Here is a 72,089-nt window from a genome sequence, read left to right on the forward strand (position 1 = left end):
TAAAATGAAGATACCTGTCTTTTGCTCGTCATGTTAAATGCCTATAGGGAATCTTCCAAGAGGCAGTGCCTGCACCCCACACTAAGACGGGCCAGCTATCTACTGAGCCATATACAGTAGGGACTGGGAGAGGGCAGATGTGTAAATATGCCAGGTGGGGCACTACTCAACTACAACCCCTCCTCAAGCCTAGTCTTCTAGAGTTCAGCCAAATTTGATCATTAATTAGACAGGAAGGAGGTCATTGATTCATTTTTATTTCTAAAAAATGGATAACTCAGTTTCACTCCTTTGATGGAGATTTAATATCTTTTTTTTTTTTTTTTTAAGAAATCTTGTTGGATCAGGAGTATACCTGGAGTATACTTGTAAAAGTAGTAGTGCCATGTGATTTGAGATAGGGGCAAGCTACTGTGTGTTTTGTTTTTTAATATGCAGTATAGAGGGTGATTTTTTTCCTAATGTCTGTGTTTACTTTGCATGTACTGGATCATTTATTTCACATATTAAAACGCACTATTTCCCCAAAAGGGGTAGGAGTAAAGAGGCAAGTTGTAAAAAACAGCAAGGTTAAGGAAAGAAAGATAACATCATTTTCAAAAACATTCGTCAAAAGTACCTTTTCCGTGTTGAAATTATCTACAGGGTTCTTTTCTTCATAAGTAAGTGATGTAAGGATATAGGGAGACAGACGGAGAGACAAAGAGAGATCTTTTTTTAGTCTAAAGTAATTCCTAATTTACTCTTAAACAGATTGTCAAGCTGTATATAAGTTGAATTTCCTGAAAACTGCCATTTAAATGCCTCCAATTGTCTCAAGTCACATTTGACAAGTCTTCCTAAAATATACAATATATGTCTATATTTTATCTTTAAAAGGTAATAAACATTCATATTGTGTTGTGTAGCAGTACAATTCTTAGTTTGATTTTTATCTTCTTTCCTTCAGTTGATGCCAAGCTATCTTCAGTCACAGTACTTGCTCTCTCAAACAGTTCTTAGTCTGACTCAAACACTTCTGTCCTTACCCCTTTCTCTATGCCAAGCAATGGGTAATCAAACTCAAAAGACTGTAAAACAAAAGAAATCAACACCAAAACTGTATTTAAAAGAATCAACAGGGTCTTAGTGATGTCTGTGAAACAAAGTGCCTGGGTTTAGTAGTGGGGTACAGGGACAGACATTTAAAAAATAATACTATTCACTCATTTCCTGATTATTTGGTAATTATATTTCCTAGAGAGCTGAGAAAGAGGTAGATCTCCAAAGAAGTATGTGGTTAACCAAATTCAAAATTAAAATTTTAAATCCCTTTGTTTATTTAACTGACCAAAATTGATTCAGTTTCTTTATATTTAACTTTTTAAAATAAACTGGATTTTGATAAAACTTGTTTCATTTAACATTTTGAGTTTTACTTCCATCTGTTGTTATTCCTTAATCTGTCATTACTGCTTAATTTTAATCTATTTGCTGGATGTAAATTTATAACCACATTTTCATCCTTTTCCTATTTACAAAGCTTTCCATGTTTTAATGTGATTTCATCATTGCCTTTTACTAGACAGGTAATTATTACTCTTACCACAGCAAAGATATAATCTGTACACACTACAAGTTTCTCTTTTAAAAAGAGAGAGAAAGCAAGCTGTATAAAAACTAACAAATTAGTATCCCTTGCCATCAAACAAATCCAGTGTTTTTAGTAGCTCTTTTTATTAGGAAATTCCTCCATGAATATCTATATCCCCAATACTTCTTATTCTCCCTGAGGAATGATTAAAGATAAGCACCAATCTTTGACCAATGATAAACCAAAGTGTATAAAACAAATGACCTCAGCCTTAACACCTTCAAAAGACCCATTTTCAATTCACTATCAAGTTCCAATTTGATCACTTTCACTTTCTAATTTAGTGCCATCTTTAAGTTCTTCATATCCCTCAGGCTATGACACTCAAAACATATGTCCTACAAAAAGCTTAATCAGTGAAAGCCACAATATTAATTTGTGGCTATTTAGGCAGGAGCAACTCCATTCTAAATTATCAAAAATGGATGCATCTCTTCTTGACCCGAATTTTTGCTGGCTGAAGCAAGCACGACCTGGGTCTCAAGCAGGCCGCCTGGAGCCTGGGCATACTAGAAGGACGGTATGTCTGAGAATAAGACTAGGAAACCAACACCCGGTTCACCCAGTCAGCCTCCTTGTTCCTATGACATACCTCTAGAGGGTAGGCATAGTGGGAAGGGCTATCATCTTGTAACAAAAGCCAAAGGGAATTGCAGAAGGACTAGGATGTGGAGGCTAGGGAAGCTGGCCTACCACATCCTAACTAGCGTCCTGTTCCAGATAGCCAACTAAATGCAGTAAATTATATACTATCCTTTACTTATCTTAAAAGAACTAGCATTCTTTGCCTCCATCTGTTGTAGTGGTCTTTCCATCACTCACATCCTCATTCCACTGTGACAACTTTATAAACTATTGGTAATCTCATAAGCCAACATTGCTACAAAAAAAAAAAAAAAAATGGCAGGGAACATGAAAAATTTGCCCGTATTTCTTCCCACTCTGAAAAATTTAGAAGGTTCCTATTTTAAAATAATAATTATAATTATGAAATTAAAATGTTTGCTGATTTTTATTTTTGCTAGCCACTCCTTCATCTGCATAGAGTTGACATATAAACACAAAAGATATTTCTTTTTTGTCAAGGCAAGAAATGGACTAGCATGAATTCATCTCTCAGTTCTGCCATTTATAAGCTGTATCATCTTAACAAAAAACGTAATTCTTTAAGTATCCATTTCACCCAATCCACTCATTAAAATGGAGATTAAAATATGTATTTTGGGGCTCCTGGGTGGCTCAGTCAGTGGGCATTGACTTGGGCTCAGGTCATGATCTCACATTCTGTGGGATTAAGCCCCATGTCAGGCTTTGAGCAGACAGCATGGAACCTGCTTGGAATTCTCTCTCACTCTCTCCCTGCCCTTCCCCCACTTGCACTTTCTCTCTCTCAAAATAAATAAACTTAAAAAACATAATTATTTCACAGAGTGGTTAAAGTGAGAAAATTGTTTAATTAAAAACAGAAAACTTCAGGGATGCCTGGGTGGCTCTGTCAATTGAGCGTCTGACTCTTGATTTCAGTTCAGGTCGTGATCCCAGGGTCATGGTACCAAGCCCCAAGTCGGGCTCTACACTCAGCTTGAGATTTTTTCTCTCTCTCCCTCCCCCTGCCACTCCCCCACTCACAAGCACTCACATGCTCTCTCTCTAAAAAAAAGGAAACTTCACTATTTTACTCACTAATCTGAGTTTCATATACAGCCAATTCTCTTATACCTTAACTACAGCTTTACTGGCTCTCTAACCTCACTGAAAATAACACCGAGATTCTGAAATAATCGGTTTGGGTCAGGGCCCAGGTATCAGTATTTTTTCAAAGCTCTCCAGGTAACGGCTATGTAGGAAGTGTGAAAAACACTGTCTAGCTCCCTGATCCGTTCATTTCCTATACCCTCTCCTCTCTCTTCAGGTTATACCCCATTGTAACCACCAGAACAACTCTCTCAACAGCATCCTTCAATGCCCTGGAGCCCCATCGTTCCGAGACACTCATTCATTTCACCTCAAACCTGAGCTCAAGGCCATAATGTGCTGTGCTCCACTGCTGAGCACTGCTAGAGCAAGGCTAGAGCAAAGAACTGTATTGGTGACAATACAATTCTCACTTTCCAACTTTGGCTGTGTCCTCAACAATCCTTTTTTCTCTCTTGGACAGCTCTTTCTTTTTTCCTCCCACCCAACCTCCCACCAAACTAAACTTTGATGAGCAGTAAATACTATTAATTTTATCAAAATTCTACCCTTGAATACATACCTTTTTAATATTCTTTATGACAAAATGAGAAATGCACACAAAGCACTTGCCTCGCATACAGAAGAACGGTGATTATCTAGAGGAAAAGCACTTGTGTGACAGAACTGCAAGCCAAACAAGCTGCAACTTGTTACTAAGGAACAACTGACAGACAAGCGATGGCAATTCAGACTTGGACACAGGACTGACATTTTCTCAAAAATGAACCGTGTGAATCTGTCATTTCAAGGAAACTATCGTATTTGCCGCCAATGATAAAATGCAAGCTTTGGAAAACTTGTACCCACCACGTGACCTTAACAGCTTCTCAGTACTTGCAGTTCATACTCTCATTTGTACAAAGCAGTTCACAAACATGAGAAAAGTTAAATAATGATAACATAATTTAAGTAGCAACTTAAAACCATACTGTTTGGAAATGCACAAGGTGACACTTGATAAACTGTCCAAAGAACTTGCAGAGCCCAGAATTGCCTATATACAAATTATGAGGAAAACAAGAAATTTACTTAGGTGGTGGCTACCAAGGAAGGCTCTATATAGAAATAATATCTGAGCTGAGACTTGAATGAGTAGGATTTAGACTGGTAGGAAAAAAGTGAGATAGACCGATGATTGATAGACAGAATTTTAAAGAGAAATACTGTCTTCAAGTATATTTTTGCTATTTCACATGTGTTAATTCAAACTGCCAAATGATACTTTAAGATCCTAGAAGTCAGGAACCACATATTACAATTATTTATTATCAGACAGACTTCAGGGTCAAATTTAATATGTTAATCTTTGTGGTTAGAAAAATAAGATCTACACAAGGAGGAAACAGAACAGTAATAATCTAAGTCATAGGTTAAATCTCAGCTCTGGCACCTGGCTAGGTTGCCTTGGGTAATTCAGTTAACCTCATTAACTCAAATTCAAATACACCTAGTTTGAGGATCACCCTAAAAACATCATAACTAAAAGTACTAAAGATAACTAATAATCAGAAAAGAAATGAGAATCTGTGTTGCTGGTTTTATGCTGACCTTGTCATTTTTTATTATTTTGCAAACGAACAATTCATGTCATTTTTATTTTTCATCTTAAAAGAAATTAATATACACCAGGAAGATGATACATATTATATATAATTTTATTACTCGAAGAATTCTCTTTAAAGTGGGAGACAGACTTTTAAATATTTTCAGCACAGTACACTATTACTTATATTATTGAAATTCAATCCACAATACTGTATATCAGAAATTAATTCCAATTTATTCTTCTTCAGATGTTCCAAAATACTACATTCTCTTTCCTCCCATCTATTTACTTCACACATTTCTCCAGTCAGCCTGACGCCATGTTTTCTTCTCTATACACACACACTCACTCTCTCTCTCTCTCTCTCTCTCTCTCTCTCTCTTTCTCTCTCTCTCTTCATTCTATCTTTTCTTCTTGAGGTGATTCCAGCCACTAGAGGGCAATAAGTTCACAAACACAGATGTACTTATCAATAATGAATTGAGATTCACATATGAAAAAACCTAAGAACTGTATCATCACAAATCCTGAAGCACAGGCAATTAGACTTGAATATGTAAGGTACATACTTCAAACTCAAAAAAATCATCCTGGAAAAGGGAGTTCACAGAAGTGTATAATAATGTTCAAAAAAGGAATTCCAGTTTCTCACTAAGACAACTAAAGAAATAAGGTTAATATGCTTACAGGTACATAGCAATACTAGAAATCATGATTTTTAAATATTAATTTCAGATGAGAGAAGAAAAAAAGGAAAACCAAAAACACAGAAAGGTAGAATCCACAGGGTGGGTAGAAAAGTGAGAAATGATTTTTCCAAGGCCTCTACTGCTGCACTGAGAAAACAATGGATGGATTAAAGAATATAGTGGATTTACCAACCCTTTCTTCTACTGAAAAGCAAGGGAATATTTTACACATATAGTTTGGGGGGAGGAAAATGGTGACTGTAGAGGGACATATAGCCTTCACTTCTTTTCTCACAATTAAGGATGTGGGGGGAGAAAAGTTAATATTGCTAACCTTTAACAGATAATTTTACTGTTTTTTGCACAGAACCTAAATCCAAATCAACTTATTTAATTTGTATTTATTTATTTACACTCACATTACAAAAATGCAAAATTTATATAACATCAACATTTTTAGCAAACCATCATTTTCTTACCCTCATTGGATGTATATCAGCATAAGGTGGTTTTCCTTCAGCCATTTCTATAGAAGTAATGCCAAGGGACCAGATGTCAGCCACACAGTTATAGCCTATTTCTTGAATAACCTCAGGAGCCATCCAAAACGGAGTTCCTATCACAGTGTTGCGTTTTGCCATTGTATCCTGAAAAAACATTACACAGATATAAATACTACTACAAAAACACAAAGGAAATCTGCCAACATATTCTTTAAACTGTATAGTGAAACTCTCAATTACTACAGATTGTATCTGAAATTGACTATTTTCTTAGAATTTCAACTACAGCTCTGACAGGACATTCTTAAGAATTTTGAATTCTGTAATAACAAAGAATCCACAAGAAACTTATCTCCACCTTCATTAAAGATAGTCATAAAACAGTACTGTAACAGTAACAGCTATAGAAATGGATCAATATAGCTTTCCTTTTTAAACGTTTAAGCATTTCAATTACATTTTTTCATATTCATTCAACATCTCTTAAGTTGTAAATAAAAGTAATAAATAATACTTAAATTATGGATCCTTCTCCCCAAGAACAATGTAGTTACATATTTCTTCCCATTAACCCCTCTAAAAAGTTATCAACATTTAGTCGCAATCAAACCTGGACATATAAGCCGAAAGAGTGTCCAAAATTACTGCACTTACGGTTAACTGACCAGCCACTCCAAAATCAGCCAATTTTGCATGTCCTTCTGTATTGAGGAGAATATTTCCAGCTTTTATATCTCTGTGTATTTTTCTCATGAAGTGCAAATATTCTAGTCCTTTCAAAGTAGATTTAAGAATAGTTGCAATTTCATCTTCTGTTAACTGGAAACAAATATTTATAAAACTAGAATGAAAAACCATGCTAGATAAACTCTTACAAAAGAGCACTGGTAACTAATCCTTCTTTCTAATGACCACTAAACCTCTAGGAAAAGGCTAAAAGATAAAGAAATGGGGGCGATTCCTGGGTGGCTCAGTCAGTTGAGTATCCGACTCTTGGTTTCAGCTCAGGTCATGACCTCACGGTTCGTGTGTTTGAGCCCCACATTAGACTCTGCACTGACAGCATAGAGCTTCTTGGGATTCTGTCTCTCCCTTTCTCTTCCCCTCCCCTGTTCACGTTCTCTCTCTCTCTCTCTCTCTCTCTCTCTCTCTCTCTCAAAATAAATAAATTGAAAAAATTGAAAAAAAAACTGGGAACTTCTTTTTCCTCACAAATATTCTTTGTCACTCTTACTACATGTTTTATTGATGAAAAATTTTTTCAATATTAAATTTGCCCTTTCCTTAAAATTAGTGATGTCCATAATTTGGCTATTGTTGAGCCTAAATGTCCATCAACTGATGAATGGATAAAGAAATTGTGGTTTATATACACAATGGAATACTATGTGGCAATGAGAAAGAATGAAATATGGCCTTTTGTAGCAACGTGGATGGAACTGGAGAGTGTGATGCTAAGTGAAATAAGCCATACAGAGAAAGACAGATACCATATGTTTTCACTCTTATGTGGATCCTGAGAAACGTAACAGAAACCCATGGGGGAGGGGAAGGAAAAAAAAAAAAAAAAGAGGTTAGAGTGGGAGAGAGCCAAAGCATAAGAGACTGTTAAAAACTGAGAACAAACTGAGGGTTGATGGGGGGTGGGAGGGAGGGCAGGGTGGGTGATGGGTATTGAGGAGGGCACCTTTTGGGATGAGCACTGGGTGTTGTATGGAAACCAATTTGACAATAAATTTCATATATTGGAAAAAAAAATTAGTGATGTCATTCCTAAAGCACATAGCCTCTCCCAAAATCATTGTGACCCTAAGAAATCACTATTTCCCACATCTTCTGACACTGAGGTAGCAGTATCACAGCTACTTGTCCTGAAAGTAAATTCAGACATTCTTCTCTGTGATGTTGCTAATTCTTGATGAAAAAGAAAATCAACAGTTTTACACAAAGGAAAGGAAACAAAGGTGGCTTGCCAAGAGTCTCCTGCATGAAGTGATTATGCCCATACCACTCCTCCTCTTCTAACCGAGTCATGTCTAAACCCACCCAAATCCTGGATTTCTGGCCATAAGAATGAGAACTCAAAAATGAAAATACCAGAGAAAGACTAGGAAAATGGAAACACAAATAAGGTTATCAGGGAGAGGATAAGAGGGGAGAAGGGAGAAAACGTGGCCAAGGAAAGAAGTGGGAAAGGAAACATTCTCAGTAGCTATGGCAATAGAGCCAGATCTCTACCAGCCTTTATGCTAATCATTTTCCATGCATTATCTTATTTATCCTTACGACAACTCTCCAAGATATATACTATTTTTACCAGCAATTGACAAATGAGGAAATTATTGCATTGAGGTTCAGTAAATTCCTTCTCCTCACATACAAGATGGAACTAAGATTTGAGCCCTTGTCTGATCATAACCTATGCCTCTCTTGACAAGCCTTGCTCAAGTGCCACTTATGAAAGCCTCTATTTTAAATATACCCACATAATAATAAAAGTTCATGACAAAAAAATCTACTTCTCCCTAGAAGTACAACCAGCAAATATAACCTGAACATAAGCTGATGGAAGATGGGAGGAGGGGAGTTCCAATTTATACAAAGATAGAGGACACTATTCTATTTGAAAAAGAAGAAAAGAAGGAAAATTCAAATACCCAACAATGGGATAAAAGGAAGACACAGTACAAATTAAAATTATAAAAATATTATACTACAAAGCTGTAGTAATCAGAGCAGTATGGTACTGGCACAAAAAGACATATATATCAATGGAATAGAATAGAAATCCCAGCAATAAAGCTACATGTTTGTGGTCAATTAATCTACATCAAAGGACTCATGAATATACAATGGGAAAGAGACAGTCTTTTCAACAAATGTTACTAGGAAAACTGGACAGATAAATGCAAAAGAATGAAACTGGGCCACTTTCTTACACTATAAACAAAAATAAACTCAAAATGGATTAAAGACCTAAATGTGAGCCCTGAAACCATAAGATTCCTAGAAGAAAACAGTACATAATTTCTTTCACATCACCATAGAAACCTCTTCCTGGATATGTCTCCTCTGGCAAAGGAAACAAAAGCAAAATTCAACTATTGGGGCTACATCAAAAGAAAAAGCTTTTGCAGAGAAAAGGAACCATCAACAAAACAAAAAGGCAACCTACTGAATGAAAGAAGATATTTGCAAAAGATATATCCAATAAGATGTTAATATCCAAGATATATAAAGAACTTATATAACCCAACACACGTGCACATGCACACACATACACACAAACACACACACACACACACACACACACACACACACGCACACAAAACAAATAATCCAATTAAATATAGGCAGAGGAGCTGAACAGACAGCATTCCAAAGAAGAAATACAGATTGCCAGCAGACACATGAAAAGATACTCAACATCACTAATCATCAGGGAAATGCAAATTAAAACCACAATAAGACATCACTTTATACCCGTCAGAGTGACTAAAATAAAAAACACAAGAAATAACAATACTGGTGATGATGTAGAGTAAAAGGAACCCTCATACACTGTTAGTGGGAATGCAAATAGGTACAGCCACTGTAGAAAACAGTATGGAGTTCCTTTAAAAAAATTAAAAATAGAATTACTATATGATCCAGTAATACCACTAATGGGTACTTACCCAAGGAAAATGAAAACACTAATTAAAAAAAATATATGCAACCCTATGTTTATTGTAGCATTAAGTGTCCATTCATATCTCTTTCTCTCTCTCTTTCACACACACACACACACACACACACACACACATGAATATTACTCAGCCATAAAAAAGAATGAAATATTGCCAACTGCAACAATAATATACATGGACCTAAAGTATATAATGCTAAATGAAAATAAGTCAGAGAAAGACAAACACCATATGATTTTACTCATGTGTGGAATTTAAGAAACAAAACAAATGAACAAGCAAAGAAAAAAGAAACCAAAAAAGCCAGACTCTTAAATACAGAGAACAAACTGGTGGTTGTCATAGGGGAGGTGGCAGTGGGGAATCAGGAAATGTGTAGAATTGTTGAATCATTATATTGTACAACTGAAACTAATATAATACTGTATGTTAGTTATACTTGAATAATTATTCATATATATTTATACACACACACATATATAAAGACTATGTAGAATGTGAAAATAACTATTGGAAGAAGTTTCAACTGCCACCAATGGCACAGTGGCTCATGTCTCATTAAGAAACAACCTGGGGACAACTGGATATTCACAAGCAAAAAAATGAAGTTGGACCCCTACCTCACACCATATATAAGAGTTTACTCAAAATAGATCAACAACTTAACTATGAGTTAAAACCATAAAACATAGGGGTAAATCTTCATGGCTATTGGTTTGTCAATGGATCATTAGGTGTGATATCAAAAGTACAAGCAGCAAGAGGAAAAATGATAAATTAGACTTCATCAGAATCAAAAATTTTGTGCATTAAAGGCTATTAAGAAAGTGAAATGACAACCTACAAAATGGGAGAAAATATTTGCAAATCATACATCTGATAAGGGTCTAGTATCCAGAATATAAATAACTCTTTCAACTCAACAAATGACTCAATTTAAACATGACAAAGGACTTAGACATTTCCCCCACAAAAGATATACAAATGGCCATATATGAAAAGACAGATGTTCAACATCATCATCATTAGTCATTAAGAAATGCAAATCAAAGCCACAATGAGGTACCATTTCACACCCACTAGTGTGGCTATAATAAAAAAATAGAAAACAGTGTTGGCAGGGATATGAAGAAACTGGAGCTCTTGGACACTGGTGGTGAGAATGTAAAATGGTGCAGCTTCCATATAAAACAATGTACAGTTCCTCAAAAAGTTAAAAATAATTAAACACAGAATTACCATGTGACCCAGCAATTCCATTCCTAGGTATATGTTCAAAATAATTGAAAACTAGTACTCAAACAATGTATGTACAGGAATGTTCATAACAGTACTATTCACAATGGCTGAAAGGTTAAAACAATACAAATGTCTATCAACAGATGAATGGATAAACAAATTATGGTATATACATGCAATAGAATATTACTCAGCCATAAAAAAAGAATAAAGTCCTGATACATGCTACATTGTGGATGGACTTCAAAAACATTATGCTAAGTAAAAGGAGTCAGAACAAAAGGGCACATATATGACTCCATGTATATGAAATATTCACAACAGGTGAATCCTCAGAGAAAGAAAGCAGATTGGTGGTTGCCAGGGGCTGAGGCAGGATAGGAAAAACAAGGAACAATGACTTACTGAGTTTGAGGTGATGAAAATATTTTGAAACTAGACAGAGGTGGTGATTATACAACATTGCGAATACACTCATACCACTCATTAAAATGGCTAATTTTATGCTATGTCAGTTTCCATTACACAAAACCTCCATTACACAAAACCCTGACGTGAAAATTCCTAAACAAATTGGGAGACAGTTTACATATAACATTAATATATAACATCATAAATGTATTGTACATGTCTATTTATAGTACTTGAACAATGTGCTGGCTTTGGATAAATTAATTTTATCAAAACAAACAAACAAACAAACAACTTGGACCTCCTTCCCCTAACCTCTGAGGTCCCAACTTGCCCTAATCCTTTCCAAATTAAAACACTCTTAAGACTACCCTAAACCAACTCTCAGTCCTACACTCTTCAGTGGTAATGTAAGAATGTGACTTACTTGATAAATCCACTCTAGTACAAGATACCTGATCCAGAATGCCCTTTATTCATTCAATAAATACTTATCAAACACCAATAGCATACCAGGAATTACACTAGTTGCTGGGGATACAACAGTGAATAAACCAAGCAGCGTCCTTTCTCTCATGGAACTTATATTCTATGAGGAAGGGATAATTTGATGATAATATGATAGAAAATAGGATAGTGCAAGAAAATATCAGTGATGATTACTATCAGGACAATAAAATACAATGCTATTGACAGAGAATGACTGAGAAAGGCTCTTTAGCGTAGACATCAAAGAAAGCCTGAGAGACATTTCTGAAGTCTTAAATGACATAAGAGAGCTAAACATGTGATTGGCTATCTGGGAATATGACATTCCACACAAAGGAAACAAGAAACACCATGATTCAGGAAAAAAGTCTCCTACATTTGAGTTCAAGAAAAAAGGCCGAAGTTTAGTGAGTCAGAAGAACAGTAGTTCTAGATGAGATCTGGGAGACATGTAAAAGCACAAGGCTTCATAGGCCATGGATATGGAGTCTGGGTTATTTGAAAATTCTAGTACTACCAGGAACTTATTCTCTATGTTAGACCAGACAGTCTGACTTGGTGGTCAAGCACTATGCTCTAGAAAGCAAGCACTATGCTCTAAAGTTGCACTATCCAATACAGTAGCTCCCAACGTGTGAAACATAGCTACCCTAACTAAGATGTGCTATAAATGTACAATATACACCAAAGTTCAAAGTTTAGTACTAAAAGGACAAGGTAAAGAATCTTATTCATAATTTTTAAATTGATTAGGAGCACCTGGGTGGCTCAGTCAGTTAAGCATCTGACTCTTGATTTCAGCTCAGGTCATGATCTCATGGTTTGTGTGATCAAGCCCCATGTCGGGCTCTGCACTGTCAGTGCAGATTGGGATTCTTTCTCTCTCCTCCTCTTTCTTCCCCTCTCTGGCTTGCGCATGCACGCACACACACACTCTCTCTCTTTCAAAATAAATAAGCTTTAAAAGAAAAAATTTTTAGTTGATTACACTTATAAATGATACTTATATATTAATATCATAAACTTATTAATGTTTAGCATAAGTCATTAATATTAAGATACTGTTATGTTATATTATTTAATATTATAATATTGGTGCTATATATTAATATATTTGATATATTACTAAAGTTAACCTTACCTATTAATTTTTTTTAATGTGATTACTAGGAAATGTTAAATTACATTTGTGGCTCATTTTATGTTTCTATTGGACAACACCACACTGAGAAAGGGTCGTCAAGGACAGGGATCTTTGTTCTTTTCACTGATGATGTATCCACAATGCATAGAACCATGCCTATCATATAGTTAGCACTCCATAAATAATAAATGAATGGATACAGACTCGTAGTCACAAAAAGAAAGGAGATACAACACATCTGACATTTCCAATCTTTCTAAGTTAGCAGTTAACAGCCAAGGTGGGAGAGTGGGAAGTAGGAGTGTTCTTTAGGGCCACCACAGTGACCAAGGTGTACAAGGTGGTGGTGCTGTCCTATGTGCCTGGGTTTTCTCCCCTCTCACGACTCCTGGTATAAAAATGAAAGAGCTTGGGGGTACTACAAAACAGTCCATAAAACTGTGTCATGTTTAATCATTTCAATGTTGACATTTTCAGCTACATAGACTTTAATTTTTATCCTCTTAACATTCCATTATTTCCAACCATTCCATTATTTCACTAACCCTTCATTAACTCTGATTTGTTATCTCTGCTTCTGAACCCTATATTTCAGAGCTATACGAGAAAAAAGTTCAGGAGTAAGATCTGCTACATACTTCGAGGTCTCAAGAGCTGCCTGATTTCAGTGCTGTAAAGCATTTGCTACTAGACAAATCCACAGCAAGACTAAAGATTTGCCAAAGATATTATACTGATTCAAGAACTGTCTAACTTTACTAAATGATTTCAAAGGTTCATTCCAACTCCATGATTCTATAACATATTTACAAAATATCTTCATACTCTTAACAGATGAATAAATTCACACTAATTCGGACATCCATTTTTTAAATTCTTTTGACAAATATCTACTTCACTGGCTCTCTCATACAGACTCTGTTAAAGGTGCTAGGTGTTGAAGGTGAGAACATGGACAGTCTCAGTCCTTATAAAGCTTATACAATTACCTTAGAGCATAGCCTGTATTTGGCCCAGAATTGTCAAAGGTGGAGAGGGCAGACCTCAAGCAATGTATAAATGTTATAAAGTCCTTCTTCCATTATGCTTTTCTCTCTTTGTAATAAACTCCTCCCCCTTACCTCAGGGGGTCACTTCATATGCTGCCCTAATCAAAAAATGACACAGTATTCAATCATTCATACTAGTACACGGATACATCTTAATTTAAAGTCATTTGTAGTACAGTATTATTTAAACAATCCATTTGAATATTAAAGCTCAAATGAGGTAACTACACATTAAGCCTTTTAACTTCAATTATGAAAATGAAGGGTTTCTATCCCTCAATAAAATCATTTAAACAACAGTGGTGCCTGGGTGGCTCAGTAGGTTAGGCGTCCGACATTGGCTCGGGTCATGATCTCATGGTTGGTGAGTTGGAGCCCCATATCGGTCGGGCTCTGTGCTGACAGCTCAGAGCCTGGATCCTACTTCGGATTCTGTGTCTCCCTCTCTCTCTGCCCTTCCCTCATTCACGCTCTGTCTCTCTGTGTCTCTCAAAAATGAATAAACATTAAAAAAATTTTTTTAATCATTTAAACAATAAACAGTAACATTTTCTAGAACACAAAGATATAATGTCTTAATTTTTTACATTATAGTTATAAGGAGTATTTTATGAGTCTCATGACAACGCAATTAAGTAAAGAGAAACACATCATCCCCTTTTTAGATGAAACAAATTCAGAGAAATAAAGTGGTCAAGTATCATACAACTACAAAGAGGCAAAGCCCACATGTCTTCTGGCTCTATTGCCTATACTCTTTCTATCACACCACAGACAGATGTCACAAACATCATTATGTATGAAAGGGTTGCAATATAAGAAAACAGAGAGCTGCACTCAATGTGGAAAAACTGAGAGCTTACCCCCCGAGATCAGGAACACGACAGGGATGTCCACTCTCACCACTGCTGTTTAACATAGTGTTGGAAGTCCTACCATCAGCAATCAGACAACAAAATGAAATAAAAGGAATCCAAATTGGCAAAGAAGAAGTCAAACTTTCACTTTTCACAGATGACATGATACTCTACATGGAAAACCTGAAAGACTCCACCAAAAAGCTGCTAGAACTCGTACATGAATTCAGCAAAGTCGCTGGATATAAAATCAATGTACACAAACTGGCTGCATTTCTATACACCAATAATGAAGCAACAGAAAGAGATATCAAGGAATCAATCCCATTTACAATTGTACCAAGAACCATAAAATACCTAGGAATAAGCCTAACCAAAGAGGTAAAAGATAATATATGCTGAAAACTATAGAAAGCTTATGAAATAAATTGGAGAAGACACAAAGAAATGGAAAAACAGTCCATGTTCATGGACTAGAAGAACAAATATTGTTAAAATGTCAATACCCCAAGCAATCTACACATTCAATGCAATCCCAATCAAAATTGTTCTCAGAGGGAGAACAAACAATCTTAAAATTTGTATGGAACTACAAAGTCCCCGAACAGCCAAAGTAATGTTGAAAAAGAAAACCAAAGCGGGAGGCATCACAATCCCGGATTTTAGCCTATACTACAAAGTTGTAATTACCAAGACAGTATGGTATTGGCACACTGAAAAAAGACACATAGACTAATGGAATAGAATAGCAAAGTCAGAATCGGACCCACAAATATATGGCCAACTAATCTTCGACAAAACAGGATATAGACAGTCTCTTTAGCAAATGGTGCTGGGAGAACTGGACAACAATATACAGAAGAATGAAACTGGACCACTTTCTTATACCATACACAAGAATAAGTTCAAAATGGATGAAAGACCTAAATGTGAGACAGGAAACCATCAAAATCCTAGAAGAGAAAAGAGGCAACAACCTTTTTGACCTTCACCACACCAACTTACTTGACATGTCTGTGAAGGCAAGGGAAACAAAAGCAAAAATGAACTATTAGGACCTCATCAAGATAAAAAGCTTTGGCAAAGCAAAGGATACAATCAACAAAACTAAAAGGCAACTAATGGAATGGGAGAAGATATTTGCAAATGACACATCAGGTAAAAGGTTAGTATACAAAATCTATACACAACTTACCAAACTCAACACCCGAAAAACAAATGATCCAGTGTAGAAATGGGCAGAAGACATGAATAGACACTTTTCCAAAGAAGACATCCAGATGGCCAACAGACACACGAAAAGATGCTCAACATTACTCATCATCAGGGAAATACAAATCAAAACTACATTGAGATACCACCTCACACCGTTCGGAGTGGCTAAAATGAACAACTCAGGAAACAACAGATGTTGGCAAGGATGTGGAGAAAGGGGAACTCTCTTGCCCTGTTGGTGGGAATGCAAACTGGTACAGTCGCTCTGGAAAACAGTGTAGAGTTTCCTCAAAAAAGTAAAGATAGATTTACCCTATGACCCAGCAATAGCACTACTAGGAATTTATCCAAAGGATACAGGGGTGCCAATTCATAGGGGTACATGTACTCCAATGTTTATGGCAGCACTATCAACAATAGCTAAAATATGGAAAGAGCCCAAATGTCCATCAACTGATGAACAGATAAAGAAGATGTGGTATATAGATACAATGAAATACTACTCAGCAATGAAAAAGAATGAAATCTTGCCATTTGCAATAGTGTGGATGGAACTGGAGGATATTATGCTAAGTGAAATAAGTCGGTCAAAGACAGATACATGTTTTCACTCATATGTGGAATTTGAAAAACTTAACAGAAGACCATGGGGGAAGGGAAAGAAAGAAAAAAAAATAGTTACCAATAGAGAGGGCGACAAGCCATAAGAGACTTAAATACAGAGAACAAACTGAGGTTGGAAGGGGATGGGGGGTGCGGGGAAAATGGGTGATGGGCATTGCGGAGGGTACTTGCTGGGATAAGCACTGGGTTTATGTAAGCAATTAAATATTGGAATCTACTCTCAAAGCCAAGAGCACACTGTATACACTGTATGTTAGGTAACTTGACAATAAATTATATATATATATACCCCAAAAAAGAAAAAAACAGAATTGCAAAACTTGCTCCAAAGATGATATTGAAAATATTTTGACAATCAGCTAAAGCAATGTCTAATTAGAACGGTTGCCAGCCATAGTACAAGTGGTTAACAAACTAAGGACAGATACCAGCCATACACAAGCAGTAAAACCGAGTATCAGCCCAGAGTATCAAGACAAAATGCAGGCCTCATCCGAGCATTCTAATGTAAATTATTTTAAATGCTGTGCCTGCCAAACAAAACAAGTATACCTGTTAATAAATTCTGCGAGTAAGTGGATCCCCTGGCCTGAAAAGTAACCTTAACTGAGGACATTATAGGTGGCTTAATAAGTACTTTATGGAAAACAGATGCTTAATACCACTAAAACAAACATATAGATCAACGATTGAAACAATTTTAAGCTATTTAAATAAAAATAGAAGACATTCAAAGTATCAAATCAGTAGGCAGAAAGAATGCTTTCTAATCGAAAAAGCAAACAAAAATTATGAGAATTTATTAGCTTTGTTTACATAAATACTATAAGCTTAGAAAGCTTAGAAAAATATTCACAGAAAATATACTAAGATATTTAGTGTACAGAATTATTTAGAATATAAAGAGCTCACATAAATCTTTCAGAAAAATAATAAAACCCAACAAATAAGTAGGTAAATAAATGAATATACACAACTCACAAATATGCAAAAATTAAAAATAGAGCTGGTTAACATACACAGAAAATAACAAACTTCACTAATTATCAAAAAAAAAAAAGCAAATTAAAACAATGAAGTATCAGTTATAAAATCGATCACAATGTTGCCAAGGATAAGAGCACATGTATGGCAGACAGGAAGAATATAAAGCATGCATAAAAGTGATCTAAGAATGCAGAAGTATTTTCCAAAAACCCTAGATAACATTCATTCACTGAGAAAAAAAAAAAAAACAAAAACATTTATTGAGCATCTACTCTGCACTGAATTTAAAAAATCTTTAACCTTGGGGCACTTGGGTGGCTCAGTGGATTGTGGATTAAGTGTTGGACTTTGGCTCGGTCATGATCTTACTGTTTCTGAATTCAACAGCTAGGAGCCTGGAGCCTGCTTTGGATTCTGTCTCCCTCTCTCTCTGCCCCTCCCCAGCTCACTCTCTCTCAAAAATAAATAAACAGAGGCGCCTGGATGGCTCAGTCAGTTAAGTGTCCAACTTTGGCTCAGGTCATGATCTCGCGGTTCGTGAGTTCAAGCTCCGCATCAGGCTCTGTGCTGACAGCTCAGAGCCTGGAGCCTGCTTCAGATTCTGTGTCTCCTCTCTCGATCTGCCGCTCCCCAACTCATTCTCTGTCTCTCTTTCTCACTCTCTCTTAAGAATAAATAAACATGAAAAAAAAATTAATAAAATAAATAAACTTAAAAATTTTTAATATTTAAAAAAATAAATGAAATAAAAAATCTTTAACCTAACCTCATATGGTTCCAATCTAGCATGAAAGACAGACTTAGAAACTCAGAAACTATTAAAACACTTTCAAAGTGAAATGGGACCAGAGTGGAGAGCAATTAATTAGGGAAGAAAGAGAAGTGGCATTAAAATTAGGCTTTGAATAAAAAAGAAGTTCACCATCGAGAAAAAGGAAAATTTTCAATAGAATAATTCAAATAATTAACTGAAGAATAATATAATAGTTATGAAATGGCACTCAGAAATCAAGTAAGGCCCATTCTTCCCCCTTTCATTAAGATGGGAAAAATGGCAAAAAAGTGATGGGCCAAATTTCAGCCTTCTAAGTGCCAAAATGCAGGTAAATCTTAGCATATTTGAAAGAATAAACGTTTACCTGGTCTCTTTTAAATGTCAATGGTATTAAACGAACTGTGGATAAAAGCAGTATCTGTATCAACATTTTACAAGCATTTTCTGGCCCTAATAGAGAAGAATGAGATAGGAACTTGTGTTTATTTAATGGACACTATACAGTAGACTTTAAACAAGATGTTTATTTCGTATCCTTAGAAAAACTATTTTGTTATAAAGACAGGAAAGAAGGCAGGCAGGCAGATAGATGACAGTCATTTTCCGAAAAAGTTTTGTTTTTAAACAACATTTAAATATGTTAAGAAATTTCGTTTTATACAAACTTAACCAGTTACCAAAGTGACTAGAATTCTATTTGGCAACAGAGGTAACTACTTATTCCCATCATTAAATAAAATTTAAAGTGTTATCATTTTCATTTCTGTAATAAAGACTTTTTAACAGTTCAGACAGACCATACCCATCAATTTCAAAATGGCAGGTTTACACTAAAAACACTCAGAAACACACACACAGACACACACACACGCACACACACACACACACACACACACACACAGGAGAGAAGATCTTAACTTATACAAAATGAGCTAACTAATGTCAGATTTCAGTTCTAAGATAGAAAACTCTTAGATCCACTCTCAAACCACGGCTGACACTTCATTTAGTGGTATCTGTCAAAATCCTCTCCAATGAAAAATCTTATCAACAGAGTACTCCATTTATGGATTTAATTATGTTACCTTTAATACAATGCAGGTTTAATTTGATTTTCACCACTATATAAATGGGGCAATGTCATTTTAAAATCACTTGAATATTTTATAGGTCTATTTAAAAAAATAAATAAAAGTGGGAGAGATATAATAAACCATGAATGAAATAAATACTCAGTAATCAGGGATCAAAATAAGACTTTTATAGCTGAGCTAATACATTAAAAGACGGAAGTCCACATCTGGTTTCAATACTGGTATGAATTCACTGGCAAATTTAAAAAGAATCTCATTGTACAAAAACAAAAAGATGGTTTTGATAGGCTTTAGTCCTCTGGTTACTTTTGTTTCTAGAGTCATATGATTAGTATAATAATATGATACATTTAATATGTCACTGTGTATATGGTTTTGATAAAAATGCACCCAGCAAATTGTCTCAAGGGCACATGCCCAAGCTGTTTTAAAATATACATACTGCCTTAATGTTTTTGTGTCAGTAAAAACAAATTCAAGTGAGCTTTTGTAAGTTCATACAAAATTAAGAATTTTAATTTTCTAAAAATGACTCGACAATCCTACCTAAACCCCACCTTTTTGACATACTTACTTATATAAAATAATACATTAATTCCATATTTAGTACCTATTATCTATTAAGGAAATGAAAAAAAAGTGACATAGTTTCATCTTTCAAGTGCCATAGACAGCTAACTATATATTATTATAAAATTTTAAGTTTCAATTTTCACAGTGACTTTTCACAAAGTCTTGAAAACCATTTGATGAAAACCCACCTATGTAATCTTTACACAGTCTTTTAAGTCCTGGATCAAATCTCACCTCTTTCAAGAAATCACCCTATATTCCCCAAGTCAGGATTTACCTATCCACAGATGAGGGAGTAACATCAAAAACAGCTTACACTTAACTGAGATTTAACTATGCCAGCTACATTAAAGATACTTAAACACAACTGGAGGAGGTAGGCACTAACAAGAACTTACTAAGAGCCTGTTACATAGCCCTTGCTTTCATGGTGCTCATAATTGAGTGGAAACGGAAGGGCACAGGAACAAAGAATTACAATATTAAGGAATACCTGGAAAAACAGGATTAGCTATAGGAGCACTCCAGGACAGCAGTTCCCAAAGCTGATGATGCATCACAAACAGTACTCTTAAAATCCAAACCATATAATTTAACCCTCAAGGCCTTGAATGATATAGTTCCCACCAGCCTTGATAATCTCACCACACCATTCTCCCTACTCCAGTAAGGCTTCACAGAGGAGGTGACTTCTGAGCTGCCTCTTGAAGAAAGAACAAAGTTTGTCTGGTGACCAAAGAGGGAAAGAAATACTAGGTAGGTGTAAAGGCAATGGGCATAAAAATATATGAAGTTCAATACTAGTGAATGGCTCTTTGTGTTTGAGTAATGTGTATGGGAAAACAGTGCAAAATGCAAGGGTAGATTAGGGCCAAACTCTGCTTTACATATCTACAAATTTTTAAGTGAAACAATGATACAAACATCTGAACTTTCAGGAAAAACAACTCTGATAGTAAACTCTCCGCCTACTGGTGTGGAAAGCTAATGTGGGGATAATAATGAAATCATTTATGGTAGTAGCAGCAGCAGCAGCTATAGTAGCTAACAGGTATGCAACTCGCTTAAAATCCCAATGGAGATTTCTGTGGTAGAATTAATAATGAATACCTTATGCAAAATTAGACAAAAGTAGGGAAGATGAAGAAGTATCACAGCATGCAGTGAACCAGGAAGGCACCGAAAGCAAAACCCATACTTCTTCATAATTCAAACTGAAATTGCCTCAGTGCTAAGAAGTTATATATGGCTTAGGCAGCAGTCTCTCAACCAAAAGAAAAAAAAATTTGTTATTAAAAATGAACTTAGGGGGTGGGGCGCCTGGGTGGCTCAGGCAGTTAAGCATCCCACTTCAGCTCAGGTCATGATCTCATAGTTTATGGGTTCAGGCCCCACATCAGGCTCCACACGGACAGCATGGAGCCTGCTTGGGATTCTCTCTCGCTCTCTCTCTGCCCCTCCGTCACTTGCACTCTCACTCTCAAAATCATAAATAAATAAACTTAAAAAAAATGAACTTGTGGCACCTGGGTGGCTCAGTTGGTTAAGTGTCCAACTTCAGCTCAGGTCATGATCTCACAGTTCATGGGTTCGAGCCCTCTGTCGGGCTCCATGCTGACAGCTCAGAGCCTGAAGCCTGCTTCGGATTCTATGTCTCCCTCTCTCTCTGCCGCTCCCCTGCTCATGCTCTCTTTCTCTCTCAAAACTAAATTAAAAAAAAAAATTAAAAAACAAAAAATGAACTTGCCCTCTAACCCAGTAATGCCATGTTTCAGGATGTATCCAATGGACATAACAACATAAGTATGCCAATACACAAATACAAGAGTTCTTGCCACTCTGACTATAACAAAAACTGAAAAGTTGGAACTCATCTTCTCCAAAATAGTGAAAAAAATATTTTTTTAAGTTTATTTATTTTGAGAGAAAGAACATGCAGATGCATGAGTGGGGGAGGGGCAGAGAGAGAAGAGACAAAGAATCCCAAGCAGGCTCTGAGCTCTCAGCCCAGAGCCCGATGCAGGGGCTCAATCCCACAAACCATGAGATCATGACCTGAGCCGAAACCAATAGTCAGACACGTAACCGACAGCCACTCAAGTTGCCTCCCAAAATACATTTCGTTACATACACACAGACCTTTGCTACATACACACATGTACCAGTATGGGAAGATCTCTAAGATATATCAGAAGTTAAAGAAAAAAAAAAGACAAGGTATAGAACACCACATCTATAGTATGAATCCCTCAAGTAAAATAAGGTATGCATACATATGTGCTAGCAAGACCCACAAGAAACTATTAGCTGACATTACCTCAAGGAAGTAAAACTGAGGGATGAGTAAGGAGACACTGAGTTCCTCTTCCATACTATTTAAAATGTTTACAATCTACTCATATTACTTGCATTTTTTCCTTAATTTATATCATTAAAGGGGGGAGGAGCTCACACATTCTCGTTAAAAGTACAGACAACAGTGCTATAAAATTTTAAAGGCTCTTCATCTAAAATCGTTAAAATTAGTGATTTTCTACCTAAGGAGCTAAATTCCAATTTTCTATTAGATTAACTTATGTACATCTCTTGATTTACTAAAATTAACCAAAACTTTACTGGATAAGACACAATAATTTTTTAGTATATTTTTCTAATGTTAGAGAATATTCACTATTTCAACAAATATCATAAAATTCTTAAATCATTAATTAAAAAATATATGCCATTTTTAAAGTTTTTGCCTTGATAACAGTAAATTAAGTTTGTATAGAATTTTCCAGGTTACAAAATGCTCTGACACTCATCATCTTTGTTCCTCACAAAACACTGAGGTAGGTAAGGAATGTAATATGATATTAGGTCCATTTTAGGCTTAGGCATCTTGGGTTTAGAGTAGTTACACAATGTGCCCAGGGTCACAGAGCTACCAAGTAACAACGCAGGAATGAACCCTTGGTCTTCCGGTTCCACCTCCAGGAATGCTTCCACCAAACCACACCACTTCAAATGACCATTGTCATGGTGTGCTAAGGGTCAGGTTTAAGACAGGGAGGGAGGGCTAACCACAGATCTGGCAGTGACAGGCAGTCCACTCAGGCAAGGAATAAGGAATATACAATATAAAAATAAAGTGTATGAAGGTGGGCCTGACTGATGAAAAGAAAACAGAACTGGGAGAAATGCCAAGAAGAACAGCAACTAAGGTGACATTTGGGCAGTTTACCAATAAGGGCAGCCAAGGAAATACCTTTGTAAGGTTAATTTACTTAGTTAAGGTAGGAGAGAAAGTCTATTGGAGGAACTATATAGTAATGTGGAAAAATCATAAAGGAAAGTGTTTATAATCCAATCAAAAGATTTAGAAAAAATGTAATGGAGTGTAATGTGTATGATGTGTTTAATCAGAGATTAAGGCCTGGCACATGATTGCTATGAAAAATTCTAAAAGTCTAATCCTACAGTGCATGGTCATCTTAATGCTGTGGCTTGGAACTTTAAGAGGCATGTGTGAAATATACTTAGAACTCACTTTCACTCTATGGTATATACCAAAAAAGGAGCAAGAATCACTTTCCATACAAAAGAACTAATTCTCCTAAAATTCTTGTGCAGCTGTAGACAGTTATTACCTGCTCAGGGTGAGAAAATCCTTGTAAGAAAAGGGGCCGTGGACACCAGAACTACTAACAGGGTCAGTCCACCCTGGCCTAATAAGGAACTATGAGTCTTTAATCCTGATAAGTAGAGTTTCCGGGAGAAGTCTTACAGCAAACATTCACTCCTGACAGAGCAGAAACAGGCTCCTGGAAAATATCAATCTTTCCATCCTTTACTGTGACAGAAGGAGAAAGGGATGAAGACCCAACAGTTTGACCCAAATGTCACCAAAAACGTCTTCTAACCTTTAATCTACATTTTGGGAGTTATTTAGAGGTGGGTTGTTTTTGTTTCAATTTTTTTATTGTGTGTGGGGTTGTTTTTTTCTTTTTTCTTTAAAGTACCTTCACACCCAGCACGAAGCCCAATGTGGGGCCTGAACTCACTACCTGAGATCAAGACCTGAGCCGAGATCAAGAATTAGATGCTTAACTGACTAAGCCAACCAGGTGCCCCTTTTTTCTTGTGTTTTATTCCTGACATAGTTTGTTTTGTTTTGATTTTAGTTTTAGTAAATATATAAAAATATCTATTACATATTGCCATTCTAATACACATTCACCCTTCTCCTGCTAACAAATTTCAGGGGAAATCACTACTTCCCCATCCTCAGAATATGTATTTCTAATAGTCAGCTCCAATCTAGCTCCAGGTTACACACAAACCTAGGTCTAAGCCAATTACCACATCACAATGATGTGTGCAGAGAAAGACACATGACCTATTCAGAAGCAGTGAAGCACAAGACTGCTTGCTGGATTTCAGCTAGAAAGTATAACCCAGTAGCTGCTGGCAGCCCTCTTGCGACAATAAGGTAAAAATTTGTGTGAGACTAGACTCCATACAGAGGTATCAGAATAAAAAGGTGAATTCAAGTAATTCCTTTAACCCAGAATCTGCCATGCATAAAACTAGCTCTGCAAAGATTTTTGGTAATATGAGCAAATAAATTCCCCTTGTGACGTAAGCCAATTTAGGCTGGGCTTTCTATATAACTTATAACCAAGAGTTGAAAATGATACAATAAACTTGAAGTTGATACCAAAAAGTGGGGAAGTTCCTGGAAAAAAAGGTTTGTATAAAGCACAAACCACTGATCAACTTTAAAAATGCTAAAGGTTATTCCAGATATTTAACAACATGAGATCTCTGAGGCTGGTTTCTATATTCTGCCCCCAAACAAAGGGAATTCGGTAATTGTGGGGGCAGGGAAAGTAGAATCAGCATGTTTTCTAAACGGAGCATAAAGGCTTTTCTTAAGTCTCCTTTTTTGCCTTCATTTCGTAGTACTGCTTCCCTCAGCTAATAAATATTTACTCCAAACTGTATTAACATTACATTCAGACTTCTCATTTTACAGGACTCCTTGAATGTTTCAGTGTCCATTAGTTTTTATAGCATACATGATATAATCACATACAATGGTGACCAAACACCTTGCTAAAAATCAGTGGTTTAGAGAAAGTTGAGGAATTAAGTAGCAATCTCTGAAATACCTAAATCTCAAAGGTAATACTCAAGCTTACATGTAAGACTTTATCCAAACATCCATCAAGCCTCAGATTCCAACTTCTTTACAATCAAAATTTCTCCCCCTCTTACTCCTTCTCTCTTGGGAAAAGAATACATACATTTAATGGGGCTCTTAGGTATCCAACATGAAAAAAACACTGGGGAAAAACAGCAGAACAACTCAGTAACTCCCTCCCACCCCTCACCATGCTATCTCATCCCACCCAAAAAAAGAAGGGTTGAGGGTATAAAATAGCCAAAGTCTTAAACAATAAAAAATTTATGGGATTCTTCCAGAAAAACACAAATCTGCTCAACACAAAGTACATACATTAGAAAACATAACTAGAATATTTTAGCCATTATTACAGGGCAGAGAGAGGCTGTCTTTCATGAAATCTGGATTGCAGATGTTTGGCAAAAAAAAAAAAAAAAAGATTAATAATCTATCACAAAGTCCCACAACTAGTGATTCAAAATGAAAGCTTTCACTACTTACACCATATGTAAATATACATATATACACGCTGCTTATAATCCCTTGATCTGAAGAGAAAGAGAACTGATACTCTACTGTGAAAATGGTCAGTGGGCAGACATTTTAAAATCCTTTCCCACATGAAAAGATTCCTGAAAAAGAGATCAGAAGACAACAGAAAAGCACTCAATATATATGGAGTTGTAAATCCTGTATGAACTAGTATCTATTACACAAAGGGGGAACATGCAACAAAGTGATTAGGGAAGTCAAACATGAATTAGTCCAATAACAAAGAGCCAAATACACATGCCCAAAAAGCACTTTATGGAACAGAAATCCAAACAAATAAAAAAGATGTCTGTTATTAACAATAAAATAATAATTAAACTTTGAAATTCCAAAGAAATCAATAAGAAACTGGTATGCATTCACCAAGAAAAAACAAAGCTGTCTGAAGTGACACAAAATACACATCAAGGCAGAACATATATTTTTAAAACACATTAAATCAAGCATTTACTAAAAAGACCATTATGTACGAGGCATTAATTCAAAGGGCACTAAGATAACATGTCCTAGTATGTTGTGAATAGCCACTGTCTGATTCTATTAAAGAAACTTTCACTGCACCTAAAAATGTACCTCTCTTATTAAGTGTATACCTCCTTCATTAAAAAAGATAATTCAAAGTACAAACAGTGAATGTTCAGACTCTGTTCTTGGTTCCATAGTCCTCTGCATATTGTGTTCAAACACATCTGATTGCAAAGACATTCCCACCTATACAAGTGAGAATGACAGGATGATGACCGTACCAACAGCAAATAGATACAGGGTTTTTATGTGCTAAGTGCTATTCCTTGCACTTTATATATTTAATCTTCGGAACAACTCAATGAAGTAGGGTGGTCTTCTTATCCCATTTAGCAGATGAAGAAAATGAGTAACAGAGAAGTTAAGAAACAGCCGAGTTCACACAGCTAGTATGTAGGACTCAAACCCAGATACTCTGCCTCCAGAGTCTGTGCTCTTAACTATAGCAGTTAGCTGTCATTTCAACCCTTTCTTTCCCTCTAAACTGCTTTACCACTCTGTAATTCAGTTTCCCATCTACAAAATGGCTCAGTAATAGTTCTTATGTCATACAGTTGTTTAATTCTTATATGAGGATTAAATGCAAAAACATATGCAATGTGTTTAGAATAATGCCTGACACATACCAATACTAAATAAATAGCTGCTCGTAAAATATCTATCGGGGCACCTGGTTGGCTCAGTCAGAAAAGCATGTGACTCTTGGTCTCAGGGTTGTGGGTTTGAGGCCCACACTGGGTGTAGAGATTACTAAAAAATAAATAAACTTAAAAGAGCATATGTTATAAATAAAATAAAAGTAATTAATTAAATATCTATCAAAAGTCTGACACCAGAGTTGAGAATCACTATTATAAAACTAACAATCAGTGAGAATTTACCAAGCAGAATGGTCTTAATGTGTCCTTCACACTTCTAAAGAAGTGATGTCTAAATAAAACTTGGCTTTCCCAATTATTTCCATTATAAAATAATAAGCCCACCACCAGCTCGGAGGAAAACGCATATACATAACTTAGAAGCAGCCTTCTTCAGTCTGGAACTTCCTCTCCGTTATTTTTTGTTCCCTCAATGCCCAGTTCTCCCCAATATCACAGAAATATATCTCATCCCGGTAAAGGTAAATACTAAAAATTTCTCTTGTATTCCAAGATAAATGTTTATATACATTTTAAGACACAAAATCTATTTGGCATTTTAATGTCATTCTCATCTGTACAGCTGGCTACTGGGTATTCTGAATGGTTTCAGCCAGAATTCTATCCTCAGTTTGCCTTTCCTAAAGAGCTATGGAGTTATGGAGATGGAAAGAACAGTAGCAATCCTCTAGTCCAGGGTCTAGAGCTGATCCAGATTTAAATTTGCTTCTAATTTTCTGTTGTGACAACATTCTTATCTATGTGTCACTGTACAACTTGTGCTAGGGTTCTTCTAGGTGCAGATGAAAGAGGAGAATTAATTGCTGGATGGATCTCAGATTGTATATGTATTCAACCTTGAAAGAAATTATCAAACTACTCCTCAAAGTAGTTGTACTACACACCTAAGAATATGAAAGTTTTAAAATATATATACATAAGATGAGGGGGGAATATCACTGATTCAGATTCAAAAGCCAACCTAAATTTGTAATTAATTTGTTTAGTTATTTGCATCTCCTCCTCCTGAAACCTCATTAAGCTGAGAGAGACTTTTTAAAATAAATAATCAATAACAAAAGAATTATCACAGGAGAGTATTAATAAATTTGGAAGCATTCTATGGAAAGAGCCACAGCCAAGAGCAGGCAAAGAAGGGGTCTGCAACAAAAGGAGTGATTGCCACGTCAACTCCAGGGGGCTCCAAATTAGCCACACTGGGCAGGGAAGGCAGGAATAAGAAGGGGGACAGAAACAGTGGCTAGCTTCTCCATGGAAGCTGAAAAGAAGAAAATGGAATAAGAAAACAAAATGGAATCCCTACTCTACCCCTACCCCCATCCCTGTATAAGCAGATTACATGCATTCTGGCACTTACCCCCAGATTGGGGGGCAGGGGTGGGAGGAATGACTCCTCTCTCAAGAAACTGAACAAATTGCCTCTGTAGGCCCTTCCCCTAAAAGCCAGCTCCTAGCCCATTCACCCTAATAACACCTGCCAGTCAAAAAGCACTGCCCAATGCTTCCAGTGAGAGCTAGTCAGCCTTTCTGTTGGCCAGGCTTACCATAGGCTATACCAGAACAAAGAAAGCAAGTAAAACAACAATCGCAGAGAAGTAGAGATGATTCAGGAAACAGAAAATAAGTGATTAGAAAAACTTCTGCATCCATGTCTCAGCATCAAGATGTTACAAAAAAGAAATAATCAAAAATGAAAGAGTTCTTGTAAATTGAAACCTAACTCCTGAAATAAAAAGTTCAGTTAAAAGAATTGGAAAATAAAGTAGAAGAAACCACCTCCTACCCACTCCCCAGAAAAGACAAAAAAATCTAGGAGGGAAAAAAAAAAGAATAAAATTCAGGAGATTCACCATCCAATAAAGAAAACAGAAGAAGATTATCAGAGAAATGTTCCAAAGCTGAAGGCACAAGGGTTTATTTGAAAAGCACAGAGTGCTGAGCATAACTAATAAAAAGGACTCATACCTAGACACATCCTTCTGAAACATCTTGTTCCTTGTACAGTATCAGAACTATCAGAATAAAAAGAAAAGTCTAGGGCACCTGGGTGGCTCAGTCGGTTAAGCGTCCAACCAGCTCAGGTCATGATCTCGCGGTTCCCTGCATTGGGCTCTATCAGAGCCTGGAGCCTGCTCGGGATTCTGTGTCTCCCTCTCTCTCTGCCCCTCCCCTGCCTGAGTTCTCTCTCTCCCTCTCTCTCTCTCAAAAATAAGTTAAACATTTAAAATAGGAAAAATTAAAAAAAAAAAAAAGAAGTCGAAAAAGCTCCAGATTTGGGAGGGAGTGGTAAAAAACCTACAAATAAATAAGACTCTGAGAGGCATTAGCTATAACATTAGCAACCCTGGATGCTAGAAGGTAATACACAAAAGCTCTCAAAGTTCTGAGAAAAACTTATTTTCAACATAAATTTCTACATAAGCCAACAATCAACTGTGAAAGCAAAATAAAAACATTTTCAGACATGCAAGAACTCAAATAGTCGATCGCTTATTCTTGTATCATGAAGAAGATAGTTTAAGGAAGAAAACAAAACAAGAGTGAAAACTAACGAAAGAGGAAGTATACAAGAAAATGATGGCACTAACCCAAAAGTCCAGTGAAAAGAAATTCCAAGGACACAGCTGTACAGCAGACCTAAAAAGCAATGAGTCCACATTAGAACAAGAAATCAGGAAGCTCCAAAGAATGTCTTCTCAAAGAAGAATCACATAAATTCCAGGAAACAGATCAAATGAGTAAGAAAGAAGACATTAGCAAAATGATAAAGAAGGCTTATGCTGCTTCTCTAAACATAAGGGGGGGAAAAGGAAACAACTCCAGAAAAAAAAACAAAAAATTATACAGCAACATCATGATCCTAACATAGATCCATCAAACTACAATGTGGCAATGATTCTGAGCAATTAAGTGTGAGAAAAGTAAATCCGTTTTTAAACCAGATGCTGGGAACTTTCTCCAGGTGACCTAGAAGTATGACCCTGAACTTTTAGAGAGGGAAGTATAAATTCAGCACATCATTATTTCTTCTTCCAAGATGTCCTTTACCCTCTCTTCTCTGATTCATTCATTCATTCATTCATTCATTCATCCATGCATGCAAGAAATATTTCCTGAGCATTCTACATGCCAGGCACTGTGCTAGGAACAGAGATAAAGCCGTAAACAAAGAAGATAGGAGCCAGCATTCTAATGATAAAGACTCCTCCTCTTCCAAGAATCTGCTAAGGGGTTATATCTCCTACCAAGCTTTCTCTGAACTTCCATGTTAGGCTAAATGCTTCTCTTTTACTGCTCTGAAAGAAGTCTAATTCTTCACAGAGTTGAACTAGCTTTTTATATAGGTATTATCTCAACAATGCAACAATGGCAAAATTTATTAGAGTTATTTGGACCTCTACTGCGCAGCACTGCACCTAGATCAATAAATGTTTTGAACCTTTCCATTCAACTGAAATGTAAATAAAATTGCCAAATAAAATGTAAAGCATTGCAGATGTTAATTATTATTTAACAGACGAGGAAGCTAAAGTCCCTGCCAGTTATATGACGTGCTCAGATCTTGAAACTAGTTTGTGAAAGAGCCAAAACTAAAATCCATAGTACTAGGTTAAGTTAAAGTAAGTGGTCAAATCAAAAAATGGGTCAAAATGGGAGAGAATAACCTTAGGCATTTTCTTAGAACTTTTCCGAGTACACAACAAATAAATACATTAAAACTTCTGTCCCTGAGTGGCTTATAGCAGGAGAAAGCAACTACAACTATTCTTTTCCTAAACACTAAAGGCTGACTAATTAAATGTGATTTCTAAGTATGGGATACCATAGCAGGGTGATCTACATGTAAGTTTCAGCAAACTTAAACCATGGTTCAAAACAATGTAATTACTTTGAAAAATAGTCAATTACTAAAATATATACTAGGACTTGACCTGTGTTTGTGAGTCTGAGCACAGAAATCAAGAATTTAACTCACACATATTTATAGATCCCCAATACTTAGAAGCTGAAAGATTCAATGAATACTAACTAAATAGTGACTTTTACTCATAATGCAACCAGGAGACTCAGAGAAACTTTTATCACCCATTGGAATATAGAAGTGTTTCACCTTCATCCTATCTCAAGTACTACTACCATTAATTACTACGGTTGTCATTTATTATCAGCTCAAATGCCAACTCTGTGATCTGCCCCATGTTAAGCAGCAACATTTAAATAGATACAATCCCAACCCCTTGCTGCTCAGCCTCAGTCCCAATCACTGGAATATAATTAACTCCTAAACTTAATTCTATGCCTTTATCTTTTCCTAGATATTTCCCAAAGAAAAAGAATAGGTGAAGGTATGAAACCTCTGAAAGAGATATTCTGAAGCTTCTTCTTCTTTAAGATCTATTCTGACAATAAAATAATTGGTTTTCTGACTTTTTAAAATATGTAAAGTGCTGGGGGCACCTGGGTGGCTCAGTCAGTTAAGCATCCAACTTCAGCTCAGGTCATGATCTCGTGGTTCGTGAGTTCGAGCCCTGTGTCAGGCTCTGTGCTGACAACTTAGAGCCTGGAGCCTGCTTCGGATTCTTAGTGTCCCTCTCTCTCTGCCCCTTCCCCACTCGTGCTCTCTCAAAACCAAATAAAAATTTAAAAAAATTTTTTTGATATGTGAAGTGCTCATATAACTATTAGCAAACTGCCAGGCAATCCCGAAAACTGGTAAGAAAAATGCCAACCATAATGACAAAACAGCACAAAAAGGAAATAAAAGAGCCAATACACATATAAAAAGGTGCAAAGTCTACCTACCTGTCAAAATATGAAAAAAGTAATAATAATAGTAAAGATTATAATAATAATGGCAGCTAGAATTTATCATGCTCTTTATGTGTGAATGTATAGTAAACACCTAATTAATTAATTAGATAAGAAACTACTCAGAAAACAGGAAAAGTTTCAAAGAGGAGGTGATCTCTGAGCTGGTGCCTCATGGACGCAAATTCAGTAGACAAAGCCTGGGGATAAGGGAAGCACTCAAAGGTGGAGGAGAGGATGAGGTAATAACATTTACAAAAACACCAAATATGAATCCAGTTTTTATTCTTGGAACCATTTATATTCTAAAGTGCATAATAGAAGTGACAAGTTATGAAACTGTACAGAGAAGAGGGAGGTTAAGTAAACAGTGTTTACTTCAAGCTAAACAGATTAAACTTAAAAGTTTTTTATTTTATTATTTTTTAGTGTTTATTTTTGAGAGAGAGACAGAGAGAGACAGAGAGAGACAGAGACAGAGCACGAGCAGGAGAGGGGCAGAGAAAGAGGGACAGAATCCGAAGCAGGCCCCAGGCTCTGAGCTGTCAGCACAGAGCCCAATGCGGGGCCCGAACTCATGGATGGCGACATCATGACCTGAGCCAAAGTCGAATGCTTAACCAACTGAGCCACCCAGGCATCCCTAAATGTTTTTTAAAGGGGATATAACTTAAACGGATTTGTTTTTCCCTGTGCCTTTAATTTTCAAGGAAACATTTGATCAAAACCAGATAGCAATCCATAACTAACAATCAGCAATACTTCATCCCTAATGAGATATCTTTAACTTAGGTGGTCTTCCTTTTAAATCAAAAACTAAAAGAAACTTCCAACCTAGAATTCTTTTTAAACTTTTTTTTTTTTTTTTTTTACATTTATTTATTTTTGAGAGACAGAGAAAGACAGAGCACAAGTTGGGGAGGGGCAGAGATAGAAGGAGACACAGAATCAGAAGCAGGCTCCAGGCTCCGAGCTGTCAGCACAGAGCCTGATGCGGGGCTCGAACTCATGAACCATGAGATCATGACCTGAGCCGAAGTCGGAGGCTTAACCGACTGAGCCACCCAGGTGCCCCTCAACCTAGAATTCTTTACCCAGCAAGTATACCATATAAAAAATGAAGTGAAATAACATTTTCACTTATCGCCATCATACTCACATAAAAGACCATACTAAAGGACAAGTTATTCAGGCAACTGAGAAATGCAGAAAAGAATAAAGAACAATAAAAACTATAAATATAAATGGGGTAAAGTCTTTCCTTTGATAACTGATGAAGGAATTCCCGAAGATTATGATTCATCCATACACATACTTTAGCACTATATATAGTATATACCTTCCCAGTTTGTAATTATTGGCAACAAGATATTGGCAACAAGAAAGACTGGCAACTTGAATAAAATATTTCCTATCCATGCACTATGGTAACATTAACATTTAAAATCAAGAAAACAGATTTTCCATTTCACACATTTTTACTTTATATTTCTAATTCTTGGTAATTTTAAATACCAGAAGTACTGGGTTTAACCCTGAAATGATCTTAAAACACTTCTCTAACTGGCGTATAATTATTTTCCATTAAACCATTGTTCTGTGACTCAAGAGTCATCTGATTTACATAAGTACTAGTTAAGTACCATAGAAATTCTAAAATATATAATTAGAATGTCACAAAGCACTTAATCCATCCTGTCAAAACAGAGATTATTTTAATTTCTATTTTACTTTTAAAAGAAATCCTATTTATTTTCTCTAATAGAAAAAAAAATTAGTAGGATAAACTTACAATGTACTTCCCCAATCAAACTTTAAAATGATTCTGGTCAACCACAAATTGACTCAAGTAATTGACTCAAGTAATTAAGCATTTTTCTGAATGTTAGTGAAATATGTCTGACAACGGGGCGCCTGGGTGGCGCAGTCGGTTAAGCGTCCGACTTCAGCCAGGTCACGATCTCGCGGTCCGTGAGTTCGAGCCCCGCGTCAGGCTCTGGGCTGATGGCTCGGAGCCTGGAGCCTGTTTCCGATTCTGTGTCTCCCTCTCTCTCTCTGCCCCTCCCCCGTTCATGCTCTGTCTCTCTCTGTCCCAAAAATAAATAAAAAACGTTGAAAAAAAAATTAAAAAAATAAATAAATAAAAAAAATAAATAAAAAAATAAAGTCCTCCCATTATGAGCATGTAAAAATTAAAATACTAAGAAATGGCTATTTTTCATTACAGAAGTTTCACTAACATCCTTCTACCATCTTAACAGTGCTCTAAACCTAATAGGGGTAACACAGTGTTTTTACAAAGGCTATGTGAATACTCTCCTATGAAAACTGAGCTGTTTCCAATATAAATCTAAATCACAGCAATTTATTTCTGGGCCCACCCAAAAATGAATATACATATACATGAACTAATACAAATTGCCAAAATTCATCACAAATCCTTCAGTATGGTGATTTTCAAACTTTTTTTTGTGGGGGGGGGGGGAAGGCCCTCACTAACAGGGCTTTAATGGAATTTTACCCAGAAACATCAGCAAATAGAACAGGCAGGAGAGGGACTACTCTGGTAGAAGCCTCTAAGCAGACCAGCTAAAAATGTGCTATTCCCAACACATGGATTGCCTCTCCTCTTTGCCCCCCAAATCTAAGTAATTCTAAATCACTTAGTTTGGGTATGACCTCCCTGGAGTAGCCTTCCCTGAATCTCCAATGGTGAGGTGTTGGATATGTATTCCGACCTACATAGTTTCCATAATTAGCCCATCCCAGCTCTTATCACACTGTATAAAACAGTCCATCCATTCATCTGCCTCTCCCATCTAACTGAAAGTCCCTCTAAAGTCTAAGACTCCTTCATTGTTGTATCTCCTGTGAGCAATGCATAAAGGCTCCCCTTACCAGTATGTACTCAATATATATTAGTTGAGTGCATAAATAAGTGAATAATTGTGTGCCTTGATGCATGTGGTAACAACACATTTCTCCTGGTTTACACAGGAGAAGTTCCATGAGTAGTATAAGGACAAGGAATATAGGGGCCATATCAACTGTGGTTCCCTTGTCTCCAAATTACCTAGCACACAGTATTCCTAACTATTACTGACCAGCTCCTGCCTCCACCGCTAGCAATGCCTTGAAGAGTGCTTCAGTCTGAAGTGCTGGAATCTTTCTGTAGACCCTGCTTTCTTCAGCACAGGCTAGAGTAGCAAATGTGTGTTCTTATGGCATCCCAGTCACTAACTAGCTGTGTGATTTGGGACAATTCATGTAAAATCTCTAGGTCCCATTTTCTGTATATGTAAAATTTTTTAAGTTCTAAAATATGCTTTAGCACGAAGAGTCTTTTCCTCAAATAAAATTTTAGAATGAGCCCCAGTATAGAAAAAAGATAAAAGCAATGGCTGAAGTTTCTCATTCTGCTCAATCCTTCACTGTTGGAGGAAAATACCCGCACCTCCTTAGAGCAGAATACATTTGCAAAACTCTAAATTAATAGACCCTACAGAGATCTAGCCTAACATTAACATTCTATGATTTATATATTCAACAAATATTTATTAAACGTCTACTCTGTGCCAAGCACTGGACTAGACACAAAAGATTCTGTAATAAACAATGGAGATGGGCTCCCTCAAATATTTATGCCAAAATGCAGTATTAAACACATGTTTAATATTTACTAAAATGAACAAAAAAATTTAAACACCCTCTGGTCTCTTTTTATAGACAATTTGCCAAATGTTCATATAGCTGAATAGACCTTATTTTAATTTCAAAAATGCAAATCTCATTTTCTCTAAGTGGGAATTTTTCAATTTGTACTGTTCTCTTACAAATCATTTACATGTTAGTTTCCTGATACCACATCTAAATTAACACTAGTAATTAGTAGCTAAAATGTAATGCTTGCCCTGTCATTTCCTGGTTTATTTTTTACTTGTCCTATCTTTTAGTATTTTTAGGATCTTTTAACCTACTAATTTTTCTGATTCTTCACTATTTCATGTGAATAGTGAATCTGAAAGTAAAATCCAAAAGGCATGAACTATTTTTTACCAGTAATTGTTCCACCATATTTCAGTCAACAAATATTTGAGACATCCCTACCATGTACAAGACATTCTGCTATAAAGTGGTACAAAATTTCTAGAACTTTATTCACATTTCTTTCCCCTTTTATTCTTTACTCTTCTTTCTCCTGAGTAGTTGAAAATATATAATGACAAAGGACCAGATTTCCCTAGGGTTCCCTCAACCTACAACACTCTTCCATATTCCTTATTCATACCATATCCATTCACATTCACTCAACAAAAAGTACAGTAGTGCTAGGCATTGTAACGTGTGGTAATATGAGTCCCTCTCAGGAAATGAAGAGAAGGACAAAGATAGTGAAGACATTTCAGAAGGAGAATCTATAAGATAGCGCCCTCAGAAGTATCAGAAAAAGAAACAAAGATGACTCTCAATTTTGTTGTTGGGAGACTAAGTAGGTGATGATGCCATTAACAGAACAGGAACTGCAGAGGCTTCTCTGCAATAATTAAAAATTTGGTCTAAGAATGTTAAATGCGAAGTTCCTTCTGGGTATTCTCCAGTTGAGTCGCCCGGACTAGAATCAGTAATTCCCATATTTGAGTAACCACAGTGTGGCAAAATCCAGGGCACTTACTAAGACATACTCCCAAAATCACAGAATTTAAGAGTCAGGTGACAGAGAATGCAGGTAAAAGTGTGCTTAAAAGAGAAACTCAGGTAAGACAGAAGACTGGAAGCACAGGCACAATTATAAAGGACTTTATATGCCATGCTTAGGAGGTTGGATCTATCCAGGCAATGGGAAAGCATTTAAGGTTTTAAACAAGGAATGGCTTAATTAGATTTGCATTTTAGAAAGATCACTCCAGTTTTAGGGTAGAAAATGGGTTGGAAGAGTGAAAACTGAAAGCAAAAGAAACAAACAGGTAGCTGAGAAAGAAATGTGAGCAAGAGCAGATTGGTCCTAAGATGCACAAAGATTAGAGGAAGATGTGTATGATAGGTAATATTTGCAACCCTGCCTTTCCCAGAGCACACTCAAGTTAAAACCTCTAAAGGACAACAGCAGTCCCTAAACTATACTTAATCATAAGAATAAAGTAGTAATAGCAACATGCAAGTATTAAGCCCCTGATGGGCCCAACACTATTCTATGCTCAATCTTTCTTTTCTACAACAAACTGTGGTAACCATATTCTTATCAAATTACCAGATTAATAGTAAGGTGTGGGAAAACTTTGAATTACATATTTTGATCTGGGAGCCGAGGAATGTATTTTTTTCTATAACCACTTGAATTTCCAGTTATACAGCCTTTATTGAAAATATATAATCTAAATATGTAGTACACAATAAAGAAAAGCAAAACTGAACAGACTCAAGCAACAAAGTTCTTCTATGATTATTCAGTCACCTCATTAGCCAAAGGGCTTATAATATATGGACCTTATACACTTTTGGAAGAGAAAGTTTTTCATAGACCTCTTACTAATATATTGGGCCCTGATCGGATTAGAGGTGACAATGTGTCCAGATTCCCCTGAGTCATCAGCTGTAATATACCATGTGGCTCAATCAATTTTGATGATTAAAACGTAAGTTGAAGGTTTCTGGGAAAGCTCTTTCCTGCCTTTTCCCTTTTTTCTTCTACTGGAACATAAACATAAGGCTGGAGCAAGAGCAGCCCTCTTCGAACCACAAGATAATAAGCATGAGGACACAAGCCACGTAATAAGGATAGCACAGTATAAGAAAAAAAGTCTGAGTCTGAGACTGTGGTTACTTTATGCTGCTATACCAACCCTACCTGGAGACCACTGTAAAGGGAGAGTAATGAAATCCCTCTTTAACTAAGTAACTATAGGCTAAACATAGTCCTAATTCATAAACTCTGCGTTTCTGACCAAACTACTTAACAGGGCACATAAGACACTTCACGGTCAGCTCCATTTCCCTATCCCATTTCACACCAATCTCTGTCTCATGCCTTCCACTCCGGTAATTCTAAACCTTGTCGGAACAGCACATACCAGTGAGCTGATTTTCACCTGTCTACCTATAATTCTCTTCACTCTCTCTCATCCCTCCATTTCTCCACAATTTTAATTAACTCTTCCTCAGCATGCCAGACTTCATAACTGCTGGCTGGGAGTTAATGTACCCTGCCTCCTTGCTCTCACATCACCCCATGCACCAGGGAGTACAGGGACTGTGCTGTATTATATAGCTATTTATGTAAGTATCTGTCTTCCCAACTAGATCACTAGCCCCTCAAGAAGAAAAGCAATAGTTTAGTTCTTTTGGTATTCCTGGACTCTGGCATAGTAGCAGCTGGCCCACCAGCAATGCTCAGTAAATGTCTGTTGAATGAATTAGAGTTACATAAAACATGGCTGTTTTTAATTACTAAAAACAATTATATAAAAAAAGACTGTTAAATGATCCCCCTTCACATTAAAAAATAATTTTCACCCATAATTTGCCCTGAAAATAAGAAAATGGCTTAAGTATTTTCTGCCACCATATGTTGCTTTATAAGATTATTTCCCCCTTAGAACTGTAAGTCCTAAAGACAACACCACAAAACTATCCTTATCTTCCTTGAAGGATTAGTCTCACTTCAGATGGAAAGTCAGAAAGCTAACCAGATGTCCAAAGAATACATTTTCTTACATATTGTTAGCAAAACTCATCAGAATGAAGGTAAATAAAGAAATAAGATCTCTTCATACCTGTCACATTGTTGCATTATGGAAATTTCTTTGATTATTTCCTGAAGATCCGACTCAACAGGTACTTGTTTAATTGCCACAACCTGACCAGATTCCTTATGTATTGCTTTAAATACACTTCCGTAAGACCTAAAAGAAACCAAGACATTTATTTTTTTCCTTTCAAATATCATAGGTATTAAAGAAAAAGTCTACTATGAGTGAGTTTTTGCATGTAGTTTTTTCTGGTTTAAAACACTATTTAATGGTGATAACTCAAAGTAAACAAATAAGAAAAGTGAATTATACCTTAGCTTTAATGCTTCAATTATATAGTTAAAATCTACTAAAATCATCAAGTTCATATATAAAGATTTGCTTTTTTCCTTATGAATGAAAGAAGTAGACTTACGGTTTGTCAACTCAAACAAATGCAGCATTAAGAAGATATAAATGAAAATTAAAAGAATGAAATATAGAACAAAAACAGCCAAAGTCTCAAGTTAGGGGAAAAGGCCTATCTCACCTTAAGCATAATCATCCCCAAAATATTAAAGCCCCATGCCTGTTGAGACCGAATAAAAGCAAAATGAAACCCTCAGCTGAGGACTACATTATTACCAAAGTTAGAGAAGCAAGGAATCTGGTTTTCTCTTTGTCATACATCCAAGGTCTCCTCAAATGCTCCTCCTCCTCCTCAAGAGCAAGACCACACACTTACAGGTAAATCAAAGGAGTAATAGGATCTAATGGCCCCCTGCCCAAAAATCATCTCTGCTACAACCCTTGAAACTTTGCCAATTAAATATTTATGTGTTTTAAAGCGCAAAACAATGAGAGAGGGAAGCCATGTGTACTCTGGTATGAATCAGAAGACAAAGTAAACATTGCTACCACTTTCTTTTCTTACAGTAAGCCAGGTACTAGGATTAGTGTTTTACATGAATTATCGAATTCAACCCTCTCAACTGTGAGGTAAAATACTACCACCAACATTTTATAAATGAGGGAACAGAGACTCAGATACTGAATTTAAACATATAATTTAACAAAGAATTTAAACATATAATGATTCCAAAGACCATACTCTTCCCACTGAATCATTTCTGCAGAGGAGAAAGAAGAGCAAGTCATTGAAAGACATGGCACGTTTCCTAGTATTAGAAAGCTATGCAGAATCACTTTCAAATTTATAATCTTTTAAAATAAGTGAAAAATAAGTGATAAACCAGCTACCCTAATAAAATGAATTTTATCCTATCCTCTGTTTCTTTAAGCTTTCCGAAGTAATTTCTTTAATTTGATACTCAAAGACACCTTTTTGTGTATGTAGTCCTAATTTATGCACGTAAAAATACACACACACACACACACACACATATATACCTCCCCCCTTAAACATCATATATGTATGTATACATATATATATGTATATAAACATGCATGTGTGCATATATATATATATATATATATTCCCTCAAAAGCCAATACAGAATTCAGTGATGGGTTATCTACTGCGAATGAACACCATCACTCTCTTCTAAAGTCTCATTACTGCAAAAGAGAAGCTGGGAACCACATTTCCCAGAATTCCTTTCCTTGAATGGAACCTAGTTAACAGTCTGACAACGAGAAGAATATGCACGAAATCTGAACGGCAAAAAGTTGAGGAGAAACCATCATTCTCCAGATGTAGTTGGAGCAGATGCACTGACAAATGTGACATATACGGTGGCTTCCTGCTGAGTTTTTGATGACCAATACATGTTGCTACAGAATAAGAGAGTTGGCGGGAGCTTCTCAAAGGTTCTTAAGGATTCCAGTAGATTCCCAGTGAGCTTTTAAGAAACACTCATTTCAGTGTTTCGGGCAGAGATGTTTAGTGTCGGCTTCTCTGACCTTCATTAGCAGATTTGATGACCTCTGTATCTGCGGCCCTTCAACAAGTCATTTGAGCTCCTAATTTTATAATAAACTCTCTATAACCAGAGTACAACAAGGAGCTTTTCTTTTCCTGATCACACCCTGCTACCAATAGTTTTTGGCATAGGAAGTGGTTCCAAGGGAAAGATCTTAAAGATAAGAAGCTTGAATTAGTTCTTTCTTAGATCTGAAGACAGTAATGACTTCAATGCAAGTACAAATAGAATATTGACAGTCTATGGAATTCAGTGGCAAAACAATTATTTAAATTATTACCCTTAGTTGCCTAAAGAGTAAGCAAAGCTTTAGAAGACCAAGTACCTGTATCATTAGAACGTTACAATGAAAATAAGAGTACAAATACTATAGAACAGGCCTACATTGGAAAAGTTACATAACAAATATGACAAGCTCAGAGCTTAAATTTCCAGCTCAAGACTGAGAACCAGAAAACTTCTGAATGCCCCAAAAGAATTTTTTAATTATTATAGGCACAGGGCTGAGACTTCTGAAAATAAACTCAAGGTCCAATCTATGCTAGCTGAATTACATTGCAAACTAAATTCACAACATCACCAGGTCTATTCTGTTAATGTTAGACTTTTAACTATAAAGAGAGGTATCCAGTGAGTTGGTAATGAGACATTTAAGTAGACATTTATTAATCTGAGTACCTTGAACCCCCCAAACCTACCAAGCCTCCCTTACCAACAAAAGCAACCCTATTCCCCAGTGGGAGAAGGTGAGCCTCACAATGCCTAACGACTCCATAATGACCTCACCTGAGGCAGTCACTTTTCAGGGGAATGTAGATCCTCCTCCATCACCTCTCATTGCTTCCAGTCCTATAACTACACTCAAATCCCCAGACACCAGAGGGATGAATATAAAATCTGATGCAATAGCACCTTGCTTTTTCATACCAAAAAAGTTTAAGATTATTGTCAGTTTTTATCAGAATTCTAAAGAATATGTGTGGGAATAGATTCCAAGATTTCTAGGGAGAAAGGAATTCACAGATATGGATACAAGACCAGAAATTCCAGACCCAGTGTGTTATCTCAAACAGTTAGGAGTATGCTCCCAACAGTATGCTCAGCTAGTTAACTGAAACTTGGACTCTAAAGTGGCCTACAGAGAAATGCCAGAGATCCTCAGTATACATTAGAGAAAGGAGACCAAAGGTTCAAGTAGATAAGATACTGGAATGGATATATTTGACTTGTTCACCAAACTCCTACTATGCTCACTGAGAGGGTCCAGAAGATACTCCCCTTACTAGCATCCTTGGAAGCTCTATAGTGCAGGTCAGTGATAACAGAGATGCCAACAGTGAAATGGGCTCCCTAATTTTAATGAGAGATAGGATCCATAAAGAAGTGAAAAGAACTAGCAAAATCTTTCTACCAGAGACAAAGCAGGCATGAAAATCATAATGGGTAGCAAAGTAAGGCTGAATTTTCTTTTTTTTTATACATTTAAGTTTGGATATTAAAATTATGCTGGCTTCATAAAAATAACTACAGTTATGTGCCCTTTAAAGACTTAGCTTTTTTTTTTTTTTTAGTAAAATGCATATAACATAAAATACACCATTTTCAACACTTTTAAGTGTACGATTCAGTGGCATTTAGTGCATTCTCAATGTTGTATCATCATTACTTCTGTCTAGCACCAAATCATTTGGAATCTCCTTTCTGGTCTCTGGACTTATCTATTCTGGATTCTTCACATAAATGGAATCATGTAATATATGGCTTTTGTATCTGGCTTCTTTCACTAAATAGAATATTTTCAAGGTTCATCCTACTGTAGCATGTATCAGTACGTCATTCCTTTTAATGGCTAAATAATATTCCATTGTACAGATATATCACATTTTATCCATTCACCAGTTGATAAGCATTTCCACATTTGCCTCTTGTGAATACCAGTGCTATGAGCTGGTATCTTTTTTAATTAACAGAGATCTATCTTTCCATCTTTTCCATGGTAAATGATCTATTTAAGTTTTAACTTTTTTGAGGATCAATTTATATTATTATATATTTATATTTTATTATGAAATTTATAGAATTTACATTATGAAAACATCTACTTTTGGATTTTCAAATGAGTTGTCATTAGAGCAACATATAGTGGCCTCTTAATTCTTCAAACTGTTTCTCTATCTTTGGTTGTAACTTCTTTCTTATTCCAAATTTTTTATCATTTTGCTCTTCTTTCTTTAGTCAAAGTCAGAAGAGGTTTAACTATTTTATTGATCTGCTCTAAGAAATAATTTTTGTATTAATCATTTCTAAATTTTATTTTCTATTTCATTAATTTCAGCTTTTTCTTTTATGAATTCTCTCTTCCTAATTTTTTGGGTACATTTTATTATTTTTCTAAGTTCACTGTGTAAGCACTAAGTTCTTTTCTTTTGGTATTTCTTTGTTAGTAATGAAGGAATTTAAAACTAAATGTTTTCCCCTAATTACAGCTTCTCTGGATTCCACAGATATTGGTATGATTTGTTCTCTTTTTCATTTTCTAAATAATTCATAGTTTCCTCTTTAATCTATAGGTTACCTCAGACTTTGTGTACTAAATTCCAACAAGTATGGGTTTTATCATATTGTAATTATTTCTTTCTAATTTTAACAAACTATAATCAACAGTGAGACATACAAAATCTTTTTTTACAATGTGTTAGTTTTTTAATCAATGCTTTATGAACATACCAAAAAAAGGAGGAATGCCAAAATATGTGTTGTAATACAAGCACAGATATACACCGTATATTTATAAATATAATCAAGTTCGTTATTACAATATTTAGATCCTCTGTGTCTTTTTTTCTACTACTCTTGTCCAATTCTTAAAGAGATTTATGAAAATCTCCCATCTGAATATACTTTTATGAGACTCCCCTGACATTTCTAACAGCTTTCCTTCACAAATTTAACTGTCATAGTGACTGACACATATACGTTTCATATAAATTGTCTTATATGCCACTACCTTAAGTCCCTCATTATTCTTTATTTGGATATTAACCCCTCTTTATTCACTTGAGATCTTTTAACTTTAATTAATTTACCTGATAAAAATATTGCCACTCTTATTTCTTTTTATTTTTATTTGTAGGATTATCTCTTTCTTATCGGCATCTCTAATAGGAACTATCCCTATATTTCTACCCTACAGGCCTCTTATATAAATAGCATATTCCTAGATTTTTGCATTTTAATTGACCCTACTAGTTTGTCTTTTAATGGGATAACTGACATTTAGTGAAAAATATATTTCATTTTATTCCTTCCAACTTACATTTAGCTTATTATTTTACATTTTTGTTTCCTCTATTTCCTTTTCCTCGCTCTCAGTGGTTTACACCATTTTAATTGTTTTATGCCTTTCATCATTTTGAAAGTTCTTTTATACTCTGCCATTTCATTAAATGTCCCTATGTGCTAAAATTGAAACATTTCTCTATTATTTTAAATCATATTAAGTATTCCTCTGTCTCACTGAGACACTCTATTTACAATCTATTACTCATTTTTCCCCAAGTAAAATGAGTCCCAACATGCTGAAAGATGGTCTTATGTTCACTTGCCTAACAAAGTCAAAATCTTTCAAGCTTATTAATAAGAATACCAGACAGAACAAATTAACAAACCTTGTGAGTCACTTTATGGCACATTTCTTGCCTTTCTTTTATATATATACACACACACACACACACACACACACACATATGTGTGTGTATACATGTGTGTGTGTGTGTGTGTGTGTATCCTACTTCTCTGAAAAACACAATTACTAGATTTAGCACAATCCAGTATTTTCAAATTCATATTGACTGTTGCAAAGTATATTAATTTTAATACTACTACTATTTTTTTCCTTTCCACTTTTATTGAGATATATCTGACATATATAATATTGTAGTAGTTTAAGGTGTACAACATAATGATTTAATGTATGTATATACTACAAAATGATTACAAGTTTAGTGGACACCTAACAGCTCACAGAGTCAGAAAAAAGTTTTTTCTTATGATGAGAACTTTTAAGATCTACTCTCTTAGCAACACTGAAATCTTTAATATAGCATTGTTAACTAATCACCATGCTATATATGTACATCCTTGGAACTTATTTATCTTATAACTAGAAGTTTGTACCTTTTGACCCCCTTCACCCATTTCTCCCACTCCCCGTTATCCTCTCTCTGGAAACCACCGATTTGTTCTCTGTTTCTATGAGCTTGGCTTTTTAGATTCCACATATAAGTGAGATCATACAGTATTTCTCTCTCTCTGACTTATTTCACTTAGCATAATGTCCTCTTTATGACCGAATAATATTCCATTAAATATATGAATCTTCCTTGACTTATACGGCAGCTATGTCCTGATAAATCCATAGTAAGTTCAAAATATCTTAAGACGAAAATGCATTTAATATGTTTAACCTACCAGACATCACAGCTTAGCCTAACCTATCCTAAATGTGCTCAGAACACTTACGTTAACCTACAGTTGGGCAAAATCGTCTAACACAAAGCTCGTTTTGTAATAAAGTGTTGAATATCTCATGTAATTTGTTGAATACTACGCTGTAAGTAAAAAACAGAATGGTGGTATGAGTACAAAATGGTTGTAAGTGTATTAATTACCTTCATGACTGCATGGCTGAATAAGAATTGTGGCTTACTTCTGCCGCCTACCAACATAAGAAAGGTTATGATACTACATATCATTAGCCCAGAAAAAGATCAAAATTCAAAATTTGATATATGGTTTCTACTGAATGCATATCACTTTTGCACCATCATAAGTCAAACCAGGTAAATTGGGGACCATCCATATATACCACATTTTCTTTACCCATCTGTATATACCATATTTTCTTTACCCATACAACCATCAATGGGACACTTACATTGTTTCTATGTCTTGGCTGTTGTAAATAATGGTGCATTGAACATGAAGATGCAGGTATCTCTTCAAGATGATGATTTTGCTTCCTTCACATATATATACCCAGAAGAGAGACTGCTGGATCATATGGTAGTTCTATTTTTAATATTTTGAAGAACCTCTATATTGTTTTCTATAGTGGCTGCACCAATGTTCATTCCCACCAACAGGGCACAGCAGTTCCCTGTTCCCCACATTCTCACCAATACTTGTTATTTCTTGTCTTTTTGGTAATAGCCATTTTAACAAGTGTGAGGTGATAGCTCATTGTGGTTATGATTTACATTTCCCTGATGATTCATGATGCTGAGCATCTTTTCTTGCACGTGCTGACCATCTGGATGTCTTCTTTGGAAAAACATCTATTCAGATCCTCTATCCATTTTTTAATTAAAATGTTCAGGTTTTTTGCTATTGAGATGTATGAGTTCTTTATATGTTTTGGATATTAACCCCTTATCAGATATATTACTTGAAAATATTTTCTCCTATTCTACAGGTTGCTTTTTCATTTTATCAATGGTTTCCTTCCACTGCAGACATTTTTTAGTTTGACATAGTCCCACTTACTTGTTTCATTTTTGCCTCTGTTACCTTTTCTTTGGGTGTCAAATCCAAAATGTCATGTCAAGACTAACGTCAAGGAGTTTACTGCCCATGTTTTCTTCTAGGAGTTTAAGTTTCAGGTTTTACATTCAAGTCTTTAATCCATTTTGAGTTGATTTTTGAGTATAAGACAGAAGCCCAGTTTCATTCTTTTGCATGTGGGTGTCCAGTTTTCCAACATCATTTATTAAAGAAATTCTCCTTTCCCCATTGTATATTCTTGGCTCCTTTGTCATAAATTAACTGATTATATATGCATGGGTTTGTTTCTGAGTTCTCTATATTGCTTCATTAAACTGTTTTTATACCAATACCATAATATTTTTATTACTACAGGGTTTTTTTTAATGTTTATTTACTTTTGAGAGAGACAGAGCATGTGAGCAGGGGAGAGGCAGAGAGAGGGGCACAGAGGATCCAAAGCAAGCTCTGTGCTGACAGCAGACAACCTGATGCAGGGCTCAAACTCACAATCCATGAGATCACGGCCTGAGCCGAAGTTGGACACTTAAACAACAGAGCCACCAAGGCACCCCTGATTACAACAGTTTTGTAATATTGTTTGAAATCAGGGAGCATGATGCCTCCAGATTAATTCTTTATTCTCATAATTGCTTTAGCTATTCAGGGTTTTCTGTAGTTCCAAACAAATTGTACAACAGTTTGTTCTATTTCTGTGAAAAATACCGTTGGTATTTTGTTAGGGACTGCAATGAATCTGTGGATTGCTTTGGGTAGTATGAACATTTTAACAATATGAATTCTCCCGGTCTATGAGCGCAAAATATCTTTTTGTCTTCAATTTCTTGCATCAATGTATTACAGCTTTCAATAAACAGATCTTTCACCTCCTTGGTTAAATTTTTCCTAGGCGTTTCCTTCTTTCTGATATAATTATAATTCATTTATAATTATTTTATTAATTCTAACAAATTTTGGGTGGACTCTGAGTTCTTCTATATAATATCATGTCATGTGCAAATAGAAACAATTTTATCTCTTCCTATTTCATTTGGATATTTTCTTTTCTTTTTCTTTCCTAATTGCTCTCGCTAGGACTTCCTGTTCTGTGTTAAATAAAAGTGGTGAGAGTGTTCATCCATGTCTTGTACCTGATCTTAGAAGAAAAGCTTTTTGTTTTTCACCACTGAGTATGATGTATGCCATGGGCGTGTCATGGCCTTTATTATGTTGAAGTGTGTTCTCTCTATACTACTTCTATTCAGTAAAACATACTCTAGTGAAAGATTAATATTATATAGTAATTTATAATTTTCTGTCATTACCTAATGCTACTTTCATATTTTTTGTACTTACCCTTCTCCAAGTTTCTCTAATACATCAAAAACTTCTTCAGGCTGCTTAGTCAGACTGTCTTCACTCAGCTTTTTTAGCTTACTGATGAAAAAAAGAGAGAGAGAAATATTTTAAGACTTTTTATAAAAATTTTAATTTCATTTTTAAGAGGTAATCTATTCAGATAGTTCAAAAATAAAACAATATAAAAAACATGAGGCAAATAGTCTCGTTTCAATCCCTATTCCTAATCTTCCCAGAACACCTCAAATGACTACTTTTATTAGCTTCTTATGAAATCTTTATACAAATATGAACACATATTTTTACTTCTCACCCTTTTTAACACATAAGATAGCATTTTATACACACTCTTTCTACCCACACTGTTATAACTTTGCTGTTTTCATTTAACAACATGTAGCCTATATTGGAGAATCTACAACACAAGTACATAGAAAGCATCCCCATTCATTCTTTTTTACATTTACATCCTACACTATTGCAAAGATGTAGCATCTCTTACAAATCACTTTTTTTATGAATATCTAGGTTTCCTTTTGCTATTATAAACAACACTGCACTGGATAAATGTATACATAAGTCAGTTCACACATGTTCCACTGCATCTGTAGGATAAATTCCCAGAAGTGAAACTGCAAGATCCAGAGAATACATATACACATACATACACACACAAAAAAATATAGAAGCATATGTATTGAACAAGTATATGTACTATAAGCATAATCATATTTGATAACAAATAATACAATATAATCACTACAGTAACAACTACATAGCAATTATTAAGGTTATTGATTACATTTTACGTTTTATCTACTGTAACTATATGTTATATAAATATATACGTATAGTGATAGATACTAGCAAACTGCCCTCCAGGGAGCTTGCACCAATTTATTATCCTACCAGTAATATATGAGAGTGACTCTTCCCCCACAATTTCACCAACAAAGTATTTAACTATATATCTGGGTTTCATTCAATATGTTAGCTGAAAACGTGTCACTCAGAATAGATTTAATTTGTATTTCTCTTATTTTGAGTGAAACTGAGTATCTTTTAACATCATTATGAAACTAGACCATCTATTCATTTCCTTTGTTCATTTCTCTTCAAGTTTTTTGGTCTTTTTCTTATCTATATGCAAGGTAAACTTGCCTTTGTTTAGGTTTCAAATATTTTCAATTGTATTTTGACTTCACTTATGAGGTTTTAGTTTTCTACTCTATCTGACTGCCACATTGCCATAATGAAATGTGTTCTTGTTTTGTTTTGCCTTCTTTAAAAATCATCTATATATACGGCATATGCAGATATCTGGAAACAAGAGGTGAGAAGGATTATGCATGACGAATTTGATGGAACAAGGTTAATTCAGTATGAATGAAATGTCATGTATGAAGAACTAAAATAATTCAGTATGAATAAAGAAATAGTGAACAGGATGTAGAGGTAAGCAAAGTCAAATTTTAAAAAAGCTTTGTAAACCATGTTAAGGAACTCTTTTTTAAAAACTATCACTTCCCATATAGAAAATCTGAACAGACCAATTAGTAGTAACAATATTGAAATGGTAATCAAAACATTATCAAAGGATAATCAGAATCAGGCTCAGGTCACAATCTCACAGTTCAAGTCCCACATCAGGCTCTGTGCCTGCTTCAGATCCCTTCCTCCATTTTAGGACACACAAAGTGCTCACCATGAAAAAGAAAGCAAGCTTTCACCTGAATGTGACCATTCTGGCACCTTGATCTTGGACTTCCAAGTTTCCAGAACTATGAGAAACAAATCTGTTGTTTATAAGCTACCTGGTCTGTGGTATTTGTAGCAGCCTAAACAGACCAAGACAAAAACCCAAAGTTTGTTTTTTGAAAAGACCAACAAAATTAATAAACCCTAGACAAACAAAGCTAGACTTAAAAGAGAGAGAGAGAAAGAGAGAGAGAGGGATAGGGAGAGAGAGAGAAGACTCAAACAACCAAAATCAGAAATGAAAGAGGGGACATCAAAACTCATGCTCACAGAAATAAAAACAATTATAGGAAAATACTACGAATAATTATACACCAACAAATCAGATAATGTAGAAGAAATGGTTAAATTCTTAGAAATACACAATCTATCAAGACTGAATCCGAAAAAATAAATATTCTCAGTGGACGTGTAAATACTAAGGAGATTGAAGGAGTAATAAAAAATCTCTCAACAAAGAAAAGCCCAGGACTAAAGGGCTTCACTGGAGAATTCTATCAAACATCTAAGGAAGAATTAACACCAACACTCCTCAAACTCTTCCAAAAAACTAAAGAGTAAAGAACACTTCCAAATTTATTCTGAAAGGCCAGCATTACTATGAACCAAAACCACATAAAGATACAGCATGAAAACTACAGACCAATATCCTTAAATACTGATACAAAAATCCTCAACAAAATACTAGCAAACCAAATTCACAGCACATTAAAAGAATTATACACCATGAACAAGTGGAATTTACACCTGTAATGTAATAATGGTTCAACAAATGAAATGCAATCATTTGTTTAAAATTAAGTGCAAAAATCACATGATCATCTCCAGTGATGCAGAGAAAGTATTTAGCAAAATTCAATATCCTTTCATGATAAAAACACTCAAATTAAAACTATTAAAAATAACATAAAATAACAATAATGAGGATGTGAAGAAATTGGAACTCTTGTGCACTGTTGGTGGGAATGTAAAGTGGTGCAGCCATTATGGAAAACAATATGAAGATTCCTCAAAAAATTAAAAATAGAACTACAATATAATCCGTTGATCCCACTTCACAGGGCACCTGGATGGCTCAGTCAGTTAAGTGTTGGACTCTTGATTTCAGCTCAGGTCATGATCTCACAGTTCAGTTCATGAGTCTGAGCCCCACGTTGGGCTCCACACTAATAGTGCACAGCCTGCTTGGGATTCTCTCTCTCTCTGCCCCTCCCCCACTTGCTCTCTCTTTCTCTCTCTCTCTCTCTCTCTCTCTCTCTCAAAATAAATAAACATTAAGAAAAAAAAAAAGAATGAAACCTACAACATGGATGAACCTTGAGGACATCACATTAAGTGAAATAAGCCAGTCACAAAAGGACAAATACTGCATAATTCCACTGACATGACATATCAGTCAAAATTATAAAAACAAAAGTGGAAAGGTGGTTGCCAAGAGCTGGGGGTAAAGAGGAAGTAGAATTCATGTTTAGTGGGTACAGAGTCGCAGTGTTGCAAGGTAGCAAAGTTCCAGATATCTGTTGAATAACATTATGAATATACTTAATACTACCGAACTTAAAAATTTCTTAAGATAATAAATTTAATGTTTTGGGTGTTTGTTTGTTTGTTTGTTTGTTTTACCACAGCTTTAAAAAAGAGGTCTTATGGGGCACTTGAGTGGTTCAATTGGTTGAGCATCACACTCTCAGTTTCAGCTAAAGTCATGATCTCATGGTTCGTGAGTGCAAGCCCCACATCAGGCTCTATGCTGACAGAAGGGAGTCTGCTTGGGATTCTGTCTCTTTCTGTGTTCCTCCCGTACATGCATGTGCATGCTCTCTCCCTCAAAATAAACATCTAAACTAAATAAACAAAAAATAAACACAAGGTCTTAGTGACTTAGAAAAACAGAAAAAAAGAAAAACTTCTCCATTTTTTCATTTATTTAAAACATAACTGTTTAAACCAAAAATAACAACTAACATGGGGTTAAATAACATGTACAAGTAAAATATAGTACAAAGCAGCACAAAGGAAGAGAGATGAAAAAGAAATGTACTCTTACAAGGGCCTCACATGATGTGTGAAGTGGTATAAAAGTATTTGAAGAAAGGAGTGCCTGGGTGGCTCAGTCGGTTAAGCGTCTGACTTCAGCTCAGGTCATGATCTTGCTCTTCGTGAGTTCAAGCCCTGCACCAGGCTCTCTGTGCTGACAGCTCAGAGCCTGGAGCCTACTTAGGATTCTGTGTCTCCTCTCTCTGTCCTTCCCCCACTCGTGCTCTGTTTCTGTCTCTTAAATAAACATTTAAAAAAATTTTTTTTAAGTATTTGAAGAAAGATTTTTGGTAAGTTAAAGATTCATATTGTAAACCTTCGAGGAATCACTAAGAATAGAAAGCAACGAGGGGCGCCTGGGTGGCTCAGTCAGTTAGGCGTCAGACTTCAGCTTAGGTCGTGATCTCACAGTTCGTGAGTTCGGGCCCCACATTGGGCTCTGTGCTGACAGCTCAGAGCCTGGAGCCTGTTTCAGATTCTGTGTCTCCCTCTCTCTCTGACCCTCCCCTGTTCATGTTCTGTCTCTGTCTCTCAAAAATAAACATTAAAAAATTAAAAAAAAAAAAAAAAAGGAAAGCAATGAGGTACCACTAATTCATCAATAGTGGAGATAAAATGGAATAAAAATTACTCTATCCAAAAAGGCATGAGTTGGGGACAGGGCGGGGGGGGGAGGGTAGGGAAGGAAAAAAGAACAGATCGTGACAAACAGAGAAAAATGGAAAGACTGTAGATTTAAACTAAAATATATCAGGAAATCCCCCTACTTTTGGATATGATAGTATGAAGAGGCTGACATATGCTCCTCAAACAAAAACACTGAACAAGTTGTCAAAATCAACCAGTTTATGACTCGAAAAATTGAAACAAAAGCAGCCAACATATTGAAAAGCATTTATTCTTAAAACCTTGCAATGGCTTTGAATAACAACAGAAAGACTGTGTGGCCTTCCAGCCTAGGGCTGTTACCATCACCTGTCCCCCAATTCCATCAGTAGCAAGAACTATAGTTTTACTAGGACAAGGTTGACTATGAAAAGTAGCAACTTTGCTGCCAGAAAAAAATGGGCTCAATTTGGGACATGAATCAAAAACTGGCAGTTTTGTCAACTAAAGATGGTAAGCCTAATAATAAACAAATTGTCAAACCCACAGCTTTGACATTCAAGCTTGGGTAAACAACAAACTAGCCAGAAATTTAACAGGAAGAATCTGAAAATGAAAGGGTGAGATGAGTTCTCCATATATCATGGCTGACTAGAAAAATATGCACACAAGCATAGGAGACCCAACAAAAACCCATGAAAAGTAAAAGCCAAAAAAGACTTGAAAACTAGCTACAGCTTTGAATGCCCTCCCCCAATACATACACAGCTATATCAGCAGAGAGTAGAAGGCATAAAGGTTCAAGGTGTTTAAGCACAACCTCTGCCCAAATCACTGGCTGATCACTAAGTTATGTAGAAAAGAGGCAATTTCAAATAATCCTGGCTAGAAAATTAAAAATTAAAAAATGAGCAGAGGCATTAATAGCCAAATACTGCAAGAAGATAAATGCCACAGTTTAACTCCAAGGTGGTATAAAAAGAAAAAAAAAAAACTGGAGGAAAAAGGAGAGAAACTAGAGTGTCTACAGTGTATTATTTTAAAAGTCTAGTTTTAAACAAAACAACAACAACAACAAAAAGATTATGAAACATACAAAGAAACAGGAAAGCATATTCAGGAAGCAGTCAATAAAGAGCAATCAGCAGAAAAGAAAACAGTCATAGAAAATGATTTACAGAGGTGCCTGGGTGGCTCAGTCAGTTAAGCGTCAGACTTCAGATCAAGTAGTGATCAAACAGTTCATGAGTTCGGGCCCCACTTCGGGCTCTGTGGTGACAGATCAGAGCCTGGAGCCTGCTTCAGATTCCGTGTCTCCCTCTCTCTCTGCCCCTCCTCTACTTACACTCTGTCTCTCTCTCAAAAATAAATAAAATTTTTAAAATTTTTAAAAAAGAAGAAAAATGATTTACAGTGGACCTAGATATTGAATATATACGAAAAAGGTTTCAAATTGGTTATTTTAGATATGCTTAAAAAGATGAATCTGTGTTCAAGAAATTAAAGAAAAATATCTTGAAAATGACTCAACAGAGAATCTCAATAGACAAATAGAAACTAATACAAATGTCAAATTTAGACTTGAAAAATAAATCTCTCATAAAAATATACTAGAAGAACTCAACAGCGTATCTGAGATAAAAGATGAAAGAATCAAAAAAAAAGATGAAAGAATCAATAGACTTTCAGATAGCTGAATAAAAGAGAGAGAGAGAGAAGATGAAGACATAGAGTCTCAGAGACTGGTGATACATACAACATAGCAATACACATGTAATGGGAGTCTCAGGAGAAAAGAGAGACTAAGGGGCAGAAACAATTATTTGAAAAAACAGTAGCTGAAAACTTCCCAAATTTGAAAAATTAAGGTTTAAAAAGCATTAATGTACACATCCAAGAGGTAAACAAACCCCAAGTAGGATAAACACAAAAAGATCCACAGCTAGACACACCGTAGTCAAACTGCCAAAAGACAACTGAAAATGACTCATCATGAACAGCAGAACAAGAAGAATATGAGTAACAGCTGACTTCTCATCAGAAACCATGCCAGTCAGAATACAGTGAAAGGAAACACTCAGAGTGCTGAAAAAATTCTAAATCCAACAAATTCCTCTTCCAAAAATGAAGGGGAAATAAGGACATCCCCAGATAAACAAAAACTGAAAGAATCTCTTGCTAGGAGAGCTTCTCTACAAGAAATAATAAAAGAACTTCTGGATTAAAGGAAATGGTAAATATTTGCATAAACATAAAAGATCAATTTATCTTAAAAAACAAAAGACTGTTTGAATCAATAATTATAGTATTGTATCACTGAAGTAACATTCTGAGGTATTATACACACACACACACACACACACACTACACATAATAAAACAAAGGGAAAAGAAATGGAGCTATATTGAAGAAAACTTGCTATATTTTACCAGAATTAAGTCAACCCAAAATTGGTTATAATAAGGACACATACTATAATCCCTTGAGCAAGTATTAAGAAAAAAAACTGGAGAAAAATGCAGTTAACAAAATTCTATTGGTTAGTTACATTAAATATATATGGAGTCAAATCACTCAATTAAAAGAGAGATTGTGAGACTGGATTAAAAAGGCAAGATCCAACTACATCCTATCTACAAAAAAACTCACACAAAGACATTAAATAAAAGGAGGGAAAATACATACCATGAGAAACTAATCAAAACAAAGCTAAAGTGGCTGTATTAATATCAGGCAAAGAAGACTGCAGAGAAATTAATGCCACCAGAGATAAAGAAGGATATTTCATAATGACAAAAGGATCAATTTATCAAGAAGACAGAACCCTACACATGTAAGCACCCTAAAACATAGCTATAAAACCATGGAACAAAAACTGAAAGAATTGAAAGGAGAAAAGTACAAATCCAAAATAATAATCACTGGAGATTTTGACACTCCTCTCTCAGTAATTTACACAATAAGTTTACAAAATATCAGTAAGGATATACAAGACAAACAATACCATCAACCAATTTAAGTTCTTTATTTCGTGTCTTTTATTTCTCGTATCTTTATTTACCTTTTTTTCCCCAATAATTTCCATTGCTCTGGTGAATTCTCCTGACTCTTCACTGGTGTTGTCCACCTTTCACCAGATACTTTTAACATAGCAATCACTGTAATTTCAAAGTCCCTGTATGACAGTTCCAACATCTGGATCATCTCTGATTTTGGTTTGGCTGACTATTTCATCTTTTGACGAAGGGTCGCTTTCCTTGCTTTTGGGGGTGATGTACTACTTTCACTTGAATCCAAGACACAAACACACACATGCAAACACTGATATAAAATTACCTAGTAGAAGTGGCTCTGGGGGAAAAAAAATGTGATACAGGAATTGTACTCTAATATATAAAGAATTTTTATCAATAGTACAACAAAAACCCAAAGATAAAAATGGCAAAAAATACATGCAAACATTTCACAAAAAATATACAAATGGCTAATAAGCACATTGCGTCATGAGGGAAATGAAAAATAAAACTACAATAAAATAATACCACCCACAAAAAGGGCTAAAATTATAAAGACAATAACAAGTATTAATAAGGATATGGAACAAGAGGATCTCTCTCATACATTGATATTGGAAATGAAAAATTAGTCAATTCAAAAAACAGGTTAGCAGTTGTTATAAACTTTTAGGCACACACTTATACAAACCAGCAATTCTATTCCTAGGTATTTAAGAACCTATGTCCACCAAAGACTTGTACACAAAAACTCATAGCGGCCTTATTCAAAATCAAAAACTGGAAGAAAAAAAAATTCCAGAGGTCCCTGAGTGGCTCAGTCGGTTAAGTGTCCTAACTCTTGATCTCAGCTCAGGTCTTGATCTCAGGGTCGTGAGTTCAAGCCCCACACTGGGCTCCAAGCAGGGCATAAAACCTACTTTAAAAAAAATTCCAAATGTCCATCAATTAGCAGATGAATAAACAAACTATGGTAAATCCATACACTGGAATAATACTCATAATAATAGTAATAATAATAATAATAATAATAATAAAACCTAACAAACTACTACATTCAAGATCTTGAACAAATCTCAAAATGACTATTGCTGAACCAAAAAAAAGCCAAACTAAAAGAGTGAACCTTATTCTATGCAAATTATATCTCTATAACATTTACCCAAAAAAGTTGTAAGGAAATTATTCGTGATTACAGCAAGAGCAATTTAGTGGAGTGGTAAAGGCAGAAACCAAACTGCAATGTTTTGAGACAACAGAATAAAGTGAAGAGGTAGAGACAACAATTATGGATCGCAGTCCACTTGGAAGTTTCTGGAAAGGATAAGTGACTGGAGACATGAGTTTGAGAAGGAACATAAAGCCAAACAAACAAACAAAAACCATTAGAAATGCTTGAAAAAGGGTAAATGATATTTTGAATGAATTAGTAAAATAAAGGAAAATTGAAAATACAAGTGAGAACAAGACATAACTACTAAAGCACGTCCCTGAAAAGGGTGGAAGAATGAGATGGAAAGCACATGTGGATGGGACTGCTTTAACCTCAAAGGGCTGCAGACACCTCTCTCATAATAGGAGGATATGATAGGCAGACTTAAACAGTAAATGGTAGAAAGTTAAGGGAGTTCTCATATACTGACTTCTATTTGCTTTAGGAAGTCAGAGGGATATTCATCTGCTGTGAGTGAGGAAGTTAAAGTCTGAGATTTGAGAATATAAAACTATATTTGAAATAGCCAGAGTGGAGAACCAAAACAAAACAAAAAAATCTCATGAAGTTTAATAGGATTACTAGATAGCACTACAGGCCTTGTTGAGGCCTTGCTGAGGCCTTGTTAGAGACCATCAATTTAAAATGGCAATCTTCGAAGTTTCATATTTTCTTCAGCACTGCTCACAAGTCTTTTTTTTTTTTTTTTTTTTTTTTTTTTTTGAGAGAGAGAGAGAGTGCGTGAGCAGGGGAGGGGCAGAGAGAGAGAGACAGGATCCGAAGCGAGCTCTGTACTGACAGCAGACAGCCTGATGTGGGGTTCGAACTCACGAACTGTGAGATCATGACCTGAGCCAAAGTCGGACACTTAACCAACTGAGCCACCCAGACGCCCCATTGCTCACAGGTCTTAAAGCAGGCAAGGAGAAAGCAAACAGCGAAATCTGACATTGTGCCAGACACATGCCACATAAGAACAATGAGACAAAGGAGTTAAAGATAGGGGCAAAAGAACAGCTGAAGATATGGACCAGGTAAGAAACAAAGAAAAATAGGAAGGGGCTAATGAGCAGGGGAAAAGAGCAAAGTAGATACCATGAACCAAAGACTATATCCCTACCAGAAAGAGAAGTCAGTCTCTTAAATTTTCAAAATATTCACTATTATACCTCAGAAAGCAAGGGTGCTTCGTGTCCTTCATGGCTAAGCAAGCATCAGTAGCTCAAGTGAGCCATGCACATGATATAGTGAGGGAGACAGCCTTATACTAACAAATCTCTTTAATACTAAACCAAAAGGTAATCTAACCACTACATACTTCTTCAGAAGTTATGAAAGTTTTCTTCAAAGCAGGCTCATAATCTGGCTCACTTTAAACAAACAAGTCATAGGTCCTCTAAAAATGTATCCAGTAATTTGATTAACTCAATGAGAATTTTCTATTAGTCCACAGGTCTCATTTTCTCAACATGTTGAATAAGTGAAATGCCACTAATGTAACTTAAGCAAAAAGATGGTCTCTAGGGTGTCTGTCAAGTGAAAACACATGATTTATTTTCATAAACAATTCCTGGTTTAAGTCGTTTGTCTTCATTTCCTCTTTCCCTTTCTGGTGTTTTAAATGAAAACGAATCATTTCAATTATGGTTTAATTTTAAATAACTTTTATATTGTCTGCTTTGAAAACCCTTACAGCTTAAAAAACTCATACTGAGGGTCGGCTGGGTGGCTCAGTCACCCAGGGTCATGAGTTCAAGCCTCACACCTAGGGTGAAGCCTACTTTAAAAAAACTCATAATTAAAAGCCAATTTAAAATATATATACACATTGGGGTGCCTGGGTGGCCCAGGTGGTTGAGCATCCAACTTTGGCTCAGGTCATGATCTCACAGTTTGTGGGTTCGAGCCCCACGTCAGGCTCTGTGCTAACGACACGGAGCCTGGAGCCTGCTTCAGATTCTCTATCTCCCTCTCTCTCTGCCCCTCCCCTGCTCAAGCTCTGTCTCTCTCTGTCTCTCAAAAATAAACATTAAAAAAAAATTAAAATATATATACACACACACACATAAACACATTTTCCTATTTTATTGCCTCGGTAAACACAACATCATGAGTGTAATTTCCTCTATACTTGACATGTGGTTTTTAACACCTCAGAATTTCATTATAATTACATGTATGTAATCAGATATCCAAAAAAATTCTTAATGAGTGTCTTTAGAACATACGCCCTCCCAGGTGCTAGGGAATTCTGTGAAAAACAAATCACCCACAAGATATTTCTCTCATGGAATGTGATACATAGGGTTTATTGCACACTTAAGCAGACATATCCCAGAATTGTCTTTTTAAAACAAGTAAGTGGCAGTCCTTTCCAGGTGGTGTGGGACGGAGCGGCCACCAGGCTGCAAAGTAACAGACCTAAGTTTTATTGTGACCGCTGCAACACATACCTCACCCACAAATCTCCATCTGAGAAAAAGACGCACCGCAGCAGTAAGAAACACAAAGAGAATGTGAGAGACTGCTATCAGGAATGGATAGAAGAGCAGGTTCAGAACCTGATCGAGAAAACAACCATGTATTTCAACAAGGGAGGATAGCTCCTACTCCATTCTCTGTTCCTCCTCCTGCAGGGGCAGTGATCCCACAGTCTCCTGGGCCCTCCTCACCCCACATGGGGGCCCTCCCATGATGCCAATGATGGGCCCTCTTCCTCCTGGGACAATGCCAGCGGGACCTCCTGGAATGAGGCGGCGCACCAGAGGCCACGTGCCAGTGACGCCTGGGCCCCCGCTGATGACTTCCCACCATCCCATCATGGTGCCCACTCAGCCAGGAATGACTCAAGCAGACAGGTAAGGAGAGACAGGAACCTCTTTATACCCATCTTATATCACTTGTTCTACTTCACCAAGAGATCATGGTGCTGTGATTCTGGGTGTTTTCTAGCAGCATGACAGGGAAGGCTTGCTCCCCCTTCCTATCAAAGAGAGAATAGTTTTCATAGGGGAGCAGAGGGACCAAAAAAAAAAAAAAAGCAATTTTCATTTGTATTATGAAATGTGAAAATAAAATTGTCAAGTGTTTTAGTTTAAAAAAACAAAAAGCAAGTAAGTGGCTAATATAATCTGGCTTTCCTGCCACTTGACTTTCCATCTCATAAAGCAAGAGAAAACATCATCTATTATACTGACATTGCTAATACCATGAAGAAAAAGAGTCTTCTCTCACAGTGTTTTCAAACATTAGAATTCCTCTTTTTTTTAGCTATAACCAATTTCTCCAGTAACCGAGTATTTATATGCCCATTTCAACCTTGCCCCCATCCATAAGCTTATTTATCTCACTTTTGTGTTTCCTGTTCAATGTAAGAATTTCTGTTAATATTTTTTCCAAGATCCCAATACAAAGTTTTCTACACCTTCAATGGGAGGGTGGGGGAATCATTCTAGATAGACTAGTCTCAGTTTTCTACAAATTCCCCTCAATATTTTATCATTTCAAGAATAAGGTACAATTAAAATTACACCTCAGATAATGGTATTATGGTGATATATTGTTTAATATTCTTATCTTTTAGAGATGCATAGTGAAATAGTTAAGAATGCTATGATATGATACCTGAGATTATTTCAAATTATTAAAGGGTAGGGTGTGTGTACGGAAATATAAATTATGCAAGATTGGCCAGATGTTAAAAAATGTTCAAACTGAGTGACGGGAACACAGAGGTTTACTCTCTCTTCTGTACAAAACTATGTTTCAAGAGTAAATGGTAAGAAGTAAATCAACTGCGATTGATCTTAGATAAATGGAAACAAAAAGTGTGTATTTGTTGTAAATTATGCCAAAATTTAGAAGTAAATTAAATGTCTCAACCTATATTAATTAAGGAATATCTCTTCATGAGATTATCAAGTAGCCACTAAATATCACGCTGTAGAAAACTCACTGACATGAAACAAGTGAGCAATATTGCTAAAAGAAAAAAGGGCAGAACACAACCTAATGCGCACATAATTAAATCATTTTCAGGTTTTCTTTTAAATGCAGATGTACCTTGGGGCGCCTGGGTGGCTCAGTCGGGTTAAGCGGGCGATTTCGGCTCAGGTCATGATCTCGCGGGTCCGTGAGTTCGAGCTCCGCGTCAGGCTCTGTGCTGACCGCTCAGAGCCTGGAGCCTGTTTTGGATTCTGTGTCTCCCTCTCTCTCTGACCCTCCCCCGTTCATGCTCTCTCTCTCTGTCTCAAAAATAAATAAACGTTAAAAAAAATAATAATAAATGCAGATGTACCTGCATATGTGCAGACACACACACACATACTGGCACCAAACTACAGCAGACTCTGTTCTGTTCACGGCTATATCCCCAGCACTAAAAACTGCCTAGGACATAATAGGAATTCAAATATTTGCATGTAAATATTTTAGGATTCCAAGCAACAAGGTTTGATTTTGGGAAGTGGCTCTCCTCTATGCTTTTGTTTCATAAGGTTTCTAAAATAAACATTCATTTTTTTTTTTTTTTACGTAATTGGGAGAAACCTTAAAAAATTGTATCTTGTAAAAAAACTAAAATTTTTCCACATGACTCACTGTTTCATGAAATGCATTTCATAAAGTCATTTTATACACTGAAAAGAAAGGCCTCTTCTATAGGCTGAATTAATAAACTGACCTAGACAATAAGAACTACTAAAAACAATATCTGTTAATCAGTCTTATTCTTGTGAGTGAATTTTGCAACCGCTTAGGAAATACAATCTTTACAAGAACTAAATGTTCTAAAATGAATCTTCAACCTGGGTACAAAAAAACAGATAAAACTAGATTTAAAAAATCCATCCATTTATATTCACTTAATATACACTTACTGAATTTGTAGACAATAAACTACATGCTGGGATAATACAAAGAAAATTAAGATAAAGCCTTTGACAACTCAGAGCTCCTAAGATAGTATGAAAGACAGATACATAAGAGCTAAATGAAAGAGAATAATACAGGTAGTTAACATTTATTAGGGTTTTTATTGGCCCTGTGCTGAGTGCTTAACAAGCATTTTCTCATTTAATCTCTGTAACAATCTCTATGGTAGTTACTAAAATATTCTCAGTTTATAAGTAAGAAAACTAGGTGTTAAGTAACCTCCCCAGTTACTAGGTTAATAAACAGCAAAACAAAATCAGACCAATGTCTGTCCACAATACAGCACAGAGCCTCTTCCCATTAGGAAGCTAGCAAATACCAAAGCATGCTCGTTAATTTCCATCTATTACTACATCAAGTACCATATATCAATCTCATTTTTTAAAGGGGATATTCTTTTGTAAGTGTTCCCAGGAATTTCTCACCTTCAAATCAACTTGTCATTTCTACTCTAAGACGCACTAGTACAGCCACTAAACTATGATCTGCTAGAAAGGATTTAGCAGTTTGTTTCTCCCAATGCTATATACTACGCACTCAAGAGATTAAACAGATAAACTTTTAGCTTGTTTTGTGCTTCTTAGATTCCAAATCACCATATCATATTATATGAGATGATAGATGATCTAGGTAAATAGCAATTTAAATTACGGTTTAGGAAATTTGGTACAGAGGAGCCAAAGAGATGAAATTCTGAAGTACATTATGGTGATTATGGCAACGGTGGAATACTGCTAATTGTGTAAGATAAACAACATAGTCTTCTTCCAGAGATTTCTTCCCATTCTTCTAAATGTCCTACAAGCCAAATTCCATAATGGAGAAAAGAACTAAAAAAGCTTTAAAACTAAGGGATGGTTTTGTTTCTTGCAATACAGAAGTGTGGTGACAAGGATCTGGGCTTAAAAGTTAACAGTGGAAATGACAGGACAGAACAAATTCAAGAGAAATTCAGATACTGTATAGTTATTTGTACATGATGCAAGATATAAAGGTCATACCCTTCCTATGTCCATTCTCTCTTACGTGATCTTCCCCCTTTTCTCTGCCTGTCAGTTAACCACTTTGTTAAAGATATACTCAAAAGTCTTCTCTGGGAAGTTTGCAGAGATAGCAAACTCCTCTACCACCATCCCTACCCACCGAAACACAGAGAACTAATCCCACTGGTAACTATGGTCCCAGAGCACTTAGTACACTGAGTCATTATTCCCTTTACTATTTATTTATTGTATGAGCTTATTACTAAAGAGCTAAAATGGGAACTCCATGAAGATAGGGATCATGTCTCATCTAGCTTCATATCTCCAGTAAGTCCTTAAAACAGAATCTCACATCCTACTGTTTAATAAACTTTGGTTCAATAAATAAATGAATAGGAGTGCCTGAGTGGCTCAGCTGGTTAAGCAACCACTTTGGCTCAGGTCATGATCTCACAGTTTGGGAGTCTGAGCCCTGTGTCGGGCTCTGTGCTGTCAGCTCAGAGCCTGAAGCCTCTTTGGATTCTGTGTCTCCCTCTCTCTCTGCCCCTCCCCTGCTCACCCTCTATGTATCTCTCTTAAAATTCAAGAAGCATTAAAAAAAAATTTTTTTTAATAAAAATAAATAAATAAATAAACCCAAAATCTGCTACTATAAACCTTACGGAACTTCAAAACGCCTGTCACTCACACAGCACGCTTATAGAGAAAAACCTATGTTCCTGTATCAATTGTTATGGTTCAACACATGCTACTTCAAATCAAATCAGCTTTACTATGTGCTCACTTCAGCAGCATGTAAAGTAAATCATCTTTACTATCCCAGCAATAAAAAGTACATACTGAGCCTGGGTGGCTCAGTCAGTTAAGCGACTGACTCTTGATTTCTGCTCAGGTCGCCATCTCGTGGTTCGGGAGTTCAAGCCTCACGTTGGTGGGCTGTCAGTAAGCACTGTCAGTGTGGAGCCCGCTTGGGATTCTCTCTCTCATCCTCTCTCTCTCTCTCTCTCTCTCTCTCTCTCTCTTTTTCTCTCTCTCTGCCCCTCTGTTGCTTCTGTGCGCCCACTCACTCTCACTCTCTCTCTCTCAAAATAAATAAATAAACTTAAAAAAAAAAAGTACATATATCTAGAAGTTGATCCAGAAGCCAAAGCAACCATACAAGGGCTGAAATTCAGGCCGTTAGGGACGTTCCAAATTTCATGGTTGCAAGATGGCCCAATTAAACCTTAGATTACAGAAAGTGTAAATGTTACATGAACAAAGATGACAAAGGTCACAGGAACTCATTTCATTCTTCCAAGAGACTCTAAGCTGCTATTCCCTTTATTAATAGAGCCTATTCCACAAGCCAGTATTAGAGATACTGAAGATCACATGGAAAAGCAGTTGACTAGGCAGCTTCCCATGCCACACCGTGCACATTTCCTGAGTATGTTTGCAATAAAATTCTATTACTGAAGATAATCTGTGTATCTCTCTTCCTTGTGGTCTTAAAGGACCTAAGTAACAAAGTAACTAATGTAGGAAACCAAGCAGAAAGAAGACACACACACCAAATGCAAAGTGGCAAAAGAGTCACATCACTAATCAACAGAGGTTAGATAGAAGACAGGACTTTGTTTTAGACATACTGCTTTTCAGGAGACAGCAGAGTAGTCCAATGTTATGTAATAGACTGAAAAGACTGAATAAGACTGAGCACAAAAGTCTGAGTCTCAAAAGTGTGTATTTGTGGATCATTTTGATCAAAGTTGAAGCCACAAGAGTGGATAAACTCACCAAGGAAATAACTACATAAAAAAAAAAAGAGGAGGAAGATAGAAAACAGAAAATGCAAGGTCTATGTCAATTATGAACTTGAAAGAAGAACACATAAAACAGAGAAAAAGAAGCAACAGGAAAAGCAGAAAGTTGGAGAAAGAGAAAGCTTTAAGAAACAGAGATATGAGAGGGATACGAACAGGGGAAAAAAAGTGGTTTCCGATCCAACCAAGCAATGTCTGAAAACCTGTAACCTTAAAGAAGTTTTATTAGATAGACAAGGCCTAAGCATGTTTCAAGTGAATGAAGCCTTACAAATAGAGATTTTTAAAGATTCTAGAATTGGGGAACAAAAACATGATTATAAGAGTAAAGTTATAAAAGTGTAAGAAGGGACATGTTCGAAGGTTAGATGAAAGAGGGGAAGAGAAGAAACTGCCCTTCTGTAACAGGAGCAAAAATTATGTAAGAACAACAATCAAATGAAATTAAGATGAAAATACCTAAGGTGGTTCTTCTTCCTTCTTCCTGCCAGTCACAGAATCCCAACCTTATCTACAAAGTAGATGAAATCATCTGCATAAAATTATGTGAAAATATGAGGGTAGGACAGAAACAGTGTAAATTTAGGACACTGAGGCTCGGAAGCCAGTCAGAAGTTACAGCTTTTTCTGAAAAGTCTTTTAACACTAAACTCACTTCATGCAAGAAACAGGCCCATCATAAAAGGCTCAAAGCAGGGGGAAAAAAACGCAAAACGACTATATTTAATCCTCTTCCTTTCTTTTCTCTGCTTCCAGCTTTGCAGCAGCAGTTTACAAGTTTGTACACAGGTGGTAACTTCTGCTAAGGACGTCTCTTTGGCTTTGAAGAGACTTAAATAAACTTCAGAAGAGAGAAGGCACAGCCAGCTGCTTATGATTAGCTAAAGGTTTTTTGTTTTGTCTTGTTTTTTAGTTGTGGTAAAATATACATAACATAAAATTTACGATTTTAACTATTTTTAAGTGTACAATTAGGTGGCAATGAGTACATTCACACTGTTGTGCAACCATCACCACTATCCATCGCCGGGACTTTTCATTATCCCAAACTAAAACTCTTCATCCATTCAACAACTTCCCATATTCCCCTCCTTTAGTCCCTAGCAACCACCATATTACTTCCTGTCTCTATGAATTTGACTACTCTAAATACCTCATATGTAAGTGGAATCGTATGGCACATGTCCTGTGTCTGGCTTCTCTCACTCGTCATGTTTTTAAGATTCACCCATGTTGTATGCAGCATGTATTATAATTTCATTCCTTTTAAGGCTGAAAAATATACCAGAATGTATATACCACGTTTTGCTTATCCACTCATCTATTACTGGACATTTGGGCTGCTTCTACCTATTAGCTATCGTGAATAACGCCGAAAATAAACTCTGCTGTACAGGTATCTCTGAGTCCCTGCCTTCAATTCTTTTGGATACCTACCTAGAAGTGGAATTGCTGAATCATATGGTAATTGTATGTTTAATTTATTAAGAAACCATCATACTGTTTTCCACAGTGACTGTACTATTTTACATTCCAATGTACAAGGAGTCCAATTGCTACACATCCTAGACAACATTTATTTTCTGGCTTTAAATGAAAAGAAGCTGAGACAACACTATATTCTGGATATGGATATATATACATATATATGTACATACATGTATGTGTATATATGTTGTATGTATAAATCTGGAAATTTATATACGTATAAAATAGTCATCCTAAACAGTCTGAAGTTATTTCATTGTAGTTTTGATTTGCATTTCCCTAATTAGTGATGTTGAGGTTTTTTCACAGGTTTATCGTCCATTTGTATATCTTCTTTGGAAAAATGTCCGTTCAAGTCCTTTCTCCAGTTTTTACTTGGAATGTTTGTTTTGGCCAAAGACCTTTTTTTTTTTTTTTTTTTTTTTGTCCTGAGTGGGGGGAGGGGCAGAGAGGAAGGAGACCAACGATCCCAAACAGGCTCCAGGCCCAGCACAGAACCCGATGTGAAGCTCGATCTCACAACCATGAGATCATGACCTGAACTGAAATCAAGAGTCAGATGCTCAACTGATTGAGTCACCCAGGCACTCCTGGCCAAAGACCTTTAAAAAGAGACAAAAAGGAAGACTTTCCACATTGCTAGATCTAGCTCCCCAGTCAAGAATAATTAGAATATGCCTTCTAGATCTCTTGGGAAACTAATCATGGAGAGGAGGATCTGGCCAGAGCGCAAATCCAGCAGAAGAAAAGAACTTTCAACTCTCCAAGAACAGAGATTCCTTCCTCTTAAAGGACCTTCTACCTCATTTCAGCTCTGTAGTTTTCAATGCGTTTTTCTTTTATGGCAAATTTCCCTATGTTTTAGTGATCACACTAAACATGGTAGCTTATTACTAATGACAGTAGCTATTTAATAAGTCATAACTTTTATTAACAGTCATACTGTTATTATTGCGATATGCTAAGCACCATGCTGCATCTTACATGTGATATCTCATTTAAAATTAAGTTCTCAGGGCACCTGGATGGCTCAGTCAGTTGGGCATCTGACTTCAGCTCAGGTCACGATCTCATGGGTTCGAGCCCTCAGTTGGGCTCTTTGCTGGCATTGTGGAGCGTGCTTGGGATTCTCTCTCTCTGCCCCTTCCCCACTTGTGTTCTCTCTCAAAATAAATAAATAAACTTAAAAAATAAAATTAAGTTCTCTGCTTCAGCCCTAGCAGTTTCATCTTGACTGCTGTTATAAAAGTAAAACAACTTTAGCACACATGAAAGGTTTTCATCCTTTAGTCCTTCAACATTCCATTATCAAGCAATGTCAAAGAGTCTCAACATTAGCCTTAAATAATATTTTCTAGGTTACACAACGACTCTGTCTTGAATCTACAAAATCAAAAATCTTTTTTACTTCAAGCCCAGGAAGTACATTTTACCTCAACCTAATAAAATTCAAGGATCTTTTTTTTTCTGCTCTCTTTTGCTTTTTAAAGGCCAGACATCTTGTAAATACTTAGATAGCTCGAAAGTAACACAACTGATTTTTTTTTTAACTCAACTAGAACATATGTATCCAAGTTAAAGTCGTCCTTTTATCCTTTGGAAAGCTATGTGTTTCCTCAAAAGACGTTGACAGTGATAGATAGATAGATAGATAGATAGATAGATAGATAATTGTGTACATTTTTGATACACTTTAGAAAATGGCTTAAGAGACAAATGCTTTACAATTACTAATCATTTAATCTTCACAAAACCCACAGAAAAGGTACTATTACCACCTCCATTTTACAAGTGAGTATACGGAGACCTAGAAAAGTTAACTAACTTGCCCGCCACAGCACTGAGTAAGTGGCAGAACTAAGACGAGAACCAAGGTCTATCTGACTCTAAAGCTCTGGCTTTTTATTGTTTTGCCATGAGTACCACTGTTTTAATAGTGAAATAGATGTGATTTTATGATCTCATATAGTATTTGCTTAAAATTTATGAGGGTTTACTTAATTATTGGCACTAGAATGAGATGAAATCCACCTAAGAAAACAGATGCTCTACAATGGATAGAAGACTTTTCAAAATTAAAGTCTTATTTTTCAGCTCTATCATACCATTTCCTCTCAGGTTGGGCTCTTCGCCCAAAAATACTCTGAAATTATAATTTCCTGGCAAAGAGCTTTAAAGGAAAAGAAGCTGAGATTTTTTTTCCCCTTCTTTCACCCTGCAGAGTCTTTTTTATTTTCTAAGAACGTTTCACTTACCCTCAACTGGAAAGCGTTAGGATTCCTTTTAATTTCTTGTAACAAACCTATTGGAAGAAATGCTGCAATACACTCCCTAGCTTTAAAGACACAGTACTGCAGATTTATTAACAATAAGTTTAAAAAAAAAAACAAAACCAAAGCCACAAAAGGCAGACAACACAAAACAGCACGTCTGAAAATGTTCTGACATATTCATGTCCTGTTAAAATAAAAATTAAAAATAATCTCATAAGAAATATGCAGAACTGTAAATCTCATAACTTTAACCCAGGTCCTTATAAAGATTTTTAAATACTCAATAACCATACCTAAATTTGAGAACTAAAAAAGGGAAGAGAATCTTTCATTGATTAAGAATAAAAGAGGAACTTCCATATGAAACTTGCCAAGGGCAATCCATGTACCTGCTATACAGAAAAATCTTCTATGATTTGTGCCAAAGATACTACCTACACTTTAAAACTGGATTTACTCATATATTTTGTCCCTATTTATTTCCTGCACTTCAAATTTTGAAGGTAATATATAAGGATTTAGTCCTCATACACTGACAACTCCTCACTCCCATCCCTAGAATACTGAAATTAACTAAAATTTTAAAAAATTAACTGAAATTAACATAAATACATTACAGGTATACCTACATTAATAAAAGTGTAATTTCAAGGAAAGTTTAAACTATGACAGTATTAACATGCGTATCATTCAGTGAGTTGTGTACTCTGCTTTCTGTTTAATGTTTACAGACTTTCATAAATAGAGACAAGAACTGTGAAGACAGTGGCTCAGTTCTGCTATTTGTGCAGATGGACACTATCTTGCTTGATTTCTCAGCACAGTTTGATTACACAGTAACAGTACATATGAAGCCATTTCTCAGTATTTCTCTGTGGTTCTTTGTAAACAAATTAAGAGGATTACGATCCTTTATGAAAACAATTTTTGGGGCGCCTGGGTGGCGCAGTCGGTTAAGCGTCCGACTTCAGCCAGGTCACGATCTCGCGGTCCGTGAGTTCGAGCCCCGCGTCAGGCTCTGGGCTGATGGCTCGGAGCCTGTTTCCGATTCTGTGTCTCCCTCTCTCTCTGCCCCTCCCCCGTTCATGCTCTGTCTCTCTCTGTCCCAACAATAAAAAAAAAAAAAAAAAAAAAAAAAAAAAAGAAAACAATTTTTGCTTTTTTTTTAATGTTTATTTATTTTCGAGAGAGAGACAGAGACAGGGCACGAGCAAGGAAGGGGCAGAGAGAGAGGGAGAAACAGAATCTGAAGGAGGCTCCAGGCCTGAGCTGTCAGCACAGGGCCAGACACAGGGCTGAAACTCACAAACGGAGAGATCATGACCTGAGCTGAAGTGGGACACCTAACTGACTGAGCCACCCAGGTGCTTCAGTAATTTTTGCTTTTCTAAATTGGGGTTATTTTTACCTGTTTGGTTTTGTTTTTTTTAGAAATAAAAATAAAATTTTAAAATCCCAAGGATATCTAATAGAAAAAAATTTTGATTATAAGAAAGATAAATAGCCTAAATACTTTGCCCATAGAAATTAAAAATAAACAATTCTAAGTGTAATGCTACAGTATTTGCATGAGTATAAATACCCTCTGAAATTCCAATGCACTTTTGTAATAATATCATGAGTTACCAAAATCTAAGTAATGTTCTAAAATGACAGAAATATTTTTTAGCTGAATTCTGTGGGCTTAAGGTAATAACCTGTTCCCTTTTGGATGAAAAATTTGGTTATTTTCATATTAAAACTTAAGAACTTAGGGAAGTTTGGAATAATTTTTTCTCCCCTTCACTGCATATAATGTTCCTCCTCTTGGTCAAAAGATAATTTCAAGATGTGCTATGAACCCAGAAGAGAAAAAGACCTCTAATAAGCAAAAACGGACACAACATGCATGTATTTTACTTTCGGAAAGGGAGAGCAGCTGTCAGGTCAGGTCATTATTTCTGAGATAAGTAGCAGTTTAAAGAAGGACATAGTAATGAAAATGACAGATAACAGTAAAAGACAAGACTAAGTTTAGGGGAAAACCAGTTACATACAGCAACAAAGCTTCAAACACACCAAAAGAGCACACTTGACTGTTTCTATGAACTAAAATTATGAACGGTTCTATGAACTGCCTCTATGACTTTTTATGAACAAGAAAAGCAAGAAGATGATTTGCTTTCTTGAAGTTTCAGAAGACTGAGCCAAGTGCCTTCATTTTGGTATGATTTCAGTCAAAACTGGCTATATAAAAGTGTTTGTAAAATACTTGAAATATATTGCTTAAAGTGGTTTACTTCATTTATTTGAAAAACCCATTACGTGGTACACCATACTTCACAATGATGCTAACTATAGTTAAAATTATAACCATATCACTATTTTGACAGGCTCTTTGAAATCACGAGGATTTATGAATATTAATTAAAGCTATCTAATCAAGTGCTGAGAGTCTATATAAAAGGCAGAGAGGGGAATCCCACTGTCTTATCATTAGCCTAGTACCTGAATTCTCTTCTATTAGAAAAACAAAAACAAAAAGCCTTGGAAGTATACAATAAGAATCTAGTTCATGGAAGAAAAATTCCTTCTGCAGGGAAAGAAAATCATCAAAACACTTTCTTCTCCAGAGTTAATTAGTACATACATTTTTAATTTCCACTGGAATTTTATGCCATTCCATCATTTATTTTTTTTTATTTTTTTTTAACGTTTTTTATTTATTTTTGCGACAGGGAGAGGCAGAGCATGAACAGGGGAGGGTCAGAGAGAGGGAGACACAGAATCTGAAACAGGCTCCAGGCTCTGAGCTGTCAGCACAGAGCCCGATGCGGGGCTCAAACTCACGGACCGCGAGATCATGACCTGAGCCGAAGTCGGCCGCTCAACCGACTGAGCCACCCAGGCGCCCCAGCCATTCCATCATTTAATTTGACATTTATTTCTTATAATTCTTAGAAATTACATAAACTATAAATTTTTTTCATGGCAATCATTTCTCTATGATCCAAATATCTATGATCCAAATTTCACTGATTACTAAAAATGTTTGAATGGATAATCATTGGAAAATAATTACTGGTTGCTGTTTAACTGCAAGACAATAGATCAACTTATAGGTTCAACGTATCAATTTATAGATCCAACCTAATGTCTTTTAATACAGTAAGTGATTACACCAAAACTAACTCTTTCTAAAGTTATGTGACACAGCATCAAATGTAAATTACCCACCACATCACTGAGACAAATACCCTGTATTATCTAATCAAAAGCACAATAAAACTTAACTAAAGGGGCTGATATCAAAACTAAAAAGGAATAACATATGGCATTTCATATCTGGATATACTTCATTTTGCAATTCATCATACTGTAGTCAGTTAGAATCGGATTTATACAGCAGCCTCAAAAGGTGCCCTTGAATTTTGTTTGTGCACAGACAGATATACTTTTATGTATGCAAGACAAAGCAAGCTAAAAGGTCTACCTTAAAAAATAAGGCCTGTGGCACAAAAACAGACACATAGACCAATGGAATAGAATAGAAACTCCAGAACTAGACCCACAAACGTATGGCCAACTCATCTTTGACAAAGCAGGAAAGAACATCCAATGGAAAAAAGACAGTCTCTTTAACAAATGGTGCTGGGAGAACTGGACAGCAACATGCAGAAGGTTGAAACTAGACCACTTTCTCACACCATTCACAAAAATAAACTCAAAATGGATAAAGGACCTGAATGTGAGACAGGAAACCATCAAAACCTTAGAGGAGAAAGCAGGAAAAGACCTCTCTGACCTCAGCCGTAGCAATCTCTTACTCGGCACATCCCCAAAGGCAAGGGAATTAAAAGCAAAAGTGAATTACTGGGACCTTATGAAGATAAAAAGCTTCTGCACAGCAAAGGAAACAACCAACAAAACGAAAAGGCAACCAACGGAATGGGAAAAGATATTTGCAAATGACACATCGGACAAAGGGCTAGTATCCAAAATCTATAAAGAGCTCATCAAACTCCACACCCGAAAAACAAATAACCCAGTGAAGAAATGGGCAGAAAACATGAATAGACACTTCTCTAAAGAAGACATCCGGATGGCCAACAGGCACATGAAAAGATGTTCAACGTCGCTCCTTATCAGGGAAATACAAATCAAAACCACACTCAGATATCACCTCACGCCAGTCAGAGTGGCCAAAATGAAGAAATCAGGAGACTATAGATGCTGGAGAGGAGGTGGAGAAACAGGAACCCTCTTGCACTGTTGGTGGGAATGCAAATTGGTGCAGCCGCTCTGGAAAGCAGTGTGGAGGTTCCTCAGAAAATTAAAAATAGACCTACCCTATGACCCAGCAATAGCACTGCTAGGAATTTATCCAAGGGATACAGGAGTACTGATGCATAGGGGCACCTGTACCCCAATGTTTATAGCAGCACTCTCAACAATAGCCAAATTATG

The 72,089-nt window shown here is 36.0% G+C and overlaps 2 long non-coding RNA genes and 1 pseudogene across 3 annotated transcripts; 1 reads left to right on the forward strand and 2 right to left on the reverse strand.

Moving 5' to 3' along the window:
* Positions 1-3,439: 3,439 nt before the first annotated feature.
* On the reverse strand, positions 3,440-29,958 carry LOC125917072 (uncharacterized). 2 transcript variants are annotated; one of them, XR_007456088.1, is made up of 4 exons: positions 29,746-29,958; positions 25,923-26,053; positions 6,763-6,927; positions 3,440-6,252 (listed from the first exon to the last, which is right to left on the reverse strand). It is a non-coding gene; the product is annotated as an uncharacterized LOC125917072 (long non-coding RNA). The 2 variants fall into 2 exon arrangements; XR_007456089.1 differs by lacking the exon at positions 25,923-26,053 and having other exon boundaries at positions 29,746-29,922.
* Positions 29,959-34,134: 4,176 nt separating this feature from the next.
* Positions 34,135-51,550, reverse strand: LOC125917071 (uncharacterized). Its single transcript, XR_007456087.1, has 3 exons — positions 51,340-51,550; positions 47,532-47,612; positions 34,135-38,865 (listed from the first exon to the last, which is right to left on the reverse strand). It is a non-coding gene; the product is annotated as an uncharacterized LOC125917071 (long non-coding RNA).
* A 6,819-nt stretch (positions 51,551-58,369) lies between these two features.
* LOC125917073 (U1 small nuclear ribonucleoprotein C-like) lies at positions 58,370-64,748 on the forward strand (annotated as a pseudogene).
* Positions 64,749-72,089: the final 7,341 nt, after the last annotated feature.

The sequence above is a fragment of the Panthera uncia genome, unplaced genomic scaffold (assembly GCF_023721935.1).
Source record: "Panthera uncia isolate 11264 unplaced genomic scaffold, Puncia_PCG_1.0 HiC_scaffold_1454, whole genome shotgun sequence".
NCBI classification, from domain to species: Eukaryota; Metazoa; Chordata; class Mammalia; order Carnivora; family Felidae; genus Panthera; species Panthera uncia.